A 72,089-nucleotide genomic window follows, 5' to 3' on the forward strand; every position below is an offset into this window, starting at 1 on the left:
AGTTAGACTAACTACAACCAGTTTAACTAAGTTAAATTGAACACAACTCCATCAACTGTACCTCCAGTCCACTAAACTCAACTCACTTGAGTTCTAACTGAAGTCATGCATGCAACAACTCAATTGACTCATAAGAAAAACGAATTTCCTTCTGACAGCTGCATGTGCCACTTCCGTAGCTCAAACTGAAGTGCTCCAAGAGAATAAGATTAAGTTTATAGTCCAAATATTATTGTGAGATAATAATATTTGACTTTTCTATTTTTGACAGCTAGTCTAAAAATAGACTTGATCACTCACACTGTGATCACTCACACTTTCATCAAAAATAGTCCATCTATTTTCCCAACTTGATCAATCATCCATAAACATAGACATGATCCATATGTCTAAAAATAGACATAGTCTAAAAATAGACTTGCGCCAAAAATAGCCCGCGGGCCCACTTAGTGAAGGCGACTCTTTTCACTAAGCTCCATCATCTTGTTGCAATCTCAACAATATGAGCAGGGGAAGGAGAGGTTTGAGCCTGTTTGCGATCACTTTTGAGATTAGCTTGTATATGATGTTGCAGAGCGCGATAGGTCTGAAGTTTTCCGGCCTGTTTGGTTCCTCACCTTTGGGTACCAGAGCTAGGAAGGTGGTATTAAGGGCCGGAAGGATCCAGTGCATACTTCGGGATTCTTCAACTAGGTTCCATACTTCATACTTGATGAGGTCCCAAAATTCGTGGAAAAAATTGGCTGTGAAGCCATCGGGACCGGGCGCTTTTCCGTCTTTGAGTTGAGCCATGGCTTCTTCAATTTCTTGCAGGGTTGTGGGCTGGAGAAGTCTGGTGTTGTGATCCTCTGTGATAATGCTGGGAATATGTTGCGTAATGGCGCGGATAGCTGCTTCCCTGTTCTCAACGGGCTCCGTTAAGATTTCCTTGAAATACCCTGTAAATTCCTTCTCCATGTTCTCATGCTCTTCAATTCTTTCGCCTTGTTGGTTGTTGATGAACGCTATATTATTATGCATTCGCCTTTGGATAGCGGTCTTGTGAAAGAATTTTGTGTTTTTCTCGCCTTCTTTGAGCCAGTTGATTCTCGATTTTTGCCGCCAGAGTATTTCTTCTTGCTTCCTGCGTTCTTCTATTTGGTTCCAGAGTTCCTGTTCCTGTTTTGCTTGTTCTTCTGTTCTGCCATGATGTATGAGATTTTGCTAGAGTTTGCTCATTTGCTGCTCTAATTGAGAACGCTTCTCTTGAATGTTGCCAAAACTTGTGCGGTTCCAGATTTTGAGGGCATACTTCAAATTCTTTAGCTTTTGTTGAAATTGATACATTTTGGCAGCCTGCGGCAGAGTGTAGGATGTCCAAGCATCACTGACTACTTTTCTGAAAGTGGCATTTGTGAGCCAGAACGCTTCAAATCTGAAGGGCCGGTTACATTGATTGCCTGGTCTGGACCATTGTAACAAAATTGGCCAGTGATCGGATCCACTATGAGGAAGGATGGATGCATTGTAATCCCCTCCTAAATGGATAGCATTGTCAGAAAGGAAGAATCTGTCAAGGCGTGAGGCGATGTGTTGAATACCTCTTCGTTTGTTGGTCCATGTGAAGATTCCATTCGAGGTAGGGATGTCCATAAGGTGATTGTTTCGAATGAAATCTTTGAGGCTTTCACTATCACTGTCAAGCCCAATTCAGCCGCCCTATTTCTCTGCCATGGAAGTTATTATATTGAAGTCTCCTCCCCCGATCCAAAGCGGGAATTGTCTGTTTTCATTGAGAAGAGCAAGCGTTTCTAGAAGTTCTATTTTTTGCTGAATAGATTGTGGAAAATAAACATTTGTGAGGTGACCATGAATGTTCGTGCCAACTAGGTGGAATGAAGCTTGAAGGAGATGGAGTGTGGCGTGAAAGTCATATAATGTGATGATCTATGGGTTCCAAAGAATAGCTAACCCTCCTGAGGCGCCTGAGGCATCAACAGAGATAGCCCTGCTTCCTGCCCAAACTTTTCCACGGATTCGTTCAATAGCATCAGTGGTGCTTTTGGTTTCTTGCAAAAAAACTATGGTGGGTTTTTCTTACTGAATCAGATGTTTGATCATTCTGTGTTTTGAGGGGCTGTTGAGTCCTCTCACATTCCAGGATATTAACTTCATGTAAATTGTGATTTGGGTTTGTAGAACTTTGTCAACTTAGGGAATTGTCCTGATTCCATAAGTATTTCTCCCAATGCTATGGTGCGCTGGAGGTCTGTCTTCCTTCCCCTTTTCTTGAGATCCTTGAGTAACTTTTTTCCATCCCATGGACTGCCTCCTTGGATGCCCAGGCTTTTGTTATGCTGTACCTTGGCTAAGACTCCTTCCAGTTTGTCGATTTGCCAAGGTTGAATGGAGTTGAATTCTTTTTGTTTGCAGGCCGCCTCAAGTGTAAAGATATCTAATCCATCGATGATGACTTCCGTTTGGTCTTCTTCCATAACAGTGATTTCACCTGGAACTTCTTCTTCTGCTCCGTGCTGAAGCCTGAGAGCAAGAGTGGCTTCTGATTCCATATCTTCATCCGGCCGTTCAAGAACCACAGAGGGTTGCTCTTTAGAAGACGAGAGGGAGCTAAAACGAGATATGGATTTACCTTTTTCCAAGGAGGGGATGGGAGAGGGATTGATTGGGTCCGGGGCGGAGGATTGCGGGGGATTCAAATGAGGGAGGGAGGAAGATGGTTCAGAGGGTTGGTGAGGGGACTCAGAGCTGGTGTGATTCTCTTTTTCCTGCGTAGCGAGAACAGAGAATTTGTTCTGGAGGTTCTCTTTGAAAGGGTTTTCAGGAACTGGCTGGCTCTTTTTGGTATGCCTGCGGCGGTTAAGGACTTTGATGAAACCTTCAGAGTCTATTTCCGAGACAGCAGTAGCTGCTTTGGACTGGGAATTTAAAGGACAGTCCCGAAATAAATGGCCATGCTCATGACACTTACGGCAGCGGAATGGAATATGTTCATAATCTAAAGTTTGAGACCATTCATAATCATCGTGATAGAGTTTTACCGTATCCGCGAGGGCGTTGGTCAGATGCATCTGGACGCAGATCCTAGCATAGGAGGTGTACTTAGGAGTCTTTGTCTCTGCTGCAACTCATATAAAGGTGCCCAGTTTGTTGCCTATGTCCGCCAGAGTTTCTTCTTTCCAGTATTCTACCGGGAGGGAGTACATCCTGATCCAGACGGGTGCCCAACTGAAGTCCTCTTTGTCAGGGTTGAATCTGGGCTTCCATTCCGTGAGATAGAGGCCTGACGAATTGAAGAAGTACGGCCCTCCTTCGAATATCCTCACTCTGTCCTCCACACAGTGGAATATAGCTGTAAAGAAACCCTTTGGCCCGAGTTGCAGAGTTATTTGTCCCTTGGGCTTCCATTTTGAGGCTATCCAGCCTTGTAATGCTTTCTCCGTGGGCCAAAAGCCTAAAAATTTGCCTATGAGGGCGTGATCTTGCATGTACTGGATTTCACCATTGATACGGTGGCTGGGCAAGTCCACCTTGATGGGTTCAGCAGCTTTTGGAATGCATGTGGCTGAGGTTGCTTTAGGCTGGGTCGCCTTGACTTTGTCATGGTTTTCTTTGTCAGCGTCATCGTTTTCTGTCGGGGCCGTATGGAGCTTTGCCTCAGCTTTCTGATTGTCGCCATGTCCTGCATCAGGGCCAGCGTCAGAAGAGTGCAGCATAGTTTTGTCAGAATTTGCAGAGTGATTTGGAGGGGGAGCAGAGCTCTCCCCTCCGCCCAACAATTCCATTGCTATCGACCAGCAGAGGAACGGCGGCAGTTGCAGGGTGAACAGTCAGGTGCGGCGGCAGCAGGTTAGGGTTAGGTTGCAGGGTACCAGAGATCGCATCAGAGCAGTTTTTTCCTATCGACCATATTGCATTCTATGTTATGTATATATATATATATATATATATATATATATATATATATATATATATATATATATGTTATACCTTACAACTTTATGTTATGTGTGTGTGTGTGTGTGTGTTTTGTTAATAAAATTTAATTAAATAATAACAAAAAAACGTTTTAGACTTTTAGTTTAGTTAATATTTTATTTAATTACAATTAATTTTTTAAAACAAATTACTATATTTATTATTAAAAAATATTTAAAATATAATTTTATTTAAATTTAAAATAAAAAATGAAATAAAATTTCTTATTTGATTTAACATATGTTTACCATGAACAACTAGATTCATTATGTCTTTTGTTTTGCTAAAGCAAGTGTGGATCCTTCTATTTCAATAAGCAACAGCTAGTGTACATTTTTTACACATGTCTACCCGACGTCAAGGACAGAGAAAATAAATAAAGCCCTGAACATCAAGGGCAAAACCTTAAAGCATTACAACAATGAAAATAAATTCAAATGCAAGGAAAAACCCGCAAACTTCCCGCTGCCTAAAACACAGAAGTTCTGGGCAATCAGGGTCATCTAGAAAAAGCAAGTGGATCAACGGCTGAGGGGAAATCGCAAAGCTTAAAAAGCCCCAGAGAAAAGCAATAAAGGCCCACCAAGAAGCACGATCAAAACCAACCGTTGATCGTTGTTGAACCAAATCTACGGGTGCGAGAGAAATCGCACTGGCCAACTAGAACAGGTGTTAATGTGCGATAAGGGGTGGTTTTCAGTACACTCCCTCTACCACGTGTTGAAGCTTGACTGGAATCGCTGTGAAATTTCTGAAACCGCTCTCCACATAAAAGCGGTGCGATCGACATAAAACTGCCTGGGAGGTGGTTTCCTGTACTGGGCCATCAAATTCAGAACAACCGGCTGGTAGATAAAACAGGGTTCTTCTTTCACTTGATAATCTCCATCTCCTGAACCTCGAACCTCGGAAAGTTTAGAGGCATACCATCTAACCTAAGTTTGGTTCCATGTTTGATTAGGAAATAAATCAGCCAGGGGACTACCAAAAACTAGGGGGACCTGGTCAAGAAGATCCAGGAGGAGATGAAAATGTACATGACTATCTGCCTCACAGGATCTACCTGTTGGACTGAGAGGGAACACCCCATCATCATCCCATCGTGGGATTCCACTCGGCACGGTATCGAGCGACCTCCCTATCCTCCTTAACTTGTTTTTCCCAGATAGCCTTTGCACGACTTGGAGGAATTTCATGCCATTTCTTGGCCATTCCACTTTCAGCATTGTCCACACCTTGATTGGCCAGTAAGTCGGCCATCTTATTGGCATCACATCAAAAGTGGTTGAAATTGATGGTTCGTAGGCCCCTTAGATGTATTTGTATTCTTTGATAAACCTGGATAAGTTTCCAATGATTTGAAACCTTGTCTCGCTTGGAACCACCACTGATTCTTTTTGCTGCTTTGATGGTGATCTCAGAGTCTGCTTCCACAATGACATTTGAGTGATGATCCTGAGATAGAGACTCTAGACCCTACTCTAGAACCATCACTTCTGCCATGTTATTAGTAGCTCTGCCTAACTGGTAGTGGAAGATAAATATAATATTTCCCTCGTCATCCCTTAAAGCTCCTCCATAGCTAGCATTTCCCGGATTGTCTTTTGAGGCACCATCAATGTTGTACTTTAGAAAGCCTTTCGGAGGGGGTTGCCAGTAGTATTTCTCCATAACCATGGTTTTATCCTTTTTGTTTCTACCTTGAGGAGTTATCTCTAGCATTCCCAGTTTCCTGAGAATTCTCTGCTCTTCATCCGTGGGGGGGTTCGAGGGGATATTGCTTACAGTAGATCTGAATGTTTCTTTGATTTGTTTTAGCATAAGGTCAAGAAGGTGTTGTGTTGAGGACTTACCATGCTTGAAAATTCATTTATTTCTTTGTTTCCAAGCGTTCCAGATAATAAAACTGGGAGTTAAGGCCCAGGCCAAATTGAGGGCTTGGTTCTCCTTGAAATCTTTTCTCCAGTGATTTAGGGTATTTGTGATACTTCGTCTATCTCTATCAGTCTGTTGGAAAATTGAAGAGAACGACTCCCACAGCCAAGAAGTGTAAGAGCAGTTGTTGAGAATATGATCCATCGTTTCCTCCTGTTCCTCACAGAGCTGACATTTGGAGGGCCCCCTAATTCCTCTTTTTCTAATATTTTCCCAAGTCAATATTTTCTTGTGGTGAACCAGCCACATAAAAATCTTGATCTTCATCCATCCTTGCTGCTTCCAAAGATGCTTCCAGGCCTTGTCTGGAACACTGTAATCCTGCCCTTGAAGATAACCCTTAGCTTCCCTGAGGTCAAATGCTCCACGCTTGTTGTTACCCCATCTCAATTGATCCTGCCCTTCTGTTTTTAAGATCATCCTTTGCTTAAGCAAGTCCCTAAGAGCCGCTGCTTTTATTTTTCGGGGGTTATCCTCTCCAAAATCAATGTTTCTCCAGCTTCTCCATTTTTCAGAGGTATGCGTGGGATCCCAAAAATTCTTAACTCTGATTAATCCTTGGGCATCTGTTTCCTGCTTGAGGCATACAAACTTCTCTGTTAACAATGTTGGTTCCTGTTGCAATTTGTTCTCTTAGAAAAGAGCAAGATCTCCTGCTCTAATTTCCCAGAAACTATTATTTTGAACAAGACTTCTGTTCTCCCAGGCTATTCCAAATGTAAGAGCACTTTATATTTCCAGACATTCTTATGAGGTCATTATTGTGCCACAAGCTATCATATTGGCTCCTGCACCCATCTCCAACAGATTTTGGCTCCTAGAGCTTTACTAAGAATCTCTTGATCATCCAGGCCAACGCCCCCATGACTTTTGGGCTTGCATACCTTATCCCAGGAAGCCAGGGCCCATTTCTTTCTAGTTTCCTCCTTTCCCCACAGGAAGTCACTCTGAATGTTTCTGATTTGCTCTAAGATACCTTTTGGGGCTGCGAGAGTTGATAACATATAAACTGGGATGGATTGGAGAACAGCCTTAGTCAGAACTAACCTTCCGGCCAGGTTCAAGGCCCGGAAGACCCAATTTTTTACTTTTTCCCGCATCTTATTAAGGACCGGTTCCCAAATACTCTTATGCATGGGTTTGGCAGTAAGAGGAATTCCTAAATATTTAGAGGGGAGGGAATCATGTTGGAATCTTGAAATATTTCTTTGGATAGCAATGTTAGTGCTAAAGAAGAAGATTTTTGATTTAGAGAGGTTGACTTCCATACCTGACGCTAGGGAAAAATCATTAAGAATTTGTTTGTAGGCCAAAGCTTCTTTGACTGTTGGAATGCCTTGTAGTAAGGTATCATCCACAAATTGTTGATCAGTCAGCACAAAACCGTTCTCAGAAATTTGAAGACCCCTAAGTTTGCCCATATCTTTGGCGTGCTTAATGGATCGCCCGAGCCCTTCCATCAGAAGAATAAAGAGGAAGGGAGAAAGAGGGTCTCGCTGCCTGAGGCCTCTAGAGGGACTGAAGATTTCTAAGGGGGATCCATTGACCAGAATGGAAAAGCTGGAGGAGGGCACCAACGCCATAACCCATCTCACCCAGTTGTTGTCGAACCCAAAGGCATGGAGAACCTTCTTGATATAATTCCAATTCACCTTGTCATACACCTTGGCAATGTCTAGTTGCATTAACATCCCTGCCTGTTTTTTGCTGGTAAGCATGTGCACCACCTCATGAGCTTGAATAATGTTGTCTAGAATCTGTCTTCCCTCCACATAACCTGACTGGTCCACAGACACAAGTGAGGGTAGGAGAGGTTTGAGTCTATTAGCCACTACTTTAGATATTATCTTGTAGACCACATTACATAAGGCAATGGGCCTGTACTTATCTGTGGCTTGAGCCATATCTTGTTTGGGAATAAGGGAAAGAAAGGAGGTGTTGAGAGCTTTCAGGATAGTCTTGCTTCTTCTGGAATCCTCAACAACAACCACAATGTCCTCTTTAACAATATGCCAACATGCTTTAGAAAAATCCACATTGAAACCATCGGAACCTAGTGATTTTCCATTCTGCATTTCTTTGAGAACCTTGCTGACCTCCTCCTCCTGAACTGGTTTATTGAGGTTAAAATTGTCCTCTCTGGATACCAGTTTGGGGATATGCTATATGATTCCCCTTATGGGCTGATCTCTATCTAGAGTGTTTTCCTTGGTGATATTCCTGAAATGTTGGACCAGCACGAATTTAATGCCTTTATGAGTGGTTTGAATTTCCCGTCTCTCATTTTTAACTATGGAGATTCTATTGTGAGCTCTGTTGGCCATACTGGATCTGTGAAAAAATCTGGTGTTCCGTTCTCCTTCCTTAAGTCATTGAATTCTGGATTTCTGTCTCCAAAATATTTCCTCTTGTTTGCATAAATTTTCCCAAACAAGATGGTATTTACCAACCTGCTCACTTTTGGCTTTGTCAAATCCATCGTTAATCAGAGCCTTGTTGAGTTCTTGGATTTTAATTTCCATCAATTGCTTTTCCTCAAAAATGTTACCAAAATCCTTCCGGTTCCAATCCTTTAGTCTAAATTTAATATGCCTTAATCTTTTATGAAGAATGTACATTCTAGATCCTTATATTTGCAAGTCTTCCGTCCACCATTTCTCAATGTTGCTGATGAATTCTGGGTGGGAGAGCCAGATGTTTTCAAATCTGAAGGGTCTATTCTTGGGAGCATCAATACCCTTGATTTCTAACTGAACCGACCAATGGTCTGAACCTCCAAAAGGAAGCACTCTGGCTGTGAGTTCATTATTTAGCACCATTAATTCCTCCGATATCATAAACCTGTCTAACTTAGACACTACCAGTGCCTCTCCCCCTCTTTTATTGTTCCATGTAAAGAGGCCTTTGCTTGAATCTGACTCAACCAAATTCATATTGTCTGAAAATGATTGAAACGCTAAGGTGTCTTTATTAAGCACTCTGGTACCTCCTTTTTTTTCTAAGAGAGGTTTGATCATGTTAAAATCTCTTCCCAAGATCCAAGGCATTCCATTCTGTCTGCTTCTGATATCACTAAGGTCTTCTAATAATTTGAGTTTGTCCTCTAATTTTTTAGGACCACAAACATTTGTTACCAGAAAGGTTTCCGAAACCCTGACAGGTTGAATGACCACCGATAGATAGTTTCTTGATGCCTCTGCATCCATGAAGCTAATCCTTTGGGGATTCCAAAGAGTAAGAATACCCCTCGCTGTGTTCTCCACTTTCACCTCTAGAAACTCGTATCTAATGAGCCATTTACTGTGTATAAGTCTTATCTTCTTAATGGAACATTTCATTTCCTGTATGAAAATCATGTCCGACATTTCTTGTTTCATCCTATGACTAAGAATTCTTTGTTTTCTTCTACTTCCTAGACCTCTGATATTCCAAGATGTAAATTTTATTATTAAATACTTGTAAAGGAGTAACTGGTTAGGTCTTTCATCTTACCCTAATCTATCATTAGCTTTCCACATTCCATCAGCAGTTCCTTCTGCTTTTTCTGGCCTCTCTTCTTACTCGTGTTTCTAGGAGCTACTCCCAGGGATGGTTTCATTGTTTTCACTCCTTTGTTCTCTAGTTTTTCAGTGGTTCTTCCTGTTTCTAACTCTCCTTCTTGAGTCTTCCATAAAAACAACTATTGTATTCTGTTGCAGTCCTCTTGGGGTAGTGAATCCAACCCTCCCGTGGTTCCCTGCATCAAGAACCCTTCTAGATCTAGATGTTCCTTTTCTAGAATTTCTTGTAGTTCATGCTCTTCCAGATCTGTTTCACTTTGGGTCATTTCCATATCCATTTCTGCTTCAGCCTCACTGTTCATAGTTTCTTTCCTGTTACTAGTCTCTTGTGTTGTATTGTATTTTTCCTCCATCTCTTTTTCCTTAGGTCCATCCTCCATTGCTTGGTCTTCACTTGTTGTTTCTTCCTTTTCTTCCAATATTTGAAACCTGTTCATGTTGTTCTTCTGCCCATCGTTGCATTGTTTCCTTGATCCTTTTCTGCCCCCTTTTCCTTTATTAACCACTCTTTGAAAGCTTTCAGTATCCTTCACAGTTCTAGGTTCTCCTTTATTGTCTTCTTTACTGAGAGGGAAGTCTCTAATCAGGTGCCCATGTTCATGGCATCTACGACATCTGAATGGGATGTGCTCATAATCCACCATTTGGACCCATTCCTCATCAAAAACTTCCAGGATTAATTCATCTGGGAGGGCGCCTGATAGATCCATTTCTACACAAATTCTAGCATAGGAAGTATATTTTCCCCTTTTAGTGGCTTCCGAATCTTTCACAAAGCGCCCTAGCTTATTGCCAATGGCAAAAAGCGACCCATGTTTCCAATAATCGAGAGGTAGGGAATAGAGCCTTACCCATACAGGGACCAAGGAGAAAGTCTCCCTTTCTACAACAAAGTTCATTTTCCACGGCCTCATATAGAGGCCTGCTGCTGCAAAGAAGTAGGGTCCTCCTCGAATATTCTATCTTTATCCTCAATGTTAGTAAATACCACAGTAAAAAACCCCTTTGACCTTAGATGGAGTTCAATACTGCCTTTTGGGTTTCCAGTGGTATTTGATCCATGTCTGTAAGGCCTTTTCAGAGGGCCAAATCCCCGTGAATTTGCATATTATTGCGTAAGTCCCCATATGGTCCCTGTGCTCCTGCAGAGTAGGATATTGAAAAGGGGGTGCTGGAAGGTCAATTGGTCACGATAAGAAAAGGCCCTCAAGCAGCTGAAGACGTAATACACATTTTGAAGGAGAAGCAAGAACAGATCAGGGCCCTTTATAGTACCAGAACTGCAGCACCTCTCCCTTTGATGATGCAGCTTACAAGCGAAAAGCAGGAGGCAGAGGTTTAGTCAATATATACGTATATAACAGTTGCACTTGACCGAGTTCCAAGTCCAGTACCAGATCCACCAGCGGCAACAGTAGATTAAGTAATTGATTAAGTAGCTGACCCAGTAGCTTATCCACCACCGGTATCTAAGTCACCAGTAGCAGATCCAATAGCAAAGACAGTAGTAGAGACAGGGGCTTACTACGGTACAGTAACAGAGGGAGCATAGAAAGTCGCATATATAAAGACAGAAGCAAGGGTAGCAGGAGAGCCAGGACCAGTACCGGTCAATCCAGTACCAACACCAGCAACAGTAGATCCTACAGAGACATAGCCTACAGCCACAACAGTCGATCCAACAAAGATATGGTCAATTTGGAACTGAAAGCGTGGCGTGGTGAAGGTGAGTTGGCAATGTGTGCCCTCCTTAGCGGGTGCGGTACCTTATTCCTTTCTGCGGGGGATAAGGCGAAGCGCGGGGCCAGTGTAAACCTAGCCTATAGAGGTAGCAGCGGAGACAGAGGCAGTTGAGTCGGTTGGTTCATCTTTAGATTATGGTTTTGGTTAGGAGGTTGGAACAGCAGTTGATCCAGTCACATATATAGAGCCAGATTCCGATTTTTGATAAGCACCACCAGTAGAGAGAGATGGAGATACGCCGGGTGCAGTTTCAGTAGTTCCAAAGCCAGTCGTAGTGCTAGTTCGTGCTCGTGATTATGGTGCTCGGGATGAAGTGAGAGACCCTCGGAACAGTCTCCATTTTAGGTCTACACTGTCCCTTTTGGTTTTTGTCCCTTGTTCCCTGGCTTTTATCTTCATCCTCTTAGTCCTTTGTGCTACTATTTTCCTTTGACCTGGCCCCATCTGACTCCTTCCCATTATTTTTTTCCCTTCTTCCCCAGAGCCTCCAATTTTACCCACTGATGCCTTGCCTTTACTGGTAGTTGCTTCCTTGTAGGAGGGAGTGGAGCTCCCTCCTCTACTGCACTCCATCTAGAGCGACCTACACGTTCCTCTGTATCCTTGTATCGTGCTCATGTTTTCACTCTCCCGCGTTTCCGATTTCAACATGTAGTTGATCAACTAGATTAATTATGTCAATATAAAGCTCCTAATTTATTTATTTATTGGTTATAGTTTAATTGCTATATGTTTTGAAATTTTTTTGGGCATATTTCTAGTCAAATTTGTTCAAAATTTAAAATGCATTTTTAATAATAATAATGTTTTTTTTTTTTCAAAATTTATTGCATTAAATTCCTGAAAAAAAAAAAACTTTAAAGCCTAAAATAATTTAAAAATAAAGTTATTTCTATAGTTAATATTTATAATAAACACGTTACCATTGTAGATAACTTAAACAATGAAAAAAACAAAAAAAAAAACCAAAAACCTAAATTATAGTTTTTTTATGGTTTTCAGTTGTTTTCTTGGTAGTTTTCTAAGTTTTTTTTGGTTTTCAATGGTTTCCTTGGTTGTTTTATAGGTTGTGTTTTATGGCTTTCAATTGTTTTCTCGGTGCATTTTTGTGGTTTTAATGGTGGTTTTTGTGATTGTTTTCTGTAGTTTTTGTATGGTAGTTTTTTTCTGAAATTAATTTATTTAATTTGCAAAAAAAAAAAGGAGGCAAAAATGACATGAAACCTACCTCAGCTTGAGCCTTTTGGTTGTTTTTGGGTTGATGGGTAGGTGGATTGAGTTCCTCCATCTTGGTCGAGCTTAGAAATATTTTGTTGAACTCCTTTTCTTCTTGTGGTCTGAGCAAAATCACTTGCGCAGGTCTCTCTTGGGGCTTTTAATAAGAAATAACACTCAATCGAGCCAAAGCACTTGATGGAGCCATAGGCTCGATTGAAAATTTTATCTCGATCAAGCCATAACTCTTGACGAGGCCTCTAACTCGGGTTAGAAAAGGGCTCGATCGAGCTCTTTTTAAGCGCCTAAACAACTCAATCAAGTGCTTAAAATTGCTCAATTGAGAATCCTTTTTCTCACAAAAACACGCCCTCACTTTTCCAAAAAGTGTAACCTAAATCCATGCGCTCACCCTTATTTTATTAATAACTGGAAACATATTACATGTCAATATAATTAATAGTGAAGCCCTTGCCAATGACATGAATGAAAACTCATCAAATGATTAAGCGAAAATATTGAAGCACACTTGTGAACTCTTGATGGATCCACCATATAAATATCACTGCAAGGCTTTCATTTTGGATAAAGGTGGAAATGGCCATGCCAAATTCTCAACAAATGCACAATAAGATAAGCAAAACAAGGATGATCCAAATGTCTTTTTCCTCTCCCCTTTTATAGGCTTGATGGACTCTCTGGAAGTCTTTATTTTATTAATTTTCTCCAAAAAGGAGGGAAAATACCATGGGAAAACACCACGGTAAATACCATGGGAAAATATCATTCTTATAACACGGCTACTGCCAATGCTAGAGATCCATCTCGACCCCATCGGAAAAAGGGAATATCACAAATCCTCCTGCCCCAAATTTTCTTGCCCTCAAGCAATTCACAGTTTTCTACTCGTATGGATGTCTGAATCAGTTGAGTACCAATACCAGTGTCCCATATGAACTACTGAATCATCGCAATATGCTACAATATCACCCTATCAAGGAGAGATCTCATGATGCATGGATCCTGCATCAACCTATAAGTCCATTTCCCATCAATAGATCCATTGGCATGTGAATGGCCCCGTGGATCCCAATCCAACCATTGTCTCCACTTGCCATCGACAAATGCTCCTGGACCCCAATACCACCAACCGAACTTCATAGCTCATGTACCATGGCTCTAACTATATTATGTCCCTGGCTAAAAATGTCCAACAAAGAATAACCTCATCAATCAGCTACCAGTTCATAATCTCTTGTGTGTAAATACTCATATGAGAAACAACCCCACCTTTTTTATGCTACGCTACTCTGATTTTAATTAGTATGCTTGATCCATGTGGATATTGGTGGCCACCTGCCAAGTCCACCTGGACCCCCACCATTGTCTTTCTCAGCATTTTCAGTTTCCTTAATTGTAGCACAACTTACTATTTTTAGCAGTTTTTCGGGTCCTGAACTTCCGGAGCCGTTTTGAGGCCCTAAACGACGTTTTTTGGGGAATCCGGGGGCAACATGGGTCCATGAAATGGACCGATTTTGCCCGTTCCAACAATGATAGCGCTCGGATAGATCTTTCTAATGAGCTATTGTACGTGTCAAACGGAGATCATATGCCAAAGTTACGACCCCGGGAAGTTGATGTACCAACTTACCCCCAAACGGGGCCCACAGTTTGGCATTTCATCTCCTAGGGTTAGGTTTTGGAATGTTAAGGGTTTTCCATTGTTTCTCAACAATAAATAGGCCTTCGAGCCTCATCGTAACACAGTTCAGAGGCATGTAGCCATCACATCTCTTCTCAGAGATAAGCTACCATCGCCCTAGCTAGTTTTTTTCCATTTCTGGTTGTAAGCATATTTCAGTATTTTCCATTAATGAAATGAAGTATTATTTCCGGTGCATCTTTGTGTATATGGTTATCTCTATAATTTGTTGCGTTCCTATTTAAATCCGGATCAGTGGTATCAGAGCGGTCTGCTTTTTCTCTGTTTTTCTTTGCATGTCCCCAACAAGGTCGGGATATAAGGAGTTAGGGCTTGAACTGGTTGAACCTTTGCAAGACCAGCCTCGCAAATCCCGACGGCCTCCTATGGCGGACGAGAAGAAAGACGAGGGGGTAGGAGATCCCATCAAAATCTTGCTCGAAGAAGCCCTCGAGCGACAACGGAACGCGATGATGGACAACTTTGCCCAGATCCTTCAGCGACTACCCAGAAGCAACGCATCGGCTTCCAGCAGCTACTCTGGAAACGCCACACCCTTTAAGGTACAAGTTAATTTTGAAATCCCCATATTCGAGGGTCAGATAGACACAGATGCCGTAGATAAATGGTTAAATCTGCTAGAGGGTTATTTTTCTGTTCATGAATTTTCGAGTCGGGAAAAGATTGTTTTTGCTCTCCTCAAAGCACCCCCCCACGTCAAGGACTGGTGGGAAACCTACTGCGAGCAGAAGGATGAAAGTACTGGCTCACTATTTTCAGCCGCACCCACCTGGGATTCGTTTCGGGATGCCATCAAGGAGCAGTACTACCCTATCGGGAGCTATGAGGATGAATACATAAAGTGGACCACGCTGCGGCAGGGAAGGGACCAAGACATGCCGGAGTTCACCAATCTTTTCCATACCCTTCGCACAAAGTTGGGTATCAAGGATTCGAAGCAACATTTGATACTCAAATACCGTGGCTGCATGCACAAGTACATCCAGGAAGAAATACAATTCCTGAACATCCCCTCGCTCGGCGCAGCATGCCGGTATGCCGTCAAGGTCGAGCAGAAGTTTAAACAAAAGAAGCGAGACTTTGGATCTGCGAATCCAAATCAGGGGAAAGGTGCCCCTAAACCACAGAACAAAGGACAAAGCCAAGGCGGGACAGCCCAAGACAACCAGTCGAAGCTGCAAGCAAAGAACAGCGCCGCGAAGCCGAGAAAGGACACTGGAAAATGGTGCGAGTTCCATAAGAGCTCCACTCACAACACAAGTGAGTGTCGGGCCAAGCAGTCACTGGTGGCTGAGCTAAAGGTTTCAGAATCAGATGCATGTTCCGACTCTGAGTCAGAACCCGATAAGGGGTATGAAAAAGGGAAGCAGATCATTGATGCGGACCCCAGCGCTACTGTTGCTACCGCAAAGATCTAGAAAAATGAACCTGAAGATCCAGAGGAGGAGGAGCGTCTCTTCCACTCCCAGATGTGGGTAAAGGGCTCCTCGATACAGTTCATTGTTGATAGCAGGAGTGAAAAGAACCTCATTTCGGCAGAGGTCGTGAAGCGGTTGGGCTTACCAACCACAGCACATCCACAACCATACAACATTGGGTGGCTTCACCAAGGACGAGATCTTCGCGTGAGCCAGTAGTGTCGCCTTCCATACAACATCAAGCCCTTCACGGATGAGGTATTGTGTGACATTGCTCCCCTTGAAGTTTGTGATGTATTACTAGGACAACCATACTTGTGGAAGCGACATGCTGTGTATGAATCAAGGCCCCGTGCTGTTATTATTACATTGGGAAATAAGTTGTTCAGGATACCAGAGGTAGCACCACCTGCCGCCCTCTCTTTGATTACTGCAAAACAATGCAGTAAGATCATTTCCAAAACCAGGAAATTTGTTTTCCTGATGATACGCCCTCAAGGAAAGAAGAAGACAGTGGCCGCGGCCTCCAAACGGGGCCCCTCTGCACGACAACTACAGATAGACAAGATTGTCGAGGAGTACGAGGACATCTTCACCTCCCCGGCAGGGGTTCCTCTGCACTGTCAAGTCAAGCACTCCATCGATCTGACCCCAGGTGCGCCGCTACCCAATGGACCAATTTATCGGTGCTCCGTTCTGGAGAACGATGAAATCAAGAGGCAGATTCAGGAGCTCCTGCAGAAAGGTCACATCCGTCCGAGTTCATCGCCCTGTGGGAGCCCGATCGTGTTGGTACAGAAGAAGGATGGGACGTGGAGACTCTGTATTGACTATCGGGCGCTGAACAAGATCACTGTCCGTAATAGGTACCCGATCCCGCGAATTGATGACCTCCTAGACCAACTAAAGGGGGCGAAATATTTCAGCAAGATCGACCTGAAGTCGGGATATCACCAGGTACCAATCGAACCCTCCGATGTGTGGAAGGCTGCCTTCAAATCCAAGGAGGGCCTCTTCGAATGGTTGGTCATGCCTTTCGGATTGACGAATGCTCCTGCAACCTTTATGAGGCTAATGGATGACATCTTGTGGCCATTCACCAACTCCTTTGTAGTAGTATACTTGGATGACATTCTGATCTTCAGCCAGAGTTGGGAAGAGCACCTCCACCACATCCGACAGGTTCTCCAAACACTGCGGCAACACAAGCTATGTGCCAATTTGGAGAAATGCACTTTTGGCATGACCCAGGTTCAATATCTGGGATACATCATTGATGAACAGGGGGTGCATGTCGATCCAGCCAAGATCCAAGTCATTCGGGATTGGCCCTCTCCAACCACTCTAACAAAGCTCCGCAGCTTTCTAGGTCTTGCCAACTTCTACCGCAGGTTTGTGTTGGGGTTTTCTCATATTTCTTGGCCCTTGAGTCAAGTCACCAAGGGCGGGGCGAAAGCAAAATTCTTTTGGTCTGAATCTCAACAGAAGGTATTCAGGGAGTTGAAGGATCGCCTCTGCACGACACCAGTGCTCGCGTTACCAGATTTACAACAACCATTTGAGGTCGAGACAGATGCCTCTGACTATGCTATTGGGGCCGTCCTTACTCAACATGGACATCCAGTGGCATATCACAGTGAAACACTTTCAGACACAGTCCGGAAGTACCCCACTTATGATAAAGAGATGTATTCCATTGTACAGGCCTGCCGACAATGGAAGCATTACATTTTGGGGAAGGAAACGGTCATCCACACAGACCACCGACCTCTGCAGTTCATACAGACCCAAGGGAAATTGCAGAATGATCGCCATCAGAAGTGGTCTACATACCTGCAACAGTTTCACTTGAATATCAAGTATAAAAAGGGCAGCACCAATAATGTTGCAGATTGCCTCAGTCGACCACCTATCATGGCGCTAACCACCGTGCTCAACTCTTGTGGGCACGAGACTTCTGATTGGCCACTTCTCTACAAAAGCGACCCAGAATTCAGCCACACATACCAGACACTCTTGGAGGGTCGGCAGGTTGCAGATTTTCACCTCCATGATGCCCTATTATGCCACCTCGGTCACCTTTGTGTTCCTTCAAGCGAGCGTGCCAAGATGATTTGGGAAGCACACTACAGTCGGGCTGTTGGGCATTTCGGGGTCGAGAAAACAGTGGCAGTACTGCAAAATTATTTCTATTGGCCAAATCTTCGACATGATGTTGGGAAGTACATCGATCATGTATTGCCTGTGCCATTGCCAAACCGGCCATTAAGAAGCACGGCCTCTATACCCCGTTGCCTACCCCTAGTCGACCTTGGGAATCCATCTCCATGGATTACATGTTAGGCCTTCCTTCCACTAAGCATGGAAATGACTGTGTTTTTGTGGTCGTCGACAGGTTCTCGAAGATGGCCATTATGGTGGCCTGCAAGAAGAATATCACAGCAGAAGCCACTGCTAAGCTCTTCTTTGAACGAGTGTGGGTGCACTTTGGGATCCCACAGTCTATCATCTCAGATCGGGACAGTCGGTTTCTCAGCACATTTTGGTCCAGTCTCTGGTCAATGCTGGACACCAAACTCACGAAGTCCACAGCCTTCCATCCTTAAACTGATGGCCAGACAGAGGTTGTCAATAGGATGATTGTGCACATTCTGCGCATGTATAACTCAAACCATCCACGCACATGGGACGAGAGCCTCCCCTATGTTCAGCAAAGCTACAACCGAGTTCTTCACAGCTCCACTGGCCATAGCCCTTTTCAGGTGGGTTTGGGATTCTAGCCACTATGCCCCATTGATGTGGCCATGCCACTTGTAGCTACTCACATGAATTCAGCTCATGTCCAGTCTGAAACAGATAAGGCCACCAGCTTCATTGAGCGCATCCAACATATTCGCCAGCAGGTCCATGACATTCTTGAGAAATCAAATTCCAAGTACAAGCAGCGACATGATCAACATCGGGTGCCACACAAGTTTCAGGTGGGCGACAAAGTCTGGTTGCATTTGCAAAAGGAACGCCTTACTGGAGCCTATCAGAAATTGAGACCACTCCGATATGGTCCTTACACCATTACTAAGGCTATGGGAGACAATGCATTTGAGCTCAGCATTCCCCCATTCCTTGGCCTGCACCCAGTGTTCAATGTGGACCGCCTTTGGCCATACTTTCCACCATTGCTAGACACATCCGACATTGCAGAACAGCTCAAACCCACAGAATTAAATCCAGATTGCATGGAATAAGCTGCAACTGATCGGATCATGGACACACAGATCAAGAACACTCGCCAACAGAATATCCAACTGTATCGAGTTGTCAAAGCAGGCCAACTCCTTCAGCAGGGCAAGTGGCTCACCAGGGAACAAGTTCAGCAGAAGTTTCCTCATCTCATGGAGGAGCTCAACGCAGTGGGGACCATTGCTTCCTAAGGGGGGAGGAATGATCCAGGTGGATATTGGTGGCCACCTGCCAAGTCCACCTGGACCCCCACCATTGTCTTTCTCAGCATTTTCAGTTTCCTTAATTGTAGCACAACTTACTATTTTTAGCAGTTTTTCGGGTCCTGAACTTCCGGAGCCGTTTTGAGGCCCTAAACGACGTTTTTTGGGGAATCCAAGGGCAACATGGGTCAATGGAATGGACCGATGTTGCCCGTTCCAACAATGATAGTGCTCAGATAGATCTTTCTAATGAGCTATTGTACGCGTCAAACGAAGATCATATGCCAAAGTTACGACCCCGGGAAGTTGATGTACCAACTTACCCCCAAACGGGGCCCACAGTTTGGCGTTTCATCTCCTAGGGTTAGGTTTTGGAATGTTAAGGGTTTTCCATTGTTTCTCAACAATAAATAGGCCTTCGAGCCTCATTGTAACACAGTTCAGAGGCATGTAGCCATCACATCTCTTCTCAGAGATAAGCTACCATCGCCCTAGCTAGTTTATTTCCATTTCTGGTTGTAAGCATATTTCAGTATTTTCCATTAATGAAATGAAGTATTATTTCCACTGCATCTTTATGTATATGGTTATCTCTGTAATTTGTTGCGTTCCTGTTTAAATCCGGATCAATGCTCCTAAATTGTCAAACCATTTCTTGGCCTTGGCTCACCCGTAAAACCCATATGGAGGGCTCTCATATTATCCATCTAGAAACATTTTCCCCTTTTCCTCCAATGCATACAGGTGTGCTGGTAGAGCTACAAGCTTTGTCGATGTATCCTTGAACAGGGATTCTTTGTGATTCCAAAGTATATTTCTCTTTTTGTTTTGTGAGGGACTAGAGTCGTTCCTCAAAACTAAGCAACTTAGCTGCTAACTTGACACATGGCTCTATGAGCTCCTTACTTTTCATTTTCTCCTATGAGACAGTGCCTCAAACTATTTTAATTCTCTACTTCAACATCATAAGATCTATCTTGAAATTCTTAATTTTTCCCTAAGAATCCTGTCCTGCCAATTTTGGTGCTCTGTTGAATGTCTTTGTATCTGTCTGCACCAAATTCCCAATTATTACAGCTCCAACTTGATCCTTTAACTGACTCTCTAGAAATGGCTCATCCTGCACACTATGTTTGTTATGCTGATGCTCATCATGTTGTTCACTACTTTTGGCTCCTCACTCTAGTCTCCCTGAATGTCTTCTCTCTGGCCTTCTCCACTTGTGGAGACAATCTTTTGTTCATCCTCATTGGTGGTGAAAATTAGATGCATTGGTACACTTTTTTGCTCATATTCTTCGTGAGTATTCTCCTGGAAGTATATGGTCTCAGTTGTACAAGATTCTACATCATCAATACCATTAGGAATTAATTCCTCCTTCCCTTATCCATGCACTTCTAAGTGCTTGTCATGTCGACTAATTATTATCGGCTTACCATGCAAGCCTCTTTGAATATATCATGCTACTACTCACCATTTAGACTTGACTGCTCGGATTCTTCATGTTTCTTTCCTAAAGATCAATGGACCCAACTATACAAGAATCCCCATGATCAGAAGGAATCTACTCTTGTTTTGCCCCTATTGATTCCTTCTTATTACCAAGGCATGAATGGTTAGGTGCCCAAGATCCCTTGTAGATAAAGCATATTCCTTTCCTTCTTAGCTCATTCTTGTTTTTGGTTTCAATCCCTTTGTTCTTGTTGCGTCCAACAATTTTCGTCAACTCCTTCTTTGTTAGCTTCCTTTTAAGAAATTTTATGTTTTTCCTAACCAATTCTCAACTAGATCGTATGTAGTTGGTGATAAAATTAGTTCCTTTCTCCAAATGGCCAAAAATTTGCATCTTAATGTTTTGCATTCTTATTTTGACACCGTATAGATGAGCTTTTGTAATGCCAATAAAAAAGCACTAGAAGATATGGAAAATTAAATCGTCACATTCCATGTTTAGGATGAATGTGCCAAAGCTGAACTTTGCCATGAGTTCTAAAATGTTGTGCCTCTTCTGAAAGGTAGGAGGCGTAATGTTTTCCAGCCCTTGAAGGGTTTCTACCATCAGCCACCGTATCTCCCTTATGATATCGTTATTGTAAGGTGGTAGTGGCAACGTAATAGCTATGATCTTACTAAGATAGGAGGTGGTTGTGATCCTGACCTGTTCACAAGGATGCTCCTAGAATTTGGATTGTATTCAAGCAAGCATAGATGACTTGAGAGCCCAATTGATTTTCTTCCATTCTGGTTTCCCCACCTAGACATGTGTCTAATTGTTCCAACTTATGAAGGACTATTACTGAATTTGTTCTTTGCAACCCAGATCCAAGTGCAAAGAGCTTAGCTTCTCTTCCATATCCTTCCTTCACCTCTCACAGGTGCTTCTGTTGCAGAGTGGCATGGATTATTCTTGAGAAAGGTCTACTGCTTTGAATTTTTCTCTAGTCTGAGGGATTGTTGCTAGCTAAAAGACCACATATTTTCTCTGGTTCATCAAAAAGTGTCATGGAATTTTCTAAAAACTCTTCAAGACCCATCTTCCCACATACAAAAAAAAGAAAAAAAGAAAAAAGAGGAAGGAAATATGCAAGAATACTATGATATCCCTTAAGCAAAATGCAATCACAAATAAAATTTTTCCAAAAAACACAATGATTATTTTAATGCATATTTCTCCAATAATAAATTTCCCAAACACAATTTTTTTGAGTAACTGAATATTTAGGTGTACTAAGGAATTAGAATAGCATATGAGAAATGGAACATTTGAGTTCACTCCTCTTGAAACTGAAATCGAGAGCGGGTTATTTCAACAAAGCATGAGTCATGGCTTGGTAAAAAGCAGAGATAAACTATGAAATAATCATGAACCTGCATACCTCGTTCCACTTCTAATTTACATATAAAGAAAATAATGCTCTAATAAACGAGTTCTCCTCACTCTCTAACGCTCTTCAAGCTGAAAGATCGACTGTTGCAACCCCTGTACACTCTTCAACTCCCATATGAAAATGCATCTCACTTCTCTAACGGCTTCACAACCGGATGCGCTTCAAGTCAGGGCTTCTCGAAACGTCTAGTTTTGGAAGTTTTATCAGTTGCTCCAACTGTGTTGTGATCCTCAATTTCTCACAGCCAAATGCCTTCAACTTTTCCAGGGACCACAAATGTTCAACACCTGGCAGCTCTAACTTAGCATTCGGTAATATCTAGTTCTCGAAGATATTCAACTGACCCTTCTATTGTCTTTAACTTCTCATAGCAAGATTCGTTCAACTTGTTCAGGGAACACAAATATTGAACACCTGGCAGCTTTCTTAAGTGCAAGCATTCGGTAACATCAACATCTGCAAACATTTCTTTAACTTTGTATTATCAATTTTCCATAGCCAAAGGATTCAAAATAATAAAGTTTTGGAAGAACTTTCTGCTGTAAAAACCTTGCATGCTCTTCATTTTCCCACATCCAGATAAGCTCACCTTCTACAACGACCCCACACGCCTTAGCTCTAGTTCTTGAAGCGTTATCTCCAACTTCTGTGACCTCAAACCTTAAATGACATACAACTTTCCAACCACCTCAGCTAAGTCAGGGTGTTTGCTCAGATCTGGTCCTTGAAGTTTTGTCCACTCCTCCAACAACTGTATCCACTCGAACTTCCCACAGCCAAATGCATTGAACTTCTCCAGCCACCTCAAAAGTTCAAGTTATGGAATGTTTACTCAGTTGCTCTGACACTTGTAGACTCTTCCTTCAGATCTTGGATAAGTAATACCATTTGGCCTCCATCTTGATGATTTGATTTGCAATAAAGGAACTTGTCTTCTTGAACTCGACCTCAGGTTCGCATATGGCAGAAAATACTTGACTCAAGAATCGTTAATTAGGGGTTCGAACCTCTCCAATATGTATTGCTAAAAGCGACAACTCTCAGCCCTTACAACCTTGGAGTGTTGTCTGTATGCTCGATTGATAGACTTCGATATGGTTGCTGGCTTGGATCAAAAGCCAAATCTTCCAACAATCGTCCCCGTGATCGGACTTGTAGTTGTCGGCTCTGCGATCTGGTAAATGTGCATGGGATCATATGGCCTATCGACTATGAGATCGGCATATGAATGGACCCATGCGATGTTTGTAGCTTTATGGTCCTTAGTCCCTATTGTCAATGTGTGAACAACCTGATGTCTAACGTTGAGTAGCCTTCATACTGTGGCACAACGACGTAACCGTGACCTGTTAACAAACAACAAGAATTGGCCTTCCATAGAATTTATGTGATGACCCTCTCTAATCAGCTGGATGGCATGGATTGGGAGGAGTATGGCTTCGTGTGATACTTCATGGTCTAGCTTATTCCTTCGTTACTTGCACGATGGCTCCCCTGGTTTCAAGCTCCCATTGTTGACCCCACAACCATTCAAATGCCTATTCACTCCTCAGAGATAACGCGGTGAGCTTGATTGGTCTCTCGGCTATAACAATACCTTGTAGTGATAATAATCGATTGTTGGTGAAAGTTTAATTTGATGCTCAGCCAAATGCAATGTGCATGGTAGCTAAGAAGTTGAATCCCTCCAGGTCTGTATAGATTCAATCTGTTTTATTAATGAGGGATTATCATGCTCATGTTTGACGTTGATCTAACTAGTTCTCTGACTTCTGCGTTAATATTGGAGATCTTAAGTGTTAAGGATTTCTAAACTAATTAGCTAACCCTAGATTTGACAGAAATCAACCTCCACAAAAATTCAATCTGCAAGATAAAAACCATCAGCTCTTAAACAATTATGAGTGGCCATAGATCTGTACTGAAATAAATTCTATCCTTAAGAGAAATTATAGATCTCAACCTCCTGGAATTAATAAGCTTGATCTATGAAAGGCGCAATAGATCTCAGCCCTTGATAAATAGATCTACCCCATAATCCTGCAAAAATATTCAATGTTAAGTCACAAATAAATCGATTCATGGATATGGAAATCTTTCTGTAAATATAAAGTACGGTGGATGTGAATAAGCCACCAAAATTGATAGATTACTAGGTAGGGTGATTATGGTGGGTCACCCAAAATTGATAGATAGTCTCTCTTGGAACTTTTCACTAGTCTGAAAATTATTCTGCAATAAACCTTTAAGAACCTAGTCTGAAAATTATTCTGCAATAAACTTTTAAGTTGGCATGAAAACCCAGCTCTATACCATTGTAAGATTCCAAACAGAAAAATATTTAATAGTTCTAGCAAATTATAGTGTTCCAATTAAGGGATCTGAAAAATGCAGTTACTTATTCTATTAATGAATGGAAAAATATTACATGTCAATATAATTAATAGTGAAGCCTCTTCCAATGGCATGAATGGAAGCTCATTAAATGACTAAGCTAAAATATTCAAGCACAATTGTGAACCCTAGATGGATCCACAAAACAAATTTCACGGGGGTTTTCATCCCAGGACCAAGGTGGAACTTCTCAACAAATACACAATAAGATAAACAAAACCAAAATGATCCAAATGCCTTGTTCTTCTCTCTTCTTATAAGTTTGATACTCTCTCTAGAGATTTTTAATTCATTATTTTTCTCTAAAAATAAGGGTAAATACCATAAGAAAACACCAAGAGAAATTACCATTCTTATAAAGTGGCTGCCACCAACTCTAGAGATCCATATTAACTACATTAGGAAAAAAAATATTACAGAAGCAAAAAACTTGATCATTGATAACCCAAAATAATGTATCTAAATAGTTGAAGCTATTCAACATCTCATCATTGTGTATAAAATTATTTTCCCACAAATAAGCAAGGCACCTTCAGCTTCAAGGTACAACTTCATCGAATCGTTATAGAGATCGATAGACATAATATTCACGATGTTGTAGCAATTCGAGCCTTAAGCCTTCAGTTGTTGGTTAATGAGAAGAATTTTCCTTTCATAGAGAAGAAGTTTGATTAATGAATGAGGGGGTGAGAACCTTTCAAGCATAGCTAGATGAATGTGGATGCTCGAGGCTTGTTTAATTTTATGTAATTATCTATTTTGTTTTGGGTTGTGTTTTATGTCATAGATTAATATTATAGTGAAATATAAAACTAGAGTGCTTTTATTTAGTTGTTATTTTAAATTGAAATTTAAGGAAATATAATCTTTTTGCATTGCATATTTGATGTTAAATATGGAAAAAAGCTTTTTCATCAAATATTCAATGTTGAATTTCAAAATGTTAAGTTAAAGGGTTTAGCTTAATCAAATGATATTGATTTTATTGTCTATTTTGGTAATTATGTTTTAGCCTAGAAATGATATCCATAGAAAAATATTCCTTAAATTTCTCCACATATATTAGTCATTTTATTTTATTTTACTTGTTCACCAATAATATATTAAGTAGTTGTTCCATGAATTCTACATTAATATGCATTGCTATTTGTTATACAATATTTCCATCATATATTATCTACTTGTTTCCTGGGTTCTACATGAGTATGCATTGGTATTTGTTATACAATATTTCCATCCAAAATTGTATATTGGATTTTACCTTAATTTGCATTAGCAATTTTTAAATTTAGACACACAGTTATGCAGTACTCTTGAATCTAGTTGTTACAACCAGAAAGAGAGAGAAACTTAGACACATAATTATACAGTACTGGCGAATCTAGTTGTTACAACAAGAAAGAGAGAAATTCGAATTAGCTATCGAGAGACAACGCTTTCAGCAGTATAAAGTAATCTAAAATATCGGTGTTTTCCAAGTTTGCTGGAATGCCTCCTGTAAATCAGGCAGTTCTAGATACTTGTCCTAAATTTCACGGTATAGAACTATTTTACAACAAATGCAGAGGGTTTTCAGTAGTCAGAATACTACCGTAGGAAAGATTTCACAAATAATGAGTGTACACAAATGCTTTCTGAGCTGAACCGTCCGGGAATTGCGTTGGAGGTGGGGTTTTGGGCATCACCTGAACTTGAGTACCCAAGTTGACTAGAGAGCTTGCTATGGCTACAGCAAGTGATTCAGTGAAGTTGGGATCTGCCTTTATCGAAGCCACAGAATCCTGCGCGATTGATAGATAATTATCCAGTTGATTGTGATAATCCGATGCTTGACCCATATCGCTAGGCAATGAAGTCAATTGTTGGAAGCTGCCGGCCGCTAATTGTGTCGATTGCAACGGTAATCCTGGCCGATTGAGGCGGTTGTCTGTGAGGTCGAGAGTGATAGTAGGAAACGAACTTGAGGTCGATATTCTGGCAGTGCAGCGAATAAATTCATTGTGCATAAAGAAATTTTCTCTATTCATTCCCTCATTAATGAGCTGGTTGGGGAAGTGCATGTCAGCTGGCATAGCCAGAGGACTCACAAAATGATTGTGTTCGCCTTTATAGGTTGTTGTTACAATTGTGGGATCTTGGGCGCATCTCTGAACCTGCTCAAAGTCCGCCATAATGCCATAATTTTATCAGGTTTATATGCGTTTCCTAGTGAATGAAAGCATCCGTCACAGATTTCTTTTTGCAAAAGGACGAGATCGAACCTGTTTCTTAACTGGGCAACCGGGAGCCATAGCGCATCTGTAATAACATCTCGGTCGCTGATTGTATTTTGTCATCTTTTGCCCGTATTTTCGCCATTGGCAGCCATCGCTTATCTGATTAGACTGCATCAGATCAGTTACTTTATACATTACAGGAGAGCAAGAACATATCCAGTTTTTATACTCGGCTTCGTACAAACGGTCATCCTTGTGTCGACTACAGATTCTGGGATCCCGGATATTCTCAGAATCTGCCATGAGAAAATTCTGAAATCCGGGATATTTCCCGAATCTGCAATCAGACATATATATAACAGTGTCACACTCAATTGGGGTTAGTTCATATATATTTAGGTTTAGATCACATATATTTATAGCAGTGTCGCACTCAATTGGGGTTAGTTCATATATATAGCAGTGTCACACTCAATTGGGGTTAGAAAGCTACAATACTATTATTACCATGATATTCCCAGAATCTACGATCAAAATATATACCAGTGCCACACCAGATTTGAGCTCGTTCATGTAGATTCTGCATAACAGGAAAGCTATAAATCTATTATTACCATGGCCTCCACCGATCTTGTTTGCACGGACACCACTCTTTGGGGTACGGTCTCCGTGTGTTGGCCGGATCCCCTGGTCAGCACCTGAATCTTCTTGTTCGGCGACTCTTCCATCTGCCCAACAGATGAATTCATCATCCCATTCTTCCTTTTCTTTGAAGGCAGCTGCTGTTCGTCCATTAAGTTGACATTCTCCTCCTCCTTTCCTCCGTCCTGTTCACTAACATTCCAATACTGATCAGATTGGACTGAAATTGAACTGCTGGAGTCAACATTCATAGACCTTGGACACAATATGTCCTCTCTTTGATGGTCTCCGTTGAATATCTACCAAATTACAAGGCAAACAACATTGAGAACTTTTTAGATTCACGAACCCTAATAACTCCAAAGTCAAATTAACAGTATGATATACCTGGCTACCATCCACTTCTTTCTGCTGTTGCAAAATAGACGAAATATACTTCTGCAGGTGGTTATATCTACAACACACGCGCTTGAACATAGACTTGAGCTTTTGATTCTCCTCGTTTATGCGATTTATCTCGGCCGCAAGTACCGTGATCTGCACGAATGACAAATCGAACAATCTGTTAAAAAAGGCATAGCATGCCAACATGAATAAACGAAGAAATAAAGCCATAGCTGTGAAAACTCCCTCAAAACACCTTATTCTCGTCACGTTCCATCTCAACTGATCTTCAATTTTCAGTCACTGCCTGCGAATTCGCAGTATAGAAATGCTAATAGCAAGTGAGGTGTCATTGCTTTGGCATTCCTAATAATTTGCTGGGTAATTCCATAATCCTCCCCTTCACGGCATTGACCTGGCCATTGCAAGTTCTCAAGTCTTGAGGCTGCGTGTCACGTCCAGCCATAAAGTTTGGCGTGGGAAATCAAAGGAAAGTGAGACTCGAGTCAATAAGAGCCATTTAGTCAAGTTTCTTGTCATCTAGAACAGCGGGAACTTGGAAGTATAGGTCGCTAACGTGGGCGCATTTTGTCGTGACTGCTGTATATTACCGAAAGGAGCCGAAACACAAATCAAAAGGTCCTCTATTTACGGCGTTACATAATTAAGCAAGCATCTCGCACAGTCGCACATATTCATAAGCTTGGGACATATCGATCGATCTTTGTGAGGTTTCACACTTTGCTTTTGCATCCTCGATTACCATTTAACCGGAAGCCAGGGTTTTTCCACTATTTTAAACTTGTAAATGATTCGTTTTTTTTTTACAAATTTCAAAATTGGAGGTTTTGGGAATCGATCTCAGGTTGTTTGAGAGAATGTGAGGTACATAATTGGTAAACTATTAGAATATATAGATTTTAAGCACAGATATAATCTAAGGTAGTCAACTTAGTCAATTTAGATCTAATAATTTACATTGTATTCAAATTTTTTTTGCTTATAGCTCATAATATTTTTCTTTTTAGAATATAATTCTTATTTTTATTTTTATTTTAAAGTACAGCTGATCCCTGGTACTCAGCGGTAGAATGAGCCTCTCTACCAGAGAAAGTAGCTATATATATTTAATGTAACTGAGGTTGTCTTTAAAATTTTAATGTAAATATCTATTTTAAGAATCATTATTTTGATGTTTAAGAATAATTATTTTATTGTGTTTTAAAATTTTGAATTATTTTTTCTTATTAAAAATATAGATTTGGTATTCAATTATTTAGTATATATATATATATATATATATAAAAGTAGTCTTAGTTATTTATAACATAAGCTACATTTTTAGTATAAAAATATTTTCATTCTAAAAGTCATTCAATGTCATTGGCATAGGTGTAGTCTAATGAGTTGACCATTTCGACTTCATTTTTCAACCTCTCCCCTTGTCTGTGACCATCCCTTGGCATCGGCTCGTCTCACTGCAATGGGCCCACTCTGTCTCTACTCCCTAGCTCCATCAATATCTCATTCTTCGTTTGCCTCTCGAATATGACATCATTTCTTTTTCCCCCAACCCATTTCAATTTCAATTTTATTGCCTCGCTGAGACCATACAAATGTGTGAGTAGGAAGCATAACTATGTTCATTGTAGTTTCCAAAGAAAGGAGCAGAATTAATCAAAAATAAGGGAAGAGCAAGACCATTGAAGAGTTGAAAGGGGCCCAACTTTGTTTTGTAGATTTAACAAACATTTCATTCATGAAAACTACCATCCATGATGTGGGTGTTGTTATTGATGTGATAATATCATTCTTCGCTAGCAGGAATGGAATAGTGAAAGACAATTGGATAATTGATTATGATGCCACCATGAACAACCTCACTACAAGAAAAGCAATAGGTACAACACATTTTATTTTACTGTCTACCATCTATGTGCAAAAGCCTCTACTAGAGTTTCAAAGAGCAAAGCTAAAATTTGAAGCTAAGCTACAAAGAGAAGCTAAGACAAGTGAGCTCACTTATAGCATTGTAAGGCCCACCACTTTCTTTAAGAGTTTACGTGGTCAAGTGGAGTTAGTTAAAAGTGGGAAGCCATATTTTATTTTTGGATATCACAAGTTGTGTACTTGTAAGCCAATTAGTGAACAGGATTTGGCCTATTTCGTGGTGGATTGTATTTCAAAAGAGTATAAGATAAATCAAATTATTCCAATTATTCCAATAGTGATAACATTCTATGTGGTGTTTTATATAACTGTGCTTGACACATTTTGTTGGGGAAACCATGACAATATGATGGAAGACTTGTGCATAATGTTAAAAGAAATACATATTACTTTAAAAATGATGGAATGAAATATAACTTACATCCATAATAATGAAGAAGTGGAGAATTTCATTAGCAAAGTGTTATGTCTAGTGTTAGATGTGAAGGAAGTGGACTAGCAAGAGCCTATGGGACAGTGGATTGAAGGAGACAAATAGTAGAGCATGAGCACTACAATAGTAACACTTCTGACATAAAAGTATACGAGAGGTTTTCATTCCTATAATTTTTTATGTGGTGATATGTTTATAAGAAATGAAAGGTGAAGGATCTGGTCGTGAGGGATAAAACTAAATGTGAAAGTTGATAGTCAGGAGAATAAATTACTTATACAATCCACGCAACAAGTGCTGAGAATGGTTCATAAAAGGGATGTTAAGGGTGGAAATAAGCATCATTAAGTGGAAGAAGTATAAGAATATAGTAAGTTATGGGTTAAAAGAAAAGTATGTAATGAAACCTTAGGGAATATATTGGCAACGAATGGAATAAATACTAAAAATTGGCAAAAAATGTGAAAGACTATTGTGTAAAGACATTGACAAAAACGCTATGGATGTTAGTAATAGTAATGGTTATAGCAACATGTCTATTTTCCACTTTTTTTAGCATACCTTTTTGGAAAGATAGTCAAATGTTGTAAGGGAATCACATTGAGGATCATCCTTGATCTAGAAAGCCATCATGCACATCCCATTCAATTTTACTAGTTTTAGATGATCCTTCCATGATATATTGTTACATTATATATTTGTTATAAAGGTTATTATAAAATTTTCTAAAGAAGCCACAAAAGCTACAACAACCATTGTTATAGATCCAAGAATAGATTTTCTTAGATATCCTTGAAGTATAACAACAACATATAAATATCAGAACAAATTTCTTTGTATTCTTGGCACTTGCAAACCAAAGAATTTATTTACCAAGTGAAATCATAGGGACAAGGGCATTGGATGTGATCACAATATATCTTGAATAAAAGCATTTTTATGAAATCATGTTGTCAATAGACATGCATGAGTCTTCATTGGGAATCACTATGGATATTATCAAGATTTGTAGTGGAATTAGCAAAAAGTTGTAATCATAGAAAACTTGTAAAACTCAAATATATGATCTTGCATAAAAGGCCAAAATTATTGAATATAAGGGCCACATCACATGACCATAAGACTAGATGGCTAGTGGTTAAAATGTTGGAATTTCAAAGACTTGAAGTGAATGCTTTGATTTTTTCTTGATGACCACATCCATAGTATAAGACAAAGTACACATGGGAATCTATAAGATCCCAAATGGAAAAATATTCAATAATTCTGGCACATTATAGTGTTATAATTAAGGGATTTGAAAAATGCAGCCACTTATTCTATTAATAAGTGGACAAATATTACATGCCAAGATAATTAATAGTGAAGCCCATGCCAATGGAATGAATGGCAGCTCATCAAATGACTAAGATAAATTATTAAAGCACACATGTGAACCATAGATGGATCCACTAAAAAAATTTCACTACAAGGTTTTTGTCACAGGATCAAGGTGGAACTAGCCACGCCATGTTCACAACAAATACACAATAAGATAAACAAAACTAGGATGTTCCAAATGCCTTTCTTCTCTCCCCTTTTATAGGCTTGATGGACTCTCTAAAAGTCTTTATTTTATTATTTTTCTCTAGAAGGGAGGGTAAATACCATGAGTAAATACCATGGGAAAATATTGTTCTTATAATCTGGCTACCACTACCGCTAGAGATCCATCTTGGCCACATCAGGAAAAGGGAATACTACAAATCCTCCGACACTCAGATTTCTTTCTCTGAAGAAATTCACAAGTGTCTACTAGTATGGATGTTTGAAGCAGTTGAGTACTAATACCAGGGTTCCATATGAACCACTGAATCATCCCAATATGCCAAAGTATCACCCAATAAATTATAGATCTCCCGATGCCTAGATCCCAGATTAACCTCCGAGTCCACTGCCCATCAATAGGTCCATTGGAGTGTGGATTTCCCCCTGGATCCCAATCCAATCATTGACTCCACTTACCATGAACAAATCCTCCTAGATCTCAATGCCACCGTGACTGAAATTCATAGCTCATGTGCCGTGGATCTAACTGTATTATGTCCCTAGATAAAAATGTCCAACCAAGGATCACATCATCAATCAAGTATCGAATCATAATCTCTTGTGTGTATACACTCATATGAGGGAAAATCCCACCATGTTGATGTTACGCTACTCTAATTTTAATTGTGATTCTCCTAAGTTGTCGAACCATTAATCGGTCCTAGCTCGCATATAAAACCGATATGGAGGGCTCCTGTAATATCCATCTGGAATAAATCTCCCCTTTTCCTCCAATTCATGGAGGTGTGTTGATAGAGCTACAAGCTTTGTTGATGTATCCCTGAAGACGGATGCTTTTTTATTCCCACACATGTTCCTCTTATTGTTTTCTGATGGACTTGAGTTGTTCTTCAACACTAAACAACTTGGTCATTGACTTAGAACATGCGTATATGAGCTCCTCTGTTTTGATATTCTCCTATAAGATAGTGCCTCGGATTTTTCAAATTATCTTCTTTAACATCATAAGATATATCTTGAAATACTTAATATTTTCCCGAGAGTCCTCTCCTAGAAATTATGGTGCTCCGTTGAATGTCTATATATATTTCTGCATCAGATTCCTAATTATCACATCTCCAACTTGAGCCTTTGAGTAACTCCCTAAAAATGAGTCATCTTGTACACTATGTTTGTCATGTTCATTCTCATCATGCCAGTTCAATGCCACTTGATCCTCACTCAAGTATCCTTGAATGTCTTCTACCTGGCGTCATCCACCTATGGAGACAATATGTTAATAATCCTCTTCATTTATTAAACATGGATTCACTAGTACACGCGTTTGCTCATATTCTTTGTGAACATTCTCTTGGAAATCTATGGACTCGGTTGTATAATATTCTACCTCGCCAACACTATTAGGAAGAATTTCCTCCTTCCTTTATCTATGCACTTCTAAGTGCTTGTCATGTTGACTGATTATTATCGGCTTATCCTCTAAGTCTCTTTGAATAACATAATATTGTTGCTCACTTTTTAGACTTGACTATTTGGATTCTTCATGTGTGCTTTCCTGAAGATCGATGAAACCAACTATAAAATAATCCCCATGATCAAAAGGAATCTCCTCCTGTTCTTCCCCTGTTGCTTCCCTCTTATTACTTGGGCATGAATGGTTAGGTTCCCAAGGTCTCTTGTAAACAAAGCATAGTGCTTTCCCTCTTAGTTCATTATAATTTGTTGTTTTTTTTACTCCCTTTATTCTTGCTTCTTCCATAAATCCTAGTCAGCTCCTTCTTGGTGAACTCCCTTCTAAGCAATTTTATGTTTTGCCTGACCAATTTCTCAACTAAATTATAGATAACTATTGTTAGTTCCTTCTCCAACTGGCCAACAATTTGGATCTTAATGTTTTTCAGATGTTATCATCTCCACCTAAGAATAGGGACACAATATTTTGCATGCTTATTTTGACATTTTTTTATTAGCTATTGTAATGTTGATAGAAAAGCACTAGAACATATGGAAAATTAAATCGTCACATTCCAGATTTAGTATGAATGTGCCAAAGATGAACTTTTCCATGAGTTATGTTGACGATGCTAGACCTGTCAACATTCAGGGGATATCCCCAGTATGAATTCCCAACTAGACCTCGCACAGTTTGTTGCAAGAGTCCCATCTCGTATGATGGCCCGGTTGCCATTATCTTAAAGATATGCCTTAGATCTTGCTTGTCAGCATATGAGAGTTGTATACTTAGTCTTCAAACAACGAGGTTCATGTGCTTGGTGAGTGCTTGGTGTAACTTGTGTCTAAGTTCTTTCACTGCAGGGGGAGAGGGTGAGTGTGAGTCTCAAGTCGAAAGGGAATAGTTCCAACTATGTTAGAGACACACAACATAGCAGGACATGTGCAGCTTCCAGCGGAGTAGTCCACACGGATGCAACAGTCACAAACACAAAGTGAATAGATAGCACATACAACATGTTGGTGTCCAAGTGTGAATAAACTATTCCACCCTTTTCCACATTAATTCATCAATCTTGGTGCATACAAATTTCAAGGTAACGCGCAAGGTATATGTAGGGAGAAGGCTACAATCTTACATCAACCAAGGATTCGTGGCTGAGAAATCAAAGCATCATTGTAAAAATAATTAGAAATAAATTGCAAAACTTGAAAAGCATTCACAACAATCAATAAAGATCTGTAACAACAATAAGGAATTAACACAAAATAATGAAAACAACACACATAAAAGAAATATGTAGCACCTGATCAAGAGGGCAGTCTCAACTCTCTGATTTAGGTTGCGTTAACTCACAGCTAAGAAGAGAACAACAACTTGCTTGTATTTTATTAATATGTAAAGAACTCCTACAATATATGCCTCTGTGTGGCTAACCCTTCACACAGGAATAAAACTCCTTTTATAGAAATACATGGGAATGACATATTCCCCAAAACCTGGTAGCTAATGCCTAAATATACAGCAGTTCAGAACAACACTAATCGTCGAGAGAGTGAGAACAAAAAAGATCCAAAATAGGCTTTGAAAGCAGCTGCGAATTGGTTATGTTGTTGCAGTGTTGTCGATCAACTGCTGTGAATGCGGGATCACTGCTACAAGTTGTGAAGGCGATACTTATTCACCAGAATCTGCGGAAATAACAAGTTTCAGTAGTTTGCATAGGCAAAATCCTCGTGACCTTACTTCATCAATTAAATATTCCAAGAGACTTATAAAGAAGGGTTACCTCATAGAGTTATCACAATAAATGCATATCATTTGGTGCAAAAAGGATGAAAGGATAAATAAAAATATGAGGAAAAGATAGGCATATTTGGTGCCCAACATCTTTGCCCAACTAGCCTTCTACATGCCCTCATGCAGCTCACCTCTTACGCAGGTCTAGGTTAGAACAGTTGTCGTCAGCGTGGAGCTGGGCGAGATCACACTCATCTGCCATGTCTATTCCTGGGGGTTTGTACCCTTCTATGAGAATAACATCCTTCCACCAATCACTTGGTACATTGTAAGCTGGGGTGTAATGCTCAATTGGCAACCAAATGATGGGGAACCTAAATCGGAGTCCCATCCATTAGACCCCGCATGTTTGGATGCATGCTACATATCTCGGCACACGACTTAGTGCTCGTGCAGAATTTGGTGCCCCAAAAGGTTCCTTGTTCTGGACAGTTGTAGGTGACATCATCCACCTCTTTTGAAAACTATCAAGGGCCTCATCTTGAAACATGACTGTTTGTTTGACACAAAGCTTGATACACCACTTTTGTGTCCTCAACATTCGTTCTCTATTTCCCCCAGTCTCTAAAAAGATGTTGTGCTTATTGTACATAGTCACCAATCGTTCATGGTCCCCTCTCATCATAAGAGACTTCATGTTTTGATTTGACTCAAATGTATTAGAAGCCTTCTGCCAGTTTATCTGGTTGATAGTATAGGAGGTGAGAGCCCTTAAATGAATGTCCCACACATATGGGACTGGGTTAAATTCTTTCTCATTGCACAGGAAGTATACATGCAGATAAAGCTCACACATCAAATGTTGGGTTACGAAATCATGGATTCTCAGTATATGGAGGAACTGTACAGAATCCTCGATCTCATGATTGACCTCCTTCTTAATAATTTATAAATAGAAGAAAAGAAATTTCTCATGCAAGAACAAAGCATAACTAGAAGTAGGAGGGTGGCATGCCATTCCCTATTGTGCCAAGCTAAACATATGTTCTTTATCAATCTTCAATTCCAACACTTTCCCTTCCAACTGTTCTACTTTGAGCTGCTACTTTGCATACCTTAACCGTAATATTTCCACTCCCTCTATATACTCGAAGATAGCCTTAGGCAACTGTTCTTGGACCCTTTTCACCTCATTCTAATAACAGGCCGTAGTGGATTTCCAAGTTTGAATCTCGGCTGTTAAAGAGAATTCATGGTTGTTGAATAAGTGCTCAATAAGATCCGTTTGAGTAGCAGCAAAGGTCATCGGCACATCATCTACCTCTATTTCTCCTTCGACCACCATGGCCTTATGCCTCTTAGCCTACCATTTATACTTTCTTACATGCTTCTTGAGTTAATGCACCTGTCTTCTCAGCCTTCGAACCTCTATTTTCAACGACATCATGTCCCTGAACTGTAGTTGATATTTATTTTTAAGGGGCAGCCACCTCTACTCACACAATTCTATCCATTCCTGCTTAACAACCACTTCATCTGGCCCTGTGGCTAGTTCAGTAGGTGGCAGATTACTCAGAGCAGTATCCACTGGTACTTCTGCCAGATTCTCTGTCCTTGGTTCCTCCCTCTCGGGAGCAGTTGCTTCTTGTTTGACAACCAACTCAACTGGCCCTACAGCTGGTTTAGAAGGTGGTGAATTACTCAGAAGAGTATCCACTGGTCCATCTGTCAGGCCCTCCTTACTTGGTTCCCCTTTTTCGAGAGCAATTGCTTCCTCTTTGACAATTAACGTAACCGGTCCTACAGCTAGTTCAAGAGTTGGTGGATCATTCAGAGGAGTATCCACAGGTACTTCTACTGGGCTCTCCTTACCTAGTTCCCCTGTTTCAGAAGCAATTGCTTCTTCCTCCATTCTGGGCTCCAGGGCATCTGTTGCTTAAACAACACCTCCTTAGTCCACTCGTTGTTTTTGTTCTTCTGTAAGGTGTTCCTCCTCCCTCTGTTCTTCAGGATGGCCTTACTGAGAGTTAGCAGTGAACAAACTAACAATCGTCGAACCTTTAATCGACCCATAAAACTTTAAAATGGGAGGAACAACAACCTCCTTTTCTAAGTGTCGAGGAGAATGAGACACTCTTTCTCCTCTTGGAATGGTGGCACAAAAAGGAGACTGAAAGATGTTTTCTCCCTGGTCTACATCGACTCTGTCTGCGACCTCAAGTTCCTTTCCTTCTCCTGTGACAATTCTACTCTGGCCCAAGGTTTCCTCTTGTATTAACTCTTGTCCCGTGATTGAGATTAGTTCTTGTGGAACAGTGTCAACCTCAGGACTCATCCTTTCCACATTTTCCAGGACCAGATGGGTTGGTGGTGGTTCTTGTGTGGCACCACCACCCATATCCGACGCTTCCTGAGCAGATGGTGCTGACATTGTTTCCTCTGACACTTCATTAATAAAAGTGGATTCTTGTATCACCATGTCAATCCCATCCATCGTGTCCATAATTCCTTCCTCCATTGGCTCCATAGTCGAGGTTGGTTCTTGTGTAACAGCCTCGGCTGTAGCACTAACTGTCTCTTATGTCTGGAGCCTTTCCTGCTACAGTTTCTCTTCTTTCATTGGCTCCACATTCGAGGCTGGTTCTTGTGTAATAGCCTCGACTATAGCACTGACTGTTTCTTCCACTTCAAGCTCTCTTTCTTGCTCCAGTTGCTCTTCTTCCACAGGCTCCACAGTCGAGGTTGGTTGTTGTGCAATAGCCTCGGATGTAGCACCGATTATTTCTTCCACTTCAAGCTCCCTTCCTTGCTCTGATTCCTCTTCCTCCATTTCCATCTGTTCAGGTTCTTCCTGGTCCATGTATTCATCCTCTGTTGGTTCTTCCTCCATTCTCTCTAGTTCCTCTTCTCTAGTAGCTATAACAGTTCCTACTTCTTCTTTTGTTGATTCCTGAAACACCGTCCAAGGAATTTGAAATCGGGTCAATGCATGCATGACCAGTAATCAAACCAGCCCATGATTAGTGATAACTGCTACAACCTATCACAACCACTAGGAAGACTATGCCATCAATTGTAGGCTCTTTAGCAAAAAGAAAGGCATGTTCAAAGAGAAGACCTTTGACTGTGGAAATCGAAGATGAGATAACACCTTGAAATGATCCTTGAATACAGTGGTGTACCATCCTTCGTAGGTTATGTATTTCATCACAAAACGTCCTACATCGCCCCATGGATGCGGTAATCAGTTCTAGTCATACCCTTGGCCTTTTTGGATAATGCTCTTGCCAACCTATAGAAATACTTCAGGAAACTTCGGGAAGGAAGTCCTTCGTGAAAACCAGCTCTGTCCTTGCTGAGGCAATCCACTAAATTTTTCAATAACTTCCTCTGTGACAGGGATTTCTATCCCTCTGACCAAAGAGTTGTCTTCATTCAAATTGAGTGCAAATTCCACTACAATTCCCTCGTCGAATCCCTAGAACCTGTTAAAATAAACGTCCCAACCCGCATTAACAAAAATATTCCACACCTCTCTATTGTTACAGGCCAAGGTAGTATCCTCTGGATCGTGACACACAGGCAACCCACCCATTGCTATAGAAACAGTAACAACACTTGGACATAGTCAGCTGTTGGGGAAGAGAGTAACAACAACCAAATTATAGTGATGGGTAATGACATGGTGGGATGCGGGATAAAAAGCGGTGAAAGAGGCCGGTAATCTTTTGAAAAACGCAAAGAATTATGGAGAATCACAGTAAGTATGATGAAATAATTAAGATAATTAATTCGTATGAATTGGAAAAAACTGATTGATTATTGAATGTACATAATTCAAATTCCAATGCGTCAAACTAATTATTACAGAATCATGGAATTTATGGGTGTACTGTTTGCACTAGATTTAATAATGATATATGATATGTAATTATCATGGTTTTAAATACATTGTCATTAACTTATGATGGGACCCCCCCCAACTTAAATGTAGTTGTCCATGGCACGCATATGTCTCATCGATGGAATATTTTACTTGATTCCATAAGAGTCAATAGAGACATACCTGGCAACCTACCTCATGGTGGAGTAATGGCAGAGTAACCGGTGGAGTAACAGCAACGATGGAGTAACAACATCAACTACTACTTGGAAAAAAATATTGTCAGCTCTTCCTCATCATATTTTGATCATTATTCCTACAAAATACAAACAAGTAAGTAGTAAAAGAATATTATTATTATTATTTTATTTTTTAAGAAGAAAAAATGGAGGAAGCATTCTTTGCACCAACAACCATAAAACCAGATTTATCATAGACATATTTGATGAAGGGATCCTTAGAAGTTGGACAGTGGTATAATTTTAGACGGTGTCCATTCACTAAGAAGTAAGCACGAGTATCATCTATTGTAACCAATCTTACTATTCCATTTTCAAACACAATGTCCACTTCATAGGGTCCCATCCAGCGAGTGCAAAGCTTTCCTTTAAAATATTTAAAATGAGAGTCATAGAGTAGTGCCATATCTCGTTTATGAAACACCTTATTCTTAATAAATTTTTTGTGCCATTTCATTCTCTATTGTTGAATAGCAGTATTTTTCTAGACAACCACTGAACGGATTTCATCTAACTCATTTAGTTGTTTGAGTCAATGTTTTTGGCCCTCCGAAAAGTCTAATCCTACTTCTAAAGCTGTTATGAGTGTGCTGATCTCAAATTCTATCAGAAACAAGGGGGATTTCCCATAGACTAACTCAAATGGTGAAAACCCAGCTGTATTCCACCATGTTGTCCTATATGCCTAGAGAGATTCCGGAAGTTTTTGGGACCAATCTTGATGAGGGCTTGCTACAATCTTTTTCAAGATATTTTCCAATACCTTCTTTGTACTTTTTATGTGTCCATTTGCCTGGGGATGGTATGGAGTTGTCACCCAGTGTTTGACTCCATATTTATGCATAAACCTTGCTATCATGTGGGATGTGAACTGTGCCCCTCCATCTGCAACAATCTCTCTTCGGGTACTGTATCGAGAAAAAATCTCTTCAAAAATGAAATTTGAAACCACTTGCTCCATTGCTTTCACAACAGCTATGGCTTCCACCCACTTAGTCACATAATCAGTACAGAACAAAATGTGAACCTTTTGATGAGAAAGTGGGTTAAAAGCTCCAACGAAGTCAATTTCCCACTTCTCAAAAGGCTTAAGGACTACTTGGGACTGCAATGGCATTTCATCCGATTTTCCAGGTTGCCCCATGCGTTGACAACTGTCACATCTTCGTACATAATCTCGAACATCCCGAAAGATAGAAGGCCAATAATATCCCATTTGCAACACCCTGTGGCCCGTTCGTTGATTTGCAAAATGTACTCCACAAGGGCCATCATGGGCATCCTTCAATATCTCATAAATGTCATCCTCAGATACATAGCGTCGAATCTATTGATCAACCCTTGTGTGAAAAAGGTATCCTACCATCCATGAATATCGAGTACTATGATGAATAATTTTCCATTGTTACTTGTATGACAGGTGACGAGGTACTTTTCCTGTAGCAAGATAGTTAGCAATATCAACATACCACTTAGTGTTACTAGAAATTGCAAAAAGATGCTCATCTGGAAAACTATCTTCTATGGGTGTACTTTCAGCATTATTATCTAGTCCAGACAGAAAATCAGCAACCAGATTATCCTTTCCTAGTTTATCTACTATGGTGATGTCAAACTCTTGAAGTAACAACATCCATCTTGTAATACGACCAAGAGTAATGGGTTTATTCATCAGATACCTGATTGTTGCGTGATCAATGTGTACAAAGGTAGGATACTTGATAATATAATGCCGAAACTTGTTGATGGCATAGATGGTAGCAAGGAATTTTTTTTCAGTCACTTTGTAGTTCAACTCAGCAGGAGCCAAGTTCTTACTAGGATAGTAAACTGCATATGCCACCTTGTCTACTTGTTGTCCCAAAACTACCGCAACTATTGTCTGAGAGGCATCAACATGGATATGAACTGGTAATGTCTATTTTGACCCTTGAAGGATCAGAGTTCTACAGACAAGTTCCTTGATCTTCACAAAGGCTACATCATAGTCATCTGTCCACATAAAATCTGCATCTTTTTTCAGCAATTGAAAAAGTGGATGTGTTATCTTAACAAAATTTTCTATAAAGCACCTGTAATAACTAGCACAACCAATAAAGCTACGTACCTGTGTGGGTGTTTTGGGTATTGGAAAGTGTAATATTACCTTTAGCTTAGCTGGATCCATCCGAATTCCAGTAGTTAGAAGCTAATGTCCCAAGACTATTCCTTCCTCCATCATCATGTCGCACTTTACTGTACTCAAAGAGACATGCGTCCATTTACATCTTTCAAGAACTTTTTCTAGATGTGCCAACCCTTCTTTGAATGAATCCCCGTATGGAGTAAAATCGTCCATATAAATTTCAACACTGTCATCTACTAGATCAAAGAAAATCCCTAAAATTTCGCTTTGGAATGTTGCAGGAACATTACAGAGGCCAAATGGAAGGACTCGGTATGCAAAAGTTCCCCAAGGGAATGTGAAAGTGGATTTGCCTTGATCCTCAAGAGCTATCTGGATCTAGTTGTACCCACTAAATCCGTCCAAGAAGGAGAAGAACTTCTTCCCAACCAAAGTATCCAAGACTTGATCAATGAATGGTAAAGGGAAATGGTATTTTTGTGTTGCCTTATTTAATTATTTGTAATATACACATATCCACCAATTAACATTTTTCTTGGGAACAATCACCAATAAGGAAATCCATTGGTTGTCCAAAATGGGATAAATAAATCCTACATCCAGCAGCTTTTGGAGTTCTTCCTTGAAAATGCTTTTCAGAGCGGGGTTCATCCTCCTCTGGGGCTGTCTCAAAGGACGACAATACTCCTTGATGTATATATGATGGGTACATAGATTTGTAGGAATCCCCTTCATGTTTGTATAGTCCCAGGTGAAGGTTTCTTTGTGATTTCAGAGAACATCTAGAAGTTGTTTTGTCTGGGATTCTGACAAATTTGGGTTAATATTCAGGGTCTTTTCTAGTTCTACCTCCATAGGAATGTTGTCATGGGACACAGTTGTGGGTAGCTCTTCAAATACATCTATTGTTTCAATACTTTCTTGTGTTTCACAACTCAAAAGAGATTCTAGAATTCGTTGATTTGAATTTGAAACAGAACAATGGTCACTAATGAAGGTGGTAACTGTATCATCTTCTGTTTCTGTTTTTAGCTTAAGGGCTTGCCCAATAGTAAGGACTGGTCTTAATTCTTCATCCTCAAATTCATACTCTTCCTTTAGTAAAGGATTCTTGCGACCAGATGGCTTCACTAATGGGTTGGGTTCTACAAGAGGATATAACACAAGGTTTTTAGTAACCTGTCCATTTGAGATAACCATATTCCCAGAACGACACCCAATGTAGGCGTCTGCAGTTGCCAATCATGGTCTTCCTAGAATCAAGGGACATCCACCTGCTGGGGACTGTGTTTGCGGGACTAAGAAATCCATAGGGTAATGCCATGAATCAACTGGGATTGTAATGTCTTCTAACTTCGCTACCGGTTTGACTGTAGATCTATCTGCCAGTTCTAACACCATAGGTGTACGTTTCAGGTTTCGAAGACCCAATGTATTCATAGCTTCAACAGTGATGACATTTATAGCAGCACCCAAATCTACCAGCACATTTGGAATTTCCACCCCATTAATTTGCACAGTTGGAATTGGGTTCCCCGGGTCCCCATACTTCACAAGCATAGCCTTTCCCCTCATAAAATCTGATAACTTTCCCATCACATGAATGGTGAGTGGGTCCCTTGATTTCTTTCTAGGCTTTTTAGCACAATATTCCCTAAGAGTTTTTGCATATATAGGTACATCCCTCATAGCTTGTAACAGGGAAATCTTAACAAACATATTTTGTAACTCCCTTAACAGTTCAAACTTAGATTAAAGGATCTGTTTACTCAAGGCCAATCTTTCAGGATAGGGTGGATCAACTCGGTGTTCTTGAGTAATTAGCAGTTGAGGAGATGTCTGATTTTTACTAACTTGGTTCAATTTCTCTTCGACTATTTCTAGTTCTTTAACCTCACTGCCAACTTATTCAATAATAACAGGTGAGGGCTGAGCATCTACTACCCTCCTGGATCTCAAATTCATCTCATAAATTTCTGCGATAGAGATGATGTATGAAGGCAAGTTGAGGGTGTAAACTTGCTGAGCCCCTTTATTGTTAGGATTTGGATTGGGTTGGATAGGAAGTTTAGGGTGAAGAGTTAGATTACCAGGAGGTATATTAGAGGGTAGCTAAAGTCGATGTTGTAGCATTGACTGGGGAAACTGTCCAGGAGGAGAGTGTCCATGCCAGTTCAGGGCCCATTGAGAATTCAAACTAGATTGAGGAGCCTACTGTTGCCAAGGTGGAAACTGATATTGAGGCCACATAGGTGGATAGGGCATGGAATAAGGACCCATATGAAAACTATTAAAATACTGAGATGGATCCTGCAACATACCTTGATTTCCGGTTGGTGGTTGAGGTTGCCATGGTTTTTTGGATCCCATAAAATACAGTTGGTCTGTGTCTTTGGTTCTCCTTGAAAGATCGCTTTCAATCTTGGCAAGGAGGGGCATGAACTTGTTGCATGACTCAGCTCGTATATTGCGCATTCTTCCACGGAGTTCAATGGACATTCTTGATGTGGATGCTTCTTTCTGTATTTTGGGCAAAATATAGCCATAGAATTTTCCAATTCCATCTGTTCCTGTTTTACTTGCAGTGTGTCCATCTGTGCAGACAAGGTACTCAAGATATCATTCCTTATGTTATCCAATAGGTTTCCAATTTCTTCTTTCGTGGCACCTCCACCAGATACTTTTGTTGAATGAATTCCTTGTTTATTCCTTGAAGCTCCCCATGAGCACTGGATGCACAACTCACAGATGGTATCAAAGTCTTCTTTTGATATATATCCCTTTCCTATTATGTTTAACAGTTCCAGAGAATCTTCTCAAAAGGCCCAGAGAAGGATAATTTTCAAAATGTCCTTATCCAAGTTAGAATGACCTGATCTCTGTAGTGTGTACTTAAATAATTTCGCATAGTCCTCCATGTTCTTATCTTCTTTCTGCATGAACTTAAAAAGTTATTCCTTAATATCCCGAGATTTGCAGTAATCCTAATACTTCTCCAGAAAAAAGGTTTTCATACCATCCCATGTGGAGATAGCCTTTCCTCCTAGACCCATAAACCATCACAGGGTTGTCTCTTTTAATGTAGCAGGGAATATTTTCAGTTTCTGAGCATCGGTTATATAGCCATATCCCCGACACACAATATCAAATTCAAAAAGGAACGTGTCAAGGTCTTCAAAAGTTAGCCCATGAAGGCTTGGTAAATTTGTCAAAGGAATGGGCTTCGTTGGTGCACCAGTCCGAGGATCCTCAATTGGGAAGTCAATAGTAGAGGTTGTGGTGCCATGAATATCCTCCAATAATCACTGGGAATTTCAGTAGGCCCTGTAGGGAATGATGGAGGGGGTCTTGTCACGAAAGTTTGACTTTCTTTAACAAAACTTCCCTTATCTCGTGGTGATATCAATACCCTTACGGCTCCTTCCTCCCTGACATAATGGGTTGATCCCTCAGACCCCTTTTTTACAACTTATTCTTCACATGTTATCAGCAACAATACTCCTTCATCAGGTACAATGCTGCATACTTCTTCTGTTGCTGGAAGGTTTTGCTATATTGAATCAATAGGAGGTACTGTGGATAGCACTAGTTGTTCAATAGATTGTCCCTCTGATTTCATTCGAGTCCCTGCCATCCCAATAGCACAAGAAGATGCCTCAGATTCAACTTTTGCAATGATTTGTTGGATATAAGTGTTCCTTCCCAAATCCTGTCCTCCTTTCTTCGGGGCTTTTCCTCTATCCCTTTTATTCGAATATGTGTTCATGCAAGTTGGTAGGAGGGAAATGTCTAAACTAAATCACTACAATCAGGACCTGGAGTATGGTGTCAAAGGACCATTCCCTCCCTAGGACGAGAGGTAGGGGTTTTAACAAAAAGGAAAAGAAAATGACTAATAAAAGAAATTTAGGGTTGAAGACCTGGAGCAAGGTGTCAAAATACCCTTCCCTCCCCAGGACGAGAGATCCATCAAGAAAAGAACACACATAAAAGGAAATCTAAAGCTCATGACACGGAGAAGGGTGTCAAAAGACCATTCCCTCCCCAAGACTAGAGATCAGCTTTTAACAAGTTAGAAAAATTCAGAACAAATAACCAAAGCAAGTGACTCAGCCCAAAAATAGTAAAACTAACAGAAATCAAAATACTACGCTCAGGTCTTAGAGTAGGGTAGCACTTCCCTCCCTAAGATGGGAGATTGATCCTCTGGTCAGTACAGATCATGTCTTGCACCTTGTTAGCCTTCCCCGACAACGACGCCAAAATGTTGGAGTCCGAGTGTGAATAAACTATTCCACCCTTTTCCACATTAATTCATCAATTCGGGTGCATACAACTTTCAAGGTAATGTGCAAGGTATATTCAGGGGCAAGGTTACAATCTTACATCAACCAAGGATTTGTGGCTATGAAATCAAAGCATTGTTGTAACAATAATTAGAAATAAATTGCAGAACGTAAAAGAATTCACAATAATCAATAAAGATTTGTAACAAAATAAGGAATTAACACACAATAATGAAAACAACACACATGAAAGAAATACATAGCACCTGATCAGGAGAGTGGGCCCAACTCTATAATCAACACTGTGTTAACTCACGTCCAAGAAGAGAACAACAACTTGCTTGTATTTGATTAATATGTCAAGAGTTGTTACAATATATGTCTCTATGTGTCTAACCCTTCGCATAGGAATAAAACCCTTTTTATAGAAATACATTGGAATGACATATTCCCCAAAACCTGGCAACTAATGCGAAAAATATACAACAGTTCATAACAACACTAATTTCCGAGAAAGCGAGAATAGAAAAGATCCAAAATAGGCTTTGAAAGCAGCTATGAATTGGTTATCCTATTGCAGTGTTGCCGAACAGTTGTTGTGAAGGCGATACCTATTCACCGAAATCTGTGGAAATAACAAGGTTGAATAGTTCACATAGGAAAAATCTCGGAGACCTTACTTCATCAATTAAATATTCCAAGAGACTTAGAAAGAAGGGTTACCTCATAGAGTTATCACAATAAATGCGTATCATTTGGTGAAAAAAGGATGAAAGAATAGATGAAAATATGAGGAAAGGATAGGCAAATTTTGTGCCCAACACAACACCGAGTTGAATAGTCCACAGGAGTGCAATGGTCGTTATAACAAGTTTACAAGAATAAATATATTGAGTGTCCAGTGAAATAGTCCACATGGGCGAGACAACATTAATAACTGATACAACACATTTACAACAACATATGTACTAAAACAACTGAAATAGTTCAAGTATATTAGTACATGCTAAAGCAACATGCATTACAAGCGTCCAAAGAATAGTATTACAAACGAATACAATACATGTGTGGAAATGTGATGGCCTGTCAACGGGCTTTTGAATTAAGCGAAAATTCCAAGACACATTTGTACACCATACATCACTAACCCTGATAGCGGGGTGTTGGAGCCATTGCTTACTCCTCAAAGAAAAGATTGCAGACTCTCAAGGCCATGTTGGAGGATCCATGGTGAAAAGTCATTTTCATCTACAAATTAGGGGTATATATAACCAAGGGTGAAACTGACCCTTGTGACTGTTCGACTTTCCTCATGATTATTCGAATTACATGACTCTTTGACTTGCATGACTCTTTGACTTCATTCGTGGGTCTCTTGGACTTCCACATTAAATTACATTGGTTACACAGTTATGACCCAAAGTAGTGATGTTGTTGAGGCAACTCATGACTCAACTCGACATGACATTGTTGGTATGCACATGCTGGTTGTGTTGTTCATGTAGAGCTTCTGTGTTGCTGAGTCATGAGTGTGCCCATGGTGTACCATAGCTTCACCTATGCATGGCAATGTGCATGGAGTCTTCAATGGTCTTGGTGTTCGCTTGATGGTTCATGCATGTGCACGTGTCTCCTTCGCTTGGTACTTGGTATGATTTGTGTGTTCATCCAGCTGCAAGCAAGTCTTCTACCATGCTCTCCTTGTTCATCACGTTCGTCATCACACTATGTCTCATTGATTTTCCTACTTTTGCAATTGCTCATGATGAGATGACATCAAATCCAGAAATTCCCTAGTCTACCATGATGCATTTTCTTTAGTTTCCAGATGAAAGTGATTGGGAGAGAGGACAAGGCTTTGAAACAACACAGAGAACATGGCAGGCCAGGATGCAAGGCTCTAGGACACTATCGGTAAAAACTACGCAAAGGTCATTAAGAGGCTGGGTTGAGCAGTCTAGGACAATAGTGACATCTGTGGGATCTGGCTCAGCTGGGAGGTAGAACTGCACAATTTTTTTGGGGAAGGCAGTGCAAGTAGTAGGAGGCACTGTCAATGAAAACTATGCAGATTTCTTGAGGAGGCCGGGATCGGGTTGCAGGAGCTTGCTGGAAAAAAATACGTAGATCTGGGAGGAAGTCATGTAGGACATGTCGATACAATTTCCAGGTTGAGCAGGGTGTCGGGCAATAGGTGGACTATCCATGAAAACTACATAATTTTTAGGAGGAGTGGTTAGCAGGCTGGCAGGGGGACTGACTAACAAAACTGCGCAATTTCCAGAGACAGTGTAGTGACAGGAAATAGGTTCATGTCCCTCATGTTTGCGCAATCTCTTCAGGTAGTGCAAATAGGTAGGCAGGTAGATTCTATGCAATTTTTGGCAGGAGTGTAGCCCTGGGTCACTTTCCAAGTCAAATTCTCTATTTGACTAGTAGGAGGCTTGATGGATAGGCTTGTTGGAAGCACAGACTAAGATATATTCTTGGGAAACTTCTGCATTTTTCTGGGTGATAGTCAGCTAGGTTGATTCCAGGATCACAAGGTGCAGACTTCCTGGAGGCAACCTTAGGCTTTGTGCAATTCTGGGCAACAATGCTTGGTCACTAACGGGTGAGACAGCTCACTGGAGGTCCAGTTGATGGAGGGTGGTCTGGTTGACAGATCTTTGACAAAATGGTTAAGTGTGTGAGTGAGTAAACTTGTGTATACATGAGCTTGCAAACACACACTCAACATTACTCGAAAAAAAGACACCTCAAACCAACACGACAACATGTCTCAGTGCAACTGACTGCAAGACTGTCTAATGGTGAAAGCGATAAGTGTGACACATCGGATAGACCTTTGGATGATCGTGACGACACATGCATGACAGTACTTACAACATCGTGTGTGAGTGTGATATATGTTTGCATAGTGAACACAACTCATACACAAACCTTGAACATCACTAGAACAAGGTCGCAAGCATGACATAGCAATCAACACATTGAAGATGACAGTTGTTCAAAAAAATGAAAAGGAAGCAACACATGTAGAGGAAACACATGAAATCGCTTTTTTGTTTGCACACATGCATGTTACTGAAGAGATGATGATATGATAATGACAAGTAGTCTTGCAAATTCAACTAAGAGATGTACTTAGAAAGGTTTTCTTTACTTACCATACTTACCCTCAAGATGAACATGCATCTGACAGAGTTTTAATGCGGTTCTGACCTTTACCATCACTTAGTCTCTTGGTCCTTCTCCTCGACTCCTTGGGGTTGATATTTTCATGTCACCTTTTCCTGTAGTCATTGAGAGGTAGATTAGCGTAGCTTTAGTAGGCAGTGATTGTTGGCGAGATGAGGCCCTGGGAGGCCATCTACACTGTTTCTGCATGCAAGAATGAAAGGAAAACTTGGAAAACACTATGTAGTTTTGAGGCACAAGGCACTACTACAGGATGGGGGACCTAGGAGAAAACCTCTTCACAGTTTCTGAATGCAGGGAAGTTAGAATAGTCTGTGCATTTCTGGATAGAATTGTTGGTTGCCTAACTGCTCTGTGCATTACTGAAGAGCATAGTTGGTTGGGGTCTCTATGCACTGCGGGGTTTTAACATGCAAGGGAGGAAGCTTGATGGTTGCAGAAGCAAAGTGCATAGTTTCGGGAGGTTGGATGAGGCTAAGCTACTTGGGAAATTGGCTATGCGCGATATCAATGAAACATATGTAGACATTGATAAGTCTTGACTGTGATCGCACACCAATACTTAGTGATACAATCGTAGACCATCCAGAATGTATAAGCATACTCTACTTGATGCAACAACCTTCGTGACAAGAGTATGTGTGAAACATCTCTATGTGATGATAACCAATCATGCACAAATGCTTTCCCTTGAAGCAAAACAACATCCACTTTGTATGACAAACAACAACCCCTATGCCCAAAGATGACACATGCTGCATAAGGATGAGAACATAGACAACTCTTAAGATCAAGGAGGGGAAGCTTCAGATCATCAGGTTACCAAAAAGTGACCAAGGAACGAATGATCGTAGGATCCAAGGTAGGCTCCAAAATTTGCATGCGAGCCAAAATTTTGGAGGGTGGTTGTAGCCACTACAACATTGGTGACACACTGGCAGAACTCCAGCTCTTTGTACGGACCTTGTTTCATGAAAAGAAATTCTAACACTTTCGAAGGTATTGTTCAATCCCTTGATCGTGATGACTTCCACCCTAGCTTGTGCAAAAGATGTAGTCACTACCATTCTCTTGATCGGTCAGCACACATTCCAAGACAAGTCAACTTAGTTGTTCCAATAGGGGATGAGCGGTATATTGATGCACAAGTAATATAAGTGTTAGAGTTTAAGTTTCATCTCTAGTGTTGCTCTACTACTAGCATGCCTGGACAGTGCCCCGATGGAGTCACGTAGGAACACAAGCATCACTCCGCTGCTAGTGAGCCTGGTCAGTACCCTGACAGAGTTACTTGTATCACCTCTCTGCATAGGAATCCTTTCTCTTCTTTTTCCTTATTCATTTTTCATTCTTTTCCATATTTTCATTTTTTCAAATAATTGTGCATAGATTTGAAAGGCGGAAGGGAGATCCCAACTTATTGAGAGTAGAAGAGGTTGTTCCTTCAGAGAAGTATGTTATATATACCTTTGACATACTTGTTAAGGTTTCCCCCCTCACCTTACTCTACTTGACAGATATGATAAGGGGTAACCTAAAAGAACCGATAAGAGTAGGTGGTACTAGTTAACAGTGCAAACATTGTGTTTTCACCAAGACTCACTCTGAATAGAACGTATTTTCCATCAAGGAATCATCGACTTAAGACAACAAGATCTTCACAAAGAGAGAGGACACCAGATAACTAGATGTTGATAGCTATATATGTCCTCTTTGATTTGCCCAGCTTGTCTCCAGAGCCAAACACAGTTTCATGTAAGGCTAACCTATGGATACAAGCAAGCAAAGGAAGCAAAAGAAGAAAGTAGAAGTAAAGAGAAAGTGAACAAGTAAGCAAAGAAAGAAAGGCAAACCAAGGGAGCAAGAAAACAAACATGAAAACGAGAAAGCAGAGAAAAGAAGTAAAGCAAAGACTACTTATACTCCTACGCTAAACAATGCATGGGCCTACTCACATGAAGTGATATTTCCAATGTAGTGATCGATGCATTGGTTGGCCCATGTTGGTGAAGGCATGGTAAATAAGAAAGATATGAATGTAAACCACTGAACAAGAAAGATAGATCAAGAAAGACCAACACGCTCTGATTTCTAAAGCATCCACATAAAAGAAAAGAGTGAAAGTGCAAGACAATCATTCTACAGACCTAACATGGTACTATGACACACTGCATGCAGATGATAAGCATGTGTACTATTTCAACTGTGACAGACAAGAAAACATGAGAAAGAGAGATAACTAATGCTTCATAAGTGTTCCTGCTATGTATGATTCCTCTAGTGCATAAGCAATGGGATCATGTGATTCCGGCAGAGGAAGTGAAACCTGTGTGTCAGATTGATTTCCAGTGCATACAGATGAGTGATGAGGAGCCTTGGTTGTTTCAAAAATTTTCTGATCATAAGTGGGACTAACCTTTGGATAACAAGGGCTTGGCATAACCATTAGCTTAGGCTAAAGTGCCTCAACAGTCTGCGGGGTTTCCACTTCGTCAATACATAGATCATCGGAGACCAGTGGCTTAGAATGATTAACAACGAGTGAATCAACATCATGATCAAATGAAGAAGTACAAATATCACGACAAACACGACCAGAAAATTCGAGATGTTCATTGGCATCCTCATTATTTTATGAATCATACAGAGGGGTAGATGAGAAAAAAGGATGTTCACCCTATGTGTTTTCAGAAATGACAGATGACAAATGGGACAAATTTTCAAAGGAAGATGTGTCCTCTCTACAATGTAGTGACATGCTGACATCTGATGTGTCCTGTGAATAATTTGTTGGAAATAATACTGAGAGGGGGGGGTGAATAAGTATTATCAGATCAATCAAACTTTTCAATTTCATACTCAGAAACATATACGCTACTTCAATTAAGTGAACCCGCGTGTACACGCTACTGTGTCTAATGAAACTCGCGTATATCCAGAGATCTTATAATTCAGTTAGCTTAATCTTCAGTAAATGCATCAGATCATTATTAAGCATATTAACAGTAAACAGGTGCAGAATAACAGAACAGAACATCACACAAGAGCCACACACATGAACACAAAGATATAAGGTGGAAACCCAATGTGGGTGAAAACCACCTGCTGCAAGTCATCTCAATCTTCTTATTAATAAGAAAATCCTTTTACAATATTTGTACTGGTGCAGTCTTATACCAGTACGGGAGCTACAACCCCCTTTGCTCTTGTACTAGCCGATCCATTTACTAGTACGCAGGCTGCTACCTGCTACAATGCTCCAAAGATCTCCTTTAGCTTTTGTACTAGCTTAGATACTAGTACGTAGGTGCTTGCCTACAATCTTCTCACCTCCAGGTACCACGTTTCATCAATTTTCAGACTGGATACACATTTGATCCCGATCTCTCCTTAGATCTAGTTCTCCATCAACAGGTGAGATCTCTCCTTAGCTCAGATCAAGCAATGCATCATCAACCCATAACCTTGCATACTGGATCTAATGCTTCATCAGATATTCAGGACATTTCAGATACACTTGCCTAATGATTTCCTTCTCCTTATATAGCCTTAGGCCTTGTTCAATACCAAGGGCCACAACCATAGAAATCCAATACCATCAACTTTAAAACTAGGGATCAACACGTCCGTCGAGACACAAAGGTCCAAAACCATAGGCACAACTTCCAATTGTTGGAAATAATACTGAGAGGGGGGGGTGAATCAGTATTATCAGATCAATCAAACTTTTCAATTTCATACTCAGAAACATATACGCTACTTCAATTAAGTGAACCCGCGTGTACACGCTACTGTGTCTAATGAAACTCGCGTATATCCAGAGATCTTATAATTCAGTTAGCTTAATCTTCAGTAAATGCATCAGATCATTATTAAGCATATTAACAGTAAACAGGTGCAGAATAACAGAACAGAACATCACACAAGAGCCACACACATGAACACAAAGATATAAGGTGGAAACCCAATGTGGGTGAAAACCACCTGCTGCAAGTCATCTCAATCTTCTTATTAATAAGAAAATCCTTTTACAATATTTGTACTGGTGCAGTCTTATACCAGTACGGGAGCTACAACCCCCTTTGCTCTTGTACTAGCCGATCCATTTACTAGTACGCAGGCTGCTACCTGCTACAATGCTCCAAAGATCTCCTTTAGCTTTTGTACTAGCTTAGATACTAGTACGTAGGTGCTTGCCTACAATCTTCTCACCTCCAGGTACCACGTTTCATCAATTTTCAGACTGGATACACATTTGATCCCGATCTCTCCTTAGATCTAGTTCTCCATCAACAGGTGAGATCTCTCCTTAGCTCAGATCAAGCAATGCATCATCAACCCATAACCTTGCATACTGGATCTAATGCTTCATCAGATATTCAGGACATTTCAGATACACTTGCCTAATGATTTCCTTCTCCTTATATAGCCTTAGGCCTTGTTCAATACCAAGGGCCACAACCATAGAAATCCAATACCATCAACTTTAAAACTAGGGATCAACACGTCCGTCGAGACACAAAGGTCCAAAACCATAGGCACAACTTCCAAGGACTAACCGCCATGGACCAAAATGAGTTTTCCACATACACGCGCTTTTAATGAAGCCAACCTGCGTGTACACGCGACTTGGGCTTAACGAACCTGCGTGTATGAACTTTCTCTTCTTCTTATAGTCTGATCATCAATTCCTTGCTGCTGTCCTTCTGCACTATGATTTCTCATCAGTGTGGTTTGCCATCAAGGACAACACTTATCTCATAATGCCAACAATCTCCCCCTTTGGACTTGATGGCAAAGCTAACTTGTCACACTTAGATTCCTTTGAGCTGTCACATCTGATATCTCTTCTGAAGATTCATCCAGTTATACATAAGTGAGATATTCTTCTATGAGAGGGTTGCCATCAAGTACAACACATGCATCATAATGCCAACAATCTCCCCCTTTGGACTTGATGGCAACAACACCAAATCACTCTCCCCCTTTGACATCAAGGGCAAAGGGTGGACCAAGATATTCTCTTCCTTTGCTGAAACATTCCACTGTCCATACTCCCCCTGAGTACCTGCTGAAATCTCTGAATAATCTCCCCCTTTGTATATGCCAAGGTGTACCAATCTGTCCATGCCCCCTCTGAGTACATGCTGAATCTCTGTGCCGCTGAAGTGTGCTGTTCATGCTCTTCCTGACTGTAGGCAAGATCTGCAAAAGATGTTCTTCAAGAAGAACATGACTCTATACATCATAAAGGACCTTCCTATCACTTAGGACTCATATATACATCCATCTCTCAACTAAGTGAGGATATACAAAAATTGACTCATCCACCCAACCAAGTGGGAATACATCAAAATTTTACATATGACAACCAATCACATTGCATCAATCATCCCAGGCATAGTGGGGAAACCAAAATAGGCCGTTACATGACCTTGACACCATGAAAGAGATACCACAAAAGAGATATATGACATAGAGACGAAATAACTAGACCAAGACTTATGAACGTCACCAGCAGCATCTGATAATCACCATTCAGATCAGCAACCAAGAGATCCTTCTGTTCTCCTTTCGCCTTTGTTCTTCCTGAAATCAACACCAAATGTGAACTAGAACCAAAAGCTTTAAGATAATGCCAACAATGCATCATTGGAAGATTATCTGCTCCCCCTGAACCTGTGCCAGATGATCTCTGTCAGACCTATATCAGACTTTCTGCAACCAACATCTGTCCCTGCTGATTTCCTTCAAATCTCCATATACGCGTCTGTATACACATAAACAGGCGTATATACGCAGATATCCCTTACGAAACACGCGTACACCATATACGCGACTATCCCCTTGTAAAACGGCGTATGCACGCGGATATCCTTTAAACAACTTGCGTACACAAATTTCCATATCAGCAACCTGTAAATGTCCTGTAGAGAATAGGTCATCAACCTATAACAAGGTATGTCTGCATCAATTCATCCCTTTGAACAAAATTCAGAGTCATTCACATTGTATCATGTGTGAAACCACCATAGCCATTTCATCAAGCTCTACATGATCCAAGTATCATTACTTGGGAACATCTGCATCAATTAACATATGTAAGTATAAACCTATCATCATATAGATAAGAACTCATCACCATGTCTCCAATAAAGCAACTTTGAGTAGTCATCCATGTATCAGCATTATGTATCTTGAGCTCAAGCTCATTTGACAAAACTTCTTGATATCATCAACAGCAACAATCCTTATCCATAAGAGTGCCTGCATCATAACTGTATGATTTTTATGCATATGACAACAGCAGTATATGAGTGACTCATCATCAAGTGAGGAAGATATGTATTCAAGCTTTGTACTTCTCCTTGTTCTTATGAAGATCACCATGTAAGCACCATACATGCATCATCAAAGAATCAACCATAAATCTGATCTGAACATCTTCTATGTAACTTCAAGAATCATATGAGAGTTTATCATAGACAACTCACAACATCTTATCATAGCAAGATATATCATTTATCCATATAAGAATCATCACCAAGGATTATTAACCATAATGCCAACAATGAATTACTAAAGGCATATGCTCCCCCTCAACCAGTGCCATTTGTTAGATCTGATCATGCATATATCAGCAGTAACCATCAAAACATCTTCATCCTCAAGTAGGATCAAAACACTTCTAGACATCATACTAGTATCAAAGCATTTTCACACACCCTCAGCAGACTGTAGCTATTAACCAATAGAGCAAATAATGGACTGAATCATATCAGATGCCTTTTCTGAGCCTGTCCCCACTGCTTTTCTTCAGACTGACATATACGTGACTTTGCAGTGTCAAACTCGCGTATATACGCGACTTTCCTTTAAGGAACTTGCGTATGAGATTCAGGATACTGAAGGTTTACACTTTCAGCTCCCCCTGAGTCTGATATGTCTGTGCTGTGCTGTGTCTCAGTACATTGTGCTGACTGTACTTCCTTCTTCCTCCATATCTTCAAGTGTGATGAGGTTTTCTCCTTTCGGTGAGATGTCCATCCTTTGTTCCTGCATTCCTTTGCTATATGTCCAAGCTTGTTACATGCATAACATCTAACATGTTTCATGTTCCTTCTGTAGCAATCAGCAGCTTTGTGACCATACATATTGCAAGTAAAGCAATATCCATTAAAGTACCTTGATTGAGATGACCTGTCCGCATAATAGTCTTGAACTCTTCTTCTTCTACATCTAGCTGCAACATGTCCAAGATTATGACATACATAACATTCAACATTATTCATAGGAGGAGTAAAAGATTTTCTTTGAGGAGTCTCTTTCCTTGATTGTTGATGGGGTTGACCTATCATCTTCTTGTTGATCATTTTAGATTTCTCTTTAGAGTTCCTTGCCTCACCTTGTGAACTAGATTCACCTTCAACAGATTCATGAAAACCAAGACCAGTCTTGATAGCAGGATACCTTTGACTACTAAGAATATCATCCAAGGCTTTAGTACTATCTTGAAATCTCAAAAGTTTATCCTTTTCTTCTAATTTCCCTTTCAAGATATTTACCTCAACTTGAAGTTGTTCCTCCTTTTCTAGACATTGCTTCTTCATGTCTTCTCCATCTTTCCTTCCTTCTTCCAACTGATGCCTCAATTTGAGAATCTCCTTTTCTTGTTCTTCATTCAGATCCTGCTGCATTTCACGAACTCGGAAAGCACATTCTAGTTGAGATTTTAAGCTGGTGACTTCGTTTTCTTGTTTTGCAATAGCTTGGAGTAGATCTGTATTCTGCTTCTTTGATTCTTCAAGATCTCCTTTTACTGAGGGGATTGTAGCTTCAAGATTTTCATAGTAGCTGGATCTATCTTTGAGTTTCTTGATGGTTGTGCTTCTTTCGTTGACTTCTTTTCTTAATGATGTCACTTCATGCTGCAATTTTTGACATTGGTCTTCCTTGTCCTTGAGTAGCTTTCTTACCTTGTTTCCTTCTTCTATTTGGGCCTTTAGTTTGGTAACTTCTTCTTTGAAAGCACATTCCCTTTTGTTCAATAGATCTTGTTGATCTTTAACTTTGTCTGCAAGCCTTCTAAACATTGCCTCTATTTGACACTTTTCTTGCTCACCCATAAAAGCATGTTCAGTAGTTTCACTATCACTTCCATCACTTTCACAAGGAAATATAGCAGGAACATCAGAGGATAACACATTCATACCTGATAATGATTCTGAATCTGATTCTGAATCTGAAGAGCTTCTTATACCTAATCCCCAATCGACTCTCCCACTGTCATAGTCCTTCTGAGATGTCTTCTTCTTCTTATGAGCTTTCTTCTTAAGCTTCTTTCCCATTGTTCCACGGATCTCCTTCAAGCGATCAAGCTTCTACCAAAGGACCGGCTCTGATACCAATTGTTGGAAATAATACTGAGAGGGGGGGGTGAATCAGTATTATCAGATCAATCAAACTTTTCAATTTCATACTCAGAAACATATACGCTACTTCAATTAAGTGAACCCGCGTGTACACGCTACTGTGTCTAATGAAACTCGCGTATATCCAGAGATCTTATAATTCAGTTAGCTTAATCTTCAGTAAATGCATCAGATCATTATTAAGCATATTAACAGTAAACAGGTGCAGAATAACAGAACAGAACATCACACAAGAGCCACACACATGAACACAAAGATATAAGGTGGAAACCCAATGTGGGTGAAAACCACCTGCTGCAAGTCATCTCAATCTTCTTATTAATAAGAAAATCCTTTTACAATATTTGTACTGGTGCAGTCTTATACCAGTACGGGAGCTACAACCCCCTTTGCTCTTGTACTAGCCGATCCATTTACTAGTACGCAGGCTGCTACCTGCTACAATGCTCCAAAGATCTCCTTTAGCTTTTGTACTAGCTTAGATACTAGTACGTAGGTGCTTGCCTACAATCTTCTCACCTCCAGGTACCACGTTTCATCAATTTTCAGACTGGATACACATTTGATCCCGATCTCTCCTTAGATCTAGTTCTCCATCAACAGGTGAGATCTCTCCTTAGCTCAGATCAAGCAATGCATCATCAACCCATAACCTTGCATACTGGATCTAATGCTTCATCAGATATTCAGGACATTTCAGATACACTTGCCTAATGATTTCCTTCTCCTTATATAGCCTTAGGCCTTGTTCAATACCAAGGGCCACAACCATAGAAATCCAATACCATCAACTTTAAAACTAGGGATCAACACGTCCGTCGAGACACAAAGGTCCAAAACCATAGGCACAACTTCCAAGGACTAACCGCCATGGACCAAAATGAGTTTTCCACATACACGCGCTTTTAATGAAGCCAACCTGCGTGTACACGCGACTTGGGCTTAACGAACCTGCGTGTATGAACTTTCTCTTCTTCTTATAGTCTGATCATCAATTCCTTGCTGCTGTCCTTCTGCACTATGATTTCTCATCAGTGTGGTTTGCCATCAAGGACAACACTTATCTCATAATGCCAACATAATTGGAAGTAGAAACATTCAAAGATGAGTTTTCACAAAGAAAATAAAAAGTGGCAGAATCACAAGAGATGACAGGATAGAGTGGATGAGGTGGAGATGGAAGCAAGTAATCCTTCACCACAGGTTTGTCTTCAGATCCTCACACACACTTGTCATGAATGATACGATAGGCTGGGTGCACAACACCAACTCTACTGACAACTTGATCCTCATTCACAAGAACTGTCGAGTCTAGAATGGAAGAACACAAGATCATACAATCCGAAGGATCAGCAGAACGTGGGGAGGAAGGTTGAGGTAACAAGTACACATGACAACCAGCAGGCTTCCAAGCCAAATATGCACAGATATCAAGAGAAGGTGGGGTAGGAGGTTGTGACAGTTCAATAGATGTGTGCACACCTTCTCGCAGCTTGCAGTATGGAGCTAGAGTTGTTTGATGAGAAGGGGACAAACAATCACTTGTGACAACAACCTTACCTGTCTTAGATTTAGTAGCTCTAACACCGACGTTTTGCTAGCACATATTTGAATGACTCTAAGAACTACGGATTTTCGGATATATAAAGAAGATCCTTAAAGTTTCCATTAAGAAATTCCCAATCAATTTCATATTCGGGAAATCAATATGCAAGATTACAAAAGCGTGTGTGAAATTTTTCAATGGATTCATTAGGTGCTTTCCATAATTTCATAATTTCTTTATTGAGTTCTTTATAGTCAAAATGATTGAAAGCACGGGTTATCTCTGTGAACAAATGATGGAAAGAGTGAATATATTTTTTGGGAAGTGTGGCACACCAATGTAGTGGGTTCCTTTCAGAGAGTGTATGCAAACAATGTGCAGGCCATGTAATCTTCACAGATTTCATGCCTTTCATAGTAGCCTACAATGCCAACCGTGTGTCTAACCAAGGCTACTTGGCATCCACCATCATATGTTTTACATGAAAAGTCATTCCAGAGCTCTTCCAAGATACCAAAGTCGTTTCCATAAGACATACACTCTGGAAGAGAAATTATGTGGTTAGTCATGATAAGTATGTGAAGATTCAAAATAGATTGTGAGGACTCAACTTGTCATATGGCCCTCCTTCTAGCACCATAAATGTTGACAGTGTTGGACCCACCAACATTTAGGGGATCTACCTGGTATGAAGTCCCAACTAGACCTCACACTATGTGGTGTAGGAGTCCCATTTGGTATGATGGCCTAATTGCCATTATCTTAAAGATATGCCTTAGCTCTTGCTTGTAAGCACATGAGAGTGGTATACTTAGTCCTCAAAGAGTGAGGTTTTTGTGCTTGGTGAGTGCTTAGTGTAACTTGTGTCTAAGTTCTTTCACTACAGGGGGAGTGGGTGAGAGAGAGTCTCAATTCAAAATGGAATAGTCCCAACTCTGTTAGAGACACACAACACAATAGGAAAAGTGCAGCTTTTGGTGAGGTAGTCCACATAGATGTGGCAGTCACAAACACCAAGTGAACATATAGCGAGCACAACACCTAGCAGAATAGTCCACACGAATGCAACAGTAATTATAACAAGTTTACGAGAATGAATCTGTTGAGTTTCCAGCAGAATATTCCACATGGGCATGACAATGTTAATAACCGATACAACACATTTTCAACAACATATGCACTACAACAACCAAAATAGTTCAGCTATCTTAGTACAAGTTAAAGCAACATGCATTACAAGTGTCCAAAGAATAGTCTTACAAACAAATACAATACATGTGCGAAAATGTGTTGGCCTGTCAATAGGATTTTGAATTAAGTGAAAGTTCCAAGCCACATCCGTATACCATACATCTCTTACCCCGATAACAGGGAATTGGAGCCATTTTTTGCTCCTCAAAGAAAAGACTACAAACTCTCAAGGCTATGGGGGAGGAGCCAAGGTGAAAAGTCATTTGCATGCACAAATGAGGGGTATATATAGCCAATAGTAAAACTAACCCTTGTGACTATTCGACTTCCCTCATGATTTTTCAACTTACATGAATCTTTGACTTCATCCGTGGGTCTCTTGGGCTTCCACATTACATTACATTGATTACATAGTTATGACCCAAAGTAGTGATGTCGTCAAGGTGACTCATGATACAACTCGACATGACACTGTTGGTATGCACATGCTAGTTGTGTTGTTCATGTCGAGCTATTGTGTTGTTAAGTGATGAGTCTGTGTGTGGTGTACCATAGCTTCTCCTTCGCATGGCAAAGTGCATGGAGTCTTAATGGTCTTGGTGTTTTCTTGATGGTTCATGCATGTGCACCTGTCTCCTTTGCTTTCTACTTGGTATGCTTCAAGTGTTCGTCCAACCATGAGAAAGTCTTCTAGCATGCGCTCCTTATTCATCACATTCATTGTCACACCATGTCTCATCCATGTACCTATTTCTGAAATCACTCATGGTGAAACAACATCAAATCCATAAATAGCCTAGTCTACAATGATGCATTGTCTTTAGTTTCCCAGTTTAGGTGACTGTGAGAGAGGACAAGGCTCTGAAATAGCGCAGAGCACATCTCAGGCCAGGATGTGAGGCTCCAGGACACTGTCGGGAAAATCTGTGTAGAGGTCACTAAGAGGCTGGGTTGAGTAGTATAAGACATCAGTGACGTCTACGGGATCTAGCTCAACTGGGAGGCAGAACTGCGCAATTTCTCTACGGAATGTAGTGCGGGTAGTAGGAGGCACTCGCAGTGAAAATTGTGCATATTTCCAGAGGATTCTGGGATCGTGTTTAAAAACTACGATCTATAAATATATTTAAATGCTCGCATAGGTGCAAGTGGAAAGCGTCTAAATTTAAGCATTATTGTGAAGTATTTTAGCCAATCACAATATTATTGGTGGTGGAATTTGTCGAGAATTACACATTTTCTCCTCAGACAGAGACCGAGAGTGAGTATTGTCATTCAGACCAAGTGTCCATATTCGTACATATTTTTCACATACATGCACAATTAAATATTGATGGTAGGGATAGCACTAATGATTCAAGTGACGTGATTAAGGAGTATGACTTTTACATCAATGATAATTGTGAGCATGACACATTGTTAATGCAACATTTCTTTGACCTAATTCGTGAATCATTAAAAAATGACATAACATTCAGGAAGCATTGGATATGGTCAGACAATTGTGTAGGCTAGTTTAATTTAGCATCCACTTTTTATTGGTTGAGTGGACTACACAAGAAGATAAAAATTTAGCATACTTGGAGATACTTGAAAACAAGAAATGAAAAGGGTGAGAATGATGCTACAGCTACTTGTGTGAAGCAAGAACTTAGGAGGTGCCAAATGAGTCAAAATGCAAATCGACTCAAATCATCACGAAAGGTGGTCAAAAGGTACAGATCCCATTTAGGACATGAAGGTCACGAATCTATTAGGCCTATGTGTAGGTTCTTTTGGAATGTTGAACTTGGCGATGTGAATAGATCCATTCCTTGCTATTGTAATATTGTATAAGGAACAAGGGAATTACACTCAGTGTGGAGCAAAGACATGCGGGAAATATTTTCCATCGAGACAATAAAACTCACATGTTTTTGTGGGTTTTGCATTGGTGTTGATGGATTAGACTTGATCACTGTGAAAAACATGGCTATGTGAAAGGATGAAAATATGTCCCTCTTATTCCAAGGGACCTCATCCAATTTCGATGTGACAAGAGATGCACGATGAAGAGGCCATCATTTCACTGGATCATGATCAAGTCTCTGATCTTGTAAGGAAACGTATGTGGCCCATTTTTCATTAACACTTTTATCTATAAATTGATGTCTTGAATGTATTTAACTAATACATATTTTGTATTTCGTCCATAGGTGATGTTTTTGTTCTCACTTCCCCTACAGGAAATGAAGAGAATGTGGCTTATTATTTGATGTGATGCACACATGTGAAAAGTAGGTTGGTGAGATAATATGAGGATGGAAAATTCACATACCAAATTGGTGACATGTTTGTGATGGGACATTTTTTTAAAAGGTTGAAAGGAGAACTAATCACATCATTTATAAATATTTTATGTCTGAATATATATCTTGTCAATACATTCATCTAGTCATAGTAGCTCAGATCAATCTCATAGAAATCAAAACAAAGAAAGGTGAACCAAGGAGATGGAACATGACATAATCAAAACATGAATAGATTATGGATACTTGCATTCCTATGATTGAATGGCCATATGAGTAGATGATGAAAATGGAAAGCCCTGAAGCCGAGTCTATAGTAGTCAAGTGTAATCTAATCTAGTATAAGATATCTCAAATGTATGATTTTTTTAATCTATAAATGTGACACTTGAGTCCTCTTGTAATTTTGTAATTTTGAATAGATAAATGTTTCCCTCTCATCTATGATGGATTCATAATGGTGTACATATATGTTATATAAGGTTTAACTTTCTTGAGGTGCTTAAGCTTCTAAAGTACACCAAATATCAAGGAGACTTTATGTTTAGGGTTAAGATCCTTATGTGAACCCCATAGATCTAAAATTTAATTAAAATTTAGAATCAATAGGAATTTGGATTTACATTTAATCAAAACATATATCTTAATTTTTTTTTACTTCATGTATAGTATTCATGTTGAGCATGCAGGAAATTTTATAGATCTATTTACATGTCATACATTCGACTTCTAGAAAATCCATTTCAGTATGTAACAACCAAGTTGATATAATATTATTTACTTAAAATGGAAATTCAACTAGGTAGGTTGTGAACAACATTGAAATATTTTTATGTTATTAATAAATATGTCATGTGTTAGTTCGATATAAAACATGGAGGGTTACACACATGCTTCATATTGGATTGTAAAAAAAAAAAATATATATATATATATATATATATATATATATATATATATATATATATATATATATATATATATATATATATATATATATATATATATATATGTTATGACTATTAATCTCTTCTAGACAACAACAAATAAATAAAATAAAATCAAACTTTTTTGTAGTTTACATCTTGACATCTTTTAAAATCATTGTAATTTAACATACATTAATTGTGCACTAAAAGACACTGTCTGCAAGCCAATATGAAAACTAAAATTGTTATTTTGTAAAATTTTACTTGAATGTTTTTAATTGAAGGTCGTAAGATAAGGAATTGATTGAAATACTTGGATAGGCAAGTAAATTTAGGAGAGTGCATAATATTATAGGAACATCTCATTAATTGTTTAAATTAAAAAACATTGACTGCACTAAAAGTTACTTTCTAAAAATTCAATATTAAATTGATGTGCATGATATATTTTATTTCACTTTAAGTATCAAATTGACTTGCATCATAGCAAGATTGTACTTATTTCCTTAGTCTATGAAACTAGATATCAGAATTTGTTATTTTGTAAAATTTTACTTCTTGAATGTTCTTAATTGAAGGCCTTAAGTTAAGGAATTGATTAAAATATTTGGATAGCCAACTAAAATTTAAGAAAGTTTATATGATTATATAAAATTATCTAAAAGCATATCATTAATTATTTTTTGGTAAATTAAATTCCAATATTGTTGGAAACAAATGATAATACTGAGAGCGGGGGTGAATCAATGTTAAGGCTAATTTTAACTTTTTATGCATATTTAATTTTCTTATTCAAGCTTGGAACCCATCCATATAATCAACATCAATATGTAATATGGAAGCAACATGAAATCAACATACAAGCATACATACCATGAGTATCATACACATGAGACACAAGGTTTTTCATGTGGCAACCCTTTCGGAAGGAAACCACCAAGCTTGTTGTTATTGATGTAAAGTAAGAGCACCTACTCTATTACATCAATCTATTTTGTGAGAACCCGCTCATAGGAAGAACCAACTCCCTTTGTTTGTTTTCTAGCACCCACTAGTAGGAAGCACTAACTCCCTCTTTTTGTAGATCCCTGTCCACCTTACCAGAAGCACCATGTGAAGCACCAACTTCATGTATTTGTTGCAAGCACCAACTTGAATCTCCATGGATTTATGCAAGCACCAACTTGTAGGAGGGAACAACACCCAAGCCTTCTCAAGCAGCCACTAGAGATGGAAGTACCAACTTCTTGTAGGTAAGATCCACGCCACACTCAAATAGGAACTGAATGTTCTCTGTACTTGGCAGCTACTCTGCCTAATCTCATTTATGTTTTCTGCTCACTTTGCAGTAGCACACTAATTTTCTCAACATGAGTCACTCATCATAGTCCACACAACTCATCATTCTCTTCCCTTCATAAACATAAAGTCAGCTCTCGACCTTTTTCTCTCTATAATGCACACTCAGCTCTCGACCTTCATTTTTTGCACAGGCAACTTCAACCTTTCTCACATAACACAGACACCTTCAAACTTACTCACAACACAGGAAACTACCACCTTTGACACAGAGCGCTCAGGAAACTTCCGCCTTTACTCATAGCAATGTAGCTCTTGGGTTCTCTTACCTCTGCATAGGCACTCTCGACCTTTTCTCTGAAGAACATGCTTTCTCTCTCAGCCTTACATAGCAGTGCACACTTACAAATCTTTTCCACTTATCTCTATAGCAACTATGATGCTTCCCCAACATTTTTCATCTCAACTTCTGGGTTTTGTTTTTCTGCTACCTCCATATCGATATTGCCATATTATCTTGTGTTCACACTGCATGAGTGTACCTTGGCATGGCTCTTCCATTCTACTATTGTGTTTGACTTGGTCACTGCCACTGCATTAACCATGAGAATGTGCACTTGACTATTTTTTTCATACTGATGATTAATTCACAGTCCACCTACACACTCCACTAGGCATAGCCCTCTTTGTGAACAAATCTCCTATCACTAAGGCTCTCAATGCTTGCTCATGGTTTCACGATACTTTAGCATCACTTCTCTATGGATAATTGTCCTTGTTTCCTTGTCTCATAGTTTTTTGTTGATCTTTGACCATTTCCATTTATTCCAGTGACCATCTCCTTTGTTCCCGCATTCAATCTTGCAGATGTTGACCCATACGCCTTTGACTTCTTGTACCATGATTATCGAAGAAATTCCACCTCATGCTTTACTGATACTCCTCAGTCCCTTGCACTTTTTTCCTTTGGAATTTGTTTTATTATATGAACGGGTTGGTGACTATCAGCTTAATACCACATCGTAGCCTCTTTTGTATTGTAACTAAACGTGAAGTTTTGATTTTGTACTACCTCCTTCTACTTAGTTGTTTATCGAATCGCCACCATAGGAAGGTTGCCTTTGACCGTCGGTATAGCACATAGGTGCTAAGTCCTTTAGCATCCTATCGAGAGACTCTCTCCTTGAGTTATTTCTCTGTGTCCTTGATTTTCTAGGCTCCATGACCACGTGCCAACAACATCGGAAGCTCTTCTTATCAGAAATTTTTCAATAACTCATTTAAATAGATTTCTGAAATCTCCAAACTCCAATGTTCTCCACAACACTTAGTTGCTAAGCTTCACTCTACTACCTTGGTTCTATTAGTTTCCTTTACCAAGTGCCAACACATTGGAGCTCGTTTATTGGAAATTTCCAATTGCTAACTGTTATAAAGTGTTGACTTCATTCTTCCTCTGATAGCTAATTTTCGATATGAAGTCATCACTTCCACGTGGCGACTCTTGAGTGGTGACATGTGTCACCCAGATATGGTCCATTAGGCTACCCAATATGTTTGAATATGCCTGCCACGTGTCATGTCATACTCCCATTTCATGCTGATGTCAGTTGCCACTTGTCCATTATCGGAGCCAACCAGATGTTGCCATGTGTCGCTATCAGAGCCAATCATATGCCACCATGTGTCCTACTAGAGGTGAGAGAAAAGGGCTTGCCTACATTTGACTTTTCGATGAAATCCTTTATTAATTCCCTTTTGGCATTCCCGGTAGCTTTTAATGTTATCAAAACTTCACCCATATCGCAACATTTAAAAGGTTCACCACTTGAGTGTTTCGATATTGTGATCGCTGATATGCCTGAATACGATGTTGTGATGCATCGATATCACTGGACCTTCTATATGTGATAACCAATATTACAATGCACTGGTATTCCTAACCTTCCGATGTGTTTATGATCCTATATCACAGGACCTCCGATGTTTCAATAATCCGATTTGCTTGACCTCCAATATGTGATCGTCGGTATGCCTGCTTCTTTGAACCTCTAATATGCAATATCCAATATCTTTGGACATCCAATATGTGATCACCAATATTCTTTCCTTCCCGGGGCTTTAATCCTTGAAACTTCAACAGACCATAAATTTGGAACCAAGAATCCATTTTTGGACTTTCGCATATCGTTGGAAAGCTCTACCAAAGCACTTTCCAATGGATAGGGTGCGATATTGGATTTGAGCCCATCATCTACCTCTAATATGGCTCAAAACTCTCTACCACTCTTCTACTCCTTAACTCTCTGGACAACTAAAATTCACAACCACAAAGGTCTTCATGAATCCTGTAGCTACCATGGACTTCCTCCTCGTCCATCATTGTAATCATAAATTTATGGATTCTCCAATAATACTACTACTATGATGATTCTCTACTTAAATATTTCCATAAAAAACCCATGGCACTCCTATAGGACCATCACTTCCAACATTTGTTGTGACAAGCATCCAAGCTAGTGTGGTTGACATCAATGCCAACACACTTGCAGATGCCTTCACTAGGCTACTGGCCATCTAGAAAATGCCATCTTTCCAACAATCTCCCCCTTTGGCATTGATGGAAACACTCCATCCTTCTCTTCATGTGATGGCCAAACCTCATGTTTATTCCACACATCTCATTTCATGAGACACCAATGGCCTACTTTCTTATGCACAGTCCATCACAACTTCTCTCCCCCTTTAACATCAATGGAAAGGGGCCACAAGGTGTATTTCTCTCACCATGCAATCAATTGGCTGTGAATGTCAGAGTCTAGCTATTAAGATGTGTAGAATGCTTCGTAGACATCTCTTCCAGCGCTTTCATTGTTGTTTCTCCATAAACTGGGAATATTTTATATGAGCCCCCTAAACATATATTGCCTTTGATTTGAATGCCTCCAGTTTTGGACACCTTATGGTTGCTGGGTGAGAACTCTCTCCACTAATGCATATTTTGTATCAATTAAAGATTAATACCAATTAAACTTCTCATGGTATTATTTTTGCTGCAAATACCAATTAATGATTATTCATTTATTCTTTGAATTCAATGTTGTTGCTACTTCCCGGACTATGCTTACTTTATATTAGCATCTCCACTTCTACCCTTGAGATCATATATTTACAATAGGGACTACTTCTTATACCAATTGCACCAAAGAAAATGATACAAATGGATCATTGTACCAGGAAAAATCTAATATTTATTTTGTCCAAAATAAATGTCCATTTGTAGACACGGTCACTCATCATGAGCCCAATACAACCAATTGACATAGCGATACCAATTGAGGGTTAAGCGACATGAAAAAATTTCACCAATTTTGTTTCATAAACATAATACTACTATGCATAATTCAACTCATAACTTAAATGAAATAAGGATATTTCACCCAAGATGCAAACCTTTCATTTGCTCAATAATCTTCTTTTCTGAGGTTGCAAGTTGTTTCCTACTACTACTTACCAAAGCATCTCCCCCTGAGCCAATGCTATTTGATCTCCTGCAAATTCTTTCTTTCCTTTGATTAGGGACAGATCCTGTGGACCTGACTTGACTATGAGCTTCCTACCATTCCACATTTCCATTGCACCCCATATTCTTCCCACAACATAAGATATTGTTGTCTAGTTTTCATGTTGGTTGCACTTATCCATTTCAATGTAGATACATTCAAAATAAACCATTTTATTCTAGTAATAAGCAAGAAAACACAACCATACATTCATCAACCAGGTGCACCTTTATGTTCATTCTCCTTGGATTCCTGCATCTGACTTATTTGGCCTCCCTTGAGGCCCTTCTCTTCTTTCACTAAAGAGAAACAAAGGACCTACTCCCCCTGAGCATATCATCCCCCTTCTTCCTCCAAACCTTTAATGGTCGAGTCCTAACAGAAGCATTTCTCTCCAGCTTCTTCTTTGCCCCTGTTTAGGCTTCTTCTCCATTGCACATGGGTAGAGGAACCTTCTCCTTTACCTCCTTCTCCTTAACCAAAATCCTTTTGACGCCTTTTTGCATTACAACAACGTCCATCACACAGGTAAGAATACCATTCTCCTTATTTCTTCCTCCTCTTTTTATCTTTCTCTTTTGACACAGAGCACTGAAGACAAATCCATATTTCTCAACTCCATTCTTTCTCCTTGTCTTCAAATCCCAAGCTGCTGCATTAACATGCATATGCTAATAAGCATTCCATTTCTTCTCATTTCTAGACCTAGCTCTCTTGTTCCCAAATTTACCACAATTATAGCATTTGATATGGCCTAAAAATGGGGCAGAGGAGTTACTCTTTTTTACAATGTTTTTGTCAAAACTCTTATTGTTGCCAGCATGCGTTCTTCTAGCCATTTTGTGCATTCTTGGGTTGCTTCTACCCAACACATCTTGTTTCCTTGCATGCCATCTATAGTCTATGGATTTGTGCCCAAAATTATTGCAAGAAAAACAATATCCATGAAAAGGATTTTGATGACAGAGGTTATCTTTTCTTTCTAGGCTTTGTCCTTGATTAAGAAAGGACCTATGCTATCTCTTCATGTGCCTTCAATGATAGTTTGCATTACTTCCTTGTATTTTTTCTTTCAATTTCCTATCCCTCTCCTATTGCACTACCGCCTTTTTCTTATTAGTCTTTTGTTTTTGCCTTTTCTTATTTTGTTGGTGTTTCTATTTTCCAACATCCTTTCTTTATTGTCGTTGTAACCCTAGACTCCCTTTACCTGGTAAGTTGACCCTTTAGACTTTACCTTATTTGAGCTAGGTTTTTCCTTGATACCCATACCAGTCTTGATGAGAGGGGATATTTTCTTGCCAAGCTTCTCATCCAAGGCATTCTTGCTCCCATCAAGCTTTTGATATTGAGACAATTCTTTATTTGACTTTTCTAAGTCATATCTCAATGAGACTTCTTCATTTTGTATTCTCTAATAGTAAGCTTCCTTCTCCCTCAACTGATTGGTTAACATCCAAGTCAGTTTGCTAGCCTCTTCTTGTTGAGAATTTATTTCAACTAATTTATTTCTCAACCTTTCCTCTCGAGCTCATAAATTTTTAGTTTCTCCTCTTGCTTGATATTTTCCTCTGATAGGTCCTTAATCTACTTTAGAGTAGATATCAACCTCTTTCTAAAAAATATCCTTTCATCTAGATATTTTTCTTCACTACCAGAGGTGCTAGCTGAATTATCGGAGAGATATAAACCCATTTCTATCCCCATGGAATCTTCCACAGGTCTAAGGGTTATCCCTTCATCATCACTACCTGAGGTATTCTCATTTACTCCTATGGATAAGCACACTGGAAATCTCTCTTCTTCTTCAGAGTACCCCTTATTTTCTATTGCTACCAAAGTGGGTCTATCTTCATTGCAATTACTAGATGCATAACTATCTCTATCTTCAAGTGATACACATGTACATTTAGATAATGAAGAACCTTTATCTTTGCATTTATTGCACAGAAATAACTTACATTTTGAGCTGCAAGATCTTCCTTCTGAGACTTCTTCATCATCAACAAGAGTGTGATGAGAGGCAACTCCTCCATGTTCTGGTTCATTGCTAGAGTAGCAGAGCTCCTCAGCCTATTCTTGAGCCACATGGTTATCTCTACCATACAGACATTGTACTCTATCCATCACTTCCTTTGTTGACACAAAATGACTCACTTTATTGGAATCCAGTGTAGATAGCCCTCTCATGATGTCCTCCTTAGCTTTTACATTCATATCATTCTTTTCTCTATGTATTACAGAGCGCCACATGTAAATATTCAAGGCCAGTAAATATTCTAGCATTAAAGCCTCTGATATTTCATAATCAAGCCCACGATCTTATTCATTTAATAATGGGACTGCTTCTACTGTTAGCCAAACTTTATTAGCCATTGTTTCCCTTTGATCTACAGTCTAGCGATTATGTTATTCCTGAAGGAAGTTTTCTCTTTTACCAATTGTTGGAAGCAAATGGTAATACTAAGGGGGGGAGTGAATTAGTATCAACGCTAATTTTAAACTTTTATGCCTATTTACTTTTCTAATGAAGCTTGGCACCCATCCATATGATCAACAACAATATGCCATATGAAAGCAACATGAAATCAACATACAAGCATACACACCATGAGTATCATACACATGAGACACAAGGTTTTTCATGTCAAAACCCTTTTGGGGAAAAACAACTAAGCTAGTTTTTGTTATTTAAGTAAAATAAGAGAACCTACTCTATTACATCAGTCTATTTTATGAGCACCAACTCACAGAAAGCATTAACTCTCTTTTTTGTTTGCTAACACCCACTAGCAGGAAGCACCAACTCCCTCTTTTTGTAGATCCTTGTTTAGCTTACTAAAAGCACCATGTGAAGCACCAACTTGATGGATTTGTTGCAAGCACCAACTGGAAGCTCCTTCAATTTATGAAAGAACCAACTTGCAGGAGGCACCAACCCCCATCTTTCTCAAGCATCCACTAGAAATGGAAGCACCAACTTCATGTATGCAAGCTCCAACCCACACTCAAATAGGAATTGAATGTTCTATGTAACTGGAAGCCACTTTGCTTGATCTCAGCTCTATTCTCTCCTCACTCTATAGTAGCACAGTGATCTTCTCAACAACAGTCACTCATCACAACCCATATAGCTCATTGTTATATGTTATTCATCAGCATACAGTCATCTCTCAACCATCTTCTCTCCACATCACACACTCAGCGCTCGGCCTTCATTTTCTAAATAGGCACCTTCGTCCTTTCTCACATAGCACAAGAAATTATCACCTTTAACAGAGAGTACTTAAGCAATTTCCACATTTACCCATAGCAGTGAAGCTCTCGATGTCTCTTACCTCTGTATAGGCACTCTCAGCCTTTTCTTTACAAAAAAGGCTTTCTCTCTCAACCTTACACAATAGTGGAGACTTACATAGCTTGTTCACTTAGCTCTATTGCAACTATGTTGCATCCCCACATTGCTCATCTGAGCTTCTAGGTTTTGTTCCTCTGCTTCCCCCCAATCAATGTTGTCACACTGTCATGTGTTCACACTATGTGAGTGTACCTCGGCATGGCTCTTCCATTCTGCTACTGCATTTGACTTGGTGTCTTCCACTACATTAACAATGAGAATGGGCACCTCACTATTTTTGCCATAATGAGAATTAATTCTCAGTCCACCTGCACAATCCACCAAGCACAATCCTCTATGTGAACAGATCTCCTCTCACTAAGGTTCGCCATGCTTATTCATGGTTTCATAGTACTTCACCATGGATTCTATGTGGATCATTGTACTTGTTGCCTTGTCTTAAACTTTTTTGTTGATCTTTGATAGTCACCATTTATTCCATCGACCAACCCCTTTGTTCTCGCATTCAATCTTGCAGTTTTCGACCCATACTCCTTTAACTCCTTGTACTGTTCTTATACCAGAAATTCCACCTCATGCTTCACCAATAATCTTTAGTCCCTTGCACTTTTCTCCTTTGGCATTAGTTTTATTATATGATCGGGCTGGTGACTATCAACTTAATACCACATCGGAGTCTCTTCTGTATTGTAACTTGACGCGAAGTTTCGATTTTTTCTTGGCTCCTTCTGCTTAGCCCTTTATCAAATCTCCACCATATGACCACTTCCTGTGATCGACGGTATAGAAATTAGGTGCTAAGTCATTTAGCATCTTGCCAAGAGCCTTTCTCCTCGTGTTATTGCTTTGTGCCCTTGATTTTCTGCGCTCCACGAACAAACGCCAACAACATCGAAAGCTCTTCTTATCAGAAATTTTTCAATAACTCATTTAAAGAAGAGTTTCAAGATCTCCAACCTCTGATATGCTCCACAACACTTAGGTGCTAAGCCTCACTCTATGCCCTTGGCTCTATTAGTTTCCTCGACCAATGTTAAATTTTATGACTTTTCAATGTTGTATCAGTTACTTTAGCCCAATTTATAT

At 39.9% G+C, this 72,089-nt stretch overlaps 2 protein-coding genes across 2 annotated transcripts; both read right to left on the reverse strand.

Annotated features, from left to right (window-relative positions):
• Positions 1-25,841: 25,841 nt before the first annotated feature.
• Positions 25,842-26,745, reverse strand: LOC149265915 (WRKY transcription factor 42-like). The gene is made up of 2 exons (XM_089394232.1): positions 26,559-26,745; positions 25,842-26,450 (listed from the first exon to the last, which is right to left on the reverse strand). Exons 1-2 carry the CDS (start codon positions 26,706-26,708, stop codon positions 25,902-25,904), a joined length of 699 nt encoding a protein of 232 aa, XP_089250358.1. The 5' UTR covers positions 26,709-26,745; the 3' UTR covers positions 25,842-25,901.
• On the reverse strand, positions 26,708-27,824 carry LOC149265916 (uncharacterized). Its single transcript, XM_089406493.1, has 4 exons — positions 27,543-27,824; positions 27,176-27,454; positions 27,021-27,093; positions 26,708-26,850 (listed from the first exon to the last, which is right to left on the reverse strand). The coding sequence occupies exons 1-4, from the start codon at positions 27,768-27,770 to the stop codon at positions 26,708-26,710; spliced, it is 723 nt and encodes a 240-aa protein (XP_089262619.1). The 5' UTR covers positions 27,771-27,824.
• Positions 27,825-72,089: the final 44,265 nt, after the last annotated feature.

The sequence above is a fragment of the Pinus tabuliformis genome, chromosome 6, assembly GCF_031772625.1.
Source record: "Pinus tabuliformis cultivar Carrire ecotype Pingquan chromosome 6, CPIR1, whole genome shotgun sequence".
NCBI lineage: Eukaryota > Viridiplantae > Streptophyta > Pinopsida > Pinales > Pinaceae > Pinus > Pinus tabuliformis.

Bases quoted from the DNA above. Each gene is read 5' to 3' on its own strand.
- LOC149265916 (XM_089406493.1), bottom strand. From the start codon at position 27,770: ATGGCTTTATTTCTTCGTTTATTCATGTTGGCATGCTATGCCTTTTTT. The intron at 27,094-27,175 runs GTACCCCAAAGA...CCTGTTATGCAG, and splicing joins CCGGCCAACACACGGAGACC to AATCTACATGAACGAGCTCA. The intron at 26,851-27,020 runs GTAATAATAGTA...GTCTGATTGCAG, and splicing joins TAGATTCTGGGAATATCATG to ATTCGGGAAATATCCCGGAT.
- LOC149265915 (XM_089394232.1), bottom strand. From the start codon at position 26,708: ATGTATAAAGTAACTGATCTGATGCAGTCTAATCAGATAAGCGATGGC. The intron at 26,451-26,558 runs GTTCGATCTCGT...GACTTTGAGCAG, and splicing joins GTTGCCCAGTTAAGAAACAG to GTTCAGAGATGCGCCCAAGA.